We start from the raw sequence: 72,089 nt of genomic DNA, 5'->3' as shown, positions 1-72,089 counted from the left end.
CCAGAATTTCCCAGGATTGTACTTGGTTTTTTGCTGTATGATGTTACCTGAACACCAATGCCATGTTATTATGTGATTTTGGCTTGAAGCTTGTTTTACAATGATGAACACATGATGTTGCTGCTAAAACCCTGCTGCTGTTTCTAAAACCTTAAGCTGCCCAGAAATTTCTCATGATTGTTTTAGTTTTGTTTGTTTATGACATGTTTGCGTGAAGAACATTACTATTACCATGCTGCTTGCTTGATGTTGTTTTGATGATTACATGATGATGAAGTTGAATGATGAAATGCCCTGCTGCTGTTTTGAAAACCCAGAACTTTGAAGCTCATTGGCTGCGTTTACTGTTCCATTGGGTTTGGACCAATGAGAACATTTCGTTCTCCACTCCCAAAACGCACAGCTTTGGTAAGTGGCACGCTAATTACAGCTTTGCCACCGTTGACCCCATGTTTGACTCCATACCATGCTATGTGTTTCATATTTCATCCAAAATGTTCATCAACTTCAACAATTCATTTTTTATTCATTTCAACTCCAAAAATTGTGGGATTTTTTGCATTAAACTCATGAAAATGTCTAGTATTGTATTGTGATTTTTAATTAATTTTTCATTGGCTGGATTTTAATTGATAATTGGTCTCCTAACATGTATGTATAAATGATACATTGTGCTATTTCTTTTGTGAAATTGTCATGACATATCCATTGCCCCTGAAATTTTTTGTGGTAAAACTAGACATGCTCACCTTCATTTCCATATAAAGATTGTGCATTTATCATTTATGGTTTGCTAGTTATGATTTTGTGAACTAGGGTGTGACAATTTGTGTCACACCAATGATGTGCATCTTCTTGATTTTTGTTCATATACTTCCTGGCCTCCAAATCACTTGAAATTTTGCATGAATGATCTATCACATGTCTAGTTTGTGTATGAATTTTCTTGGAATTAATGATGCTGTTTTCCATTTATTTGAAAATTTCCTTCCATGCTTAGTCATTTGTTGACTTTATGTGGTACATGTTGCCAAATCTTTTGTGAAATTCTCAAATCTTATTGTATGACCATGAAATTTCATATGTGATAACTAGACATCTTGACCTTTGCATTGGTGTTAATCTCATTCATTTCTCATCTGTTTTCAATTTGATATGATTTTTTGAAGTTGACCCATGCTTGTTGACCTTCATTGTGCTTACTTGAAATTATGTTGACTTCATGATTTTAATTGACTGCCTTCCTCTCATCCAAATGCCATGAAATTTGACATGCTTGCCATGCTAGATGTTAGGATTGAATGTGATTTATTTGATAAATTTTGAGATTGTTTGGGTTGACTTTTGAATGAAGTCTTGCTGTTGACCTTTTTGTATGCTTCTCTTGCCATGCTTTGCATTCCTTGGTGTATGAAATGACAATGGTGCATGATTTGATTATGAATCCAATTGAGATTGCTTCTTAAATGTTTGAACATGAATTGGGTTGACTTTCCTTTGCTGTTTGACTTTTTTCTTTCATCTTTGACCCTAGGCTAGCCCTAGTGGTCTTTTGAGCTTACAATTGAGCTATTGTTTCAGGTTAAGCACCAATGCCTCAAAGATCATTCAAATTTGATTGAGTTGGATTGTATATATCATGTGCTAACCCTTGTTTTGTAGGTGTGACTCATATACTTGAGTCTTGTGCTATGCACATTGGTCCCTCTGTGGTTGACTGTTGTTTCATTTTCCTTTGATTTGAACTGTTAACTTGTCTACTAATAAGTTTGACTTTTTCAGGTACTTTAGTTGCTTAAGTTCCTTGAACTTGCTTTGCTTTGCTATTTAGCAATTGCTTTTGAGGTATAAACCTTTCTTCTTCATGTAGTCTGGAGACCCGGTCTGTTATTTGACCGGGCAAACTGTCTGAAGTCCTCCTTAAGAGGCAATGCCTGTGTGTGTTTAAAATTGTCCCAAGCAGGAAAAGTCCTTCAAGTAAGGCAATTGGTGGAAGGTAGGGATAAGCAATCTATTCCCCACTATTCAGTGTGTCCTCTCTTTGCTCCCATTATATGGTTGAAGCATTGAGATAAAAACCCAAGATCTAATCGAGTCAATAAAGGGGAAAGAGTTCCATCTTTCTGAACTCCCCCACTTTCTATTATTTGATGCTCTCTCTGATCTGAGATAGAAGCAATGAGGCACACCCCTCATCTCCTATTCATCTGCTTCACCTTAGCCTCTCAATGGCAAGGTTAAGAGCGACCTTCACCTATTACAGTGGACTTTCAAAGTCAAACCCTCTTGTGTGAGCCCCCCATTGTTTGGCTAGGAGTGTGCTGTTTGCTATTCATTGATTGATTGATTGCTTCATATGCACTTGTTTGCCTGTATGCTATGCATTTATCATCATCAATTGCCATTAATGCATGATCATCTCATTTGCTTTTGTGATGCTATCATTGTTGTTTGCCCATTGAGGACAATTGTAAGTCCATCTCTTTTGGCCATTTGCTCCTATGATATGGAAGGATAGAGTGTAAGACCTCGTTGGTCACTCATAGCTTCTGTTTTGTTTGATTGTATGTGAGGATACAACTGTAAGTCCCTGCAAGTTGGCATTTGTTTCCTAGGATCATACTGTGTATGTGAGAGTAAGCCCAGACAGATTGGCATCTAACATCCATGTTTGCTTTTGTTTGTTTATGTGAGGATGCAATTGTAAGTCCCTGCAAGTTGGCATTTGCTTTCCTATGATCATATGTTGGATATTGGTATAAGTCCAGACAGATTGGCATCCGGTATCCAAGTTTCATTTTGTTTTAGGAGATTAGTATAAGTCCATTGAGTGGCCTCTGATATCCAGTTTTGTTTTAGGAGATTGGTGTAAATCCATCTAGTGGTATCCGGTATCCGCTTTTTGTTTGTGAGATTGGAGTAAGACCATTGAGTGGCATCCGGTATCATTTGCTTGCTTACATTATTATTGCTCATTGCCTATTCCAAAGGACACACTTGAATCATCTTCTATATGATTTCAAGAAGTGAACCTCCTAGGAAGTTTTACAATCCATCCTCATCCATTCATCCCCATTATGTCCTAAACCTTTTCACATTACTTTCAAACTTGACATAGATATTGTGCAAACATCTTCATGTTTTCAAATTAAAAACCTGGACCCAAGTCCTTGACTTTTTTCAAACCCCATTTCATAACACTTCTTTTGAATCAATCTTAATCATACTTTGACTCCACTTTCATAATCACAATCAATTAACTTCACCCATTCACTTGTTTTGGCTTTGTCCATTGTTAATCTTTTCATGCATTAGCCATAGGTTTCAATTATCATTGTGGTTGATGTAAACCTCACCCTATCCTTAGTGAGTCGACAGTAAGACTTCCGTACTGAAAACAGGGCTAATCCCTCTAGTACGTCGAAGCTATCCTCGCATGGTGGATGTTGGTCTTGGTCGAGTTTTCTCCCATTGATAATGAAGAGCCTCAGTGCTATTGTTTAAAATTGAATCCACCAACTTTTGGAAATCTTTTAGCCGAACTACGGCGTTTTGATCCTTACCTTTGATGGAAGGTACGTAGGCAGCGGGTTCATCCGTTCAAACCCAATAATAAAATTGTATATTCTTTTCTCACCATCCCAATCATGTTTGCACAATGCTTATGTCATAACAAATAACAATTTAGTACAACAAGTGTGAAAAGGGCTCCCTAGGAGTACCTAGGACGTAGTGGGTGCCTAACACCTTCCCATTGCGTAATTTACCCCTTACCCAGACTCTCTGATCTTTTATTAGTTTTCTACGTGTAAAACTTCTTAGGCTTTTGTTCGCTTTTTAGCCAGTCCTTTGGATAAATAAAAGTGCGGTGGCGACTCGAAAATCATTGTATGCTTTGCTTATGGTTTAATCGATAAATCATATAGCGACGAATACACCGCTACAGAAAAGTGGCGACTCTGCTGGGGAACTATCGATCCTTGGTGGTATTGCCTACTTTTCACCCTTGTTGTGCTATATTGTTATCTGTTATTTGACATATTTTTGTACAATTTGGGATGACTGTATTGATTGTAATGTTTGAATTGCTTGATATACAATTGTTGTTTGCTTTGGTGATCTGTGAGATGAGTTCTATACCCGAACTCGAGTGCACTCTAGGATAGGAGAATGGCATAGTCCTGTTGACTGGTGTGGAGTATTCCTTAGCCAGTTGACTTGCGAGCCCATTCACTTGGTGGAGGTCATGTTGGATTAATAATGTCACACAAGTCATTTGTGGTTAGGCATTATTCTTTCAATCATGTGCCGCAGAAGCCAAGGACCGTAGTTTACCAAACCCATCTTGGCCTATTTTTTAGGACCGTAGTGCGGAGGTCGTTCAGATGTCAGTTCTGATACGATTGTCACGCGATACTACACTCATGAGAGTTTCTCTTGAGAATATTCTTGGAATACGAGTATTCGTTCCTCCGATAATATTCGAAAGATGGAACGATGATTATGGGAACCTCTGATAGAACATGTCTGGCAGGTTTAAACCCTAGTACACTCCCTTTGGGTGGTTCTTAACCGAGACTCCATGATCGTGACTCTCAACAAACCCGTGATTCGTGGTTGAGTCGTTCAAACATTGTTAATATCAATGGATCCCGGATCAGGTGTAAAACCTAAAATCCACCAAAGCGGCTGGTTGATATTAAGGATGTTCGAGCCGGTTCATGTACCGTTAATATCAATGGAACTTGGGTGTCGATAAGGTGAAAACCTAAATCCACCAAAATGGATGATTGATATTAGGGATACATAGAGCTTTCCCACGACCTTTGTTTGGTGTGCTTTGCTTGATCCTTGAGTGTGTTTGTTGCATTCATGCATTCACGCATTCATCCGCATTCATGTCATCACAAAAAAAAAGATTTTCGAGGAACTTAAAAAAGGGTTTATTTGCAAAATTTTCAGACATGGAAAGACCAAAGAGGCATACAAAGAAGTACAGCTTTAGACAGCCCGATGTAAAAGAGTTAAGGAATCTGACATCGTATGTACTAGATCCCTTGGGTTTCAAAGCTCGCTATGGGAAGCTTCTACCACTGCTCACCACTCAGGTTGACGAAGGGTTGATGAGTACTCTGGCTCAGTTCTACGATCCGTTGCATCACTGCTTCTTATTTCCGGATTTCCAGCTATTGCCAACCTTGGAGGAGTATTCTCATCTCATTGGGATTCCAATTCTGGATCAAGTGCCGTTCAGTGGCTTAGAGGATATTCCATCTGCTCGAGAGATTGCCAGCTTGTTGCATATAGATGAAGAATTGATTAGAGCTAACCTGACTACCAAAGGCGGAATTCAGGGTTTTCCTTCCGAGTTCCTCATTGCCCAAGCTACCTTTTATGGGAAGGCCATGAGTGAGGATGCCTTTGAGGCTCTCTTTGTTACTCTCATCTATGGATTGGTGCTATTTCCCAACTTCGACAAGTTCGTGGACATGAACGCCATTAGGATCTTCTCGGTTCTTAATCCAGTTCCGACTTTGTTGGGTGATACATATGTCTCCTTGCACCTGAGGAATATGAAGAATGGAGGAGTCATTGTCTGCTGTTTACCCCTGCTGTACAAGTGGTTTATTTCGCACTTGCCGCAGACAGTTGCTTTCAAGGAGAACAAGGGATGTCTACGGTGGTCTCAGAGACTCATGTCTCTCACCAATGATGATATCACTTGGTATGATCGCGTGTACGATACCGTCCAGATCATCGACTATTGTGGTGAATTCCCTAATGTGCCCCTTCTTGGTACATGTGGTGGGATCAGCTACAATCCTATACTTGCACGTCGCCAGCTTGGGTTCCCCCTAAAGGATAAACCTAATAGCATTCTGTTAGAAGGTGTGTTCTTTCAGGAGGGTAAAGATCCCCAAGGCCTGAAAGCCAGATTTGTCCGTGCATGGCGCAGTGTTCACAAGAAGAGTAGGAATGAGTTGGGCCCAAAGAACTGCATTGCTTTGGAGCCATACACCTCTTGGGTCAGACAGAGGGCTGCTACCTACTTGATGCCGTATGATTATCCAAGACCTACACCGTTGGATGTGGCTGGGCCTTCAACCCTCCCTACCCAACGTGTAGAGGAGTTGAGAGAAGAAGACCTTTCGCGTGCTTGGATCCGTGAGAGGGAGGAATTGCTGCAGCAGCTCAAGGAGAAGGACGCTATGATTGAATTCCTCGAGCACCGAGTGATCGATGATCCGAACGACGCTTGGACTTCTCTGCTTTCTCAGTCTTCCAAATTCTGGAAGAGGAGGTATGATCGACTTGCAAAGGAGAAAGCTGACATGGAAGCGGCCTATGAGAGAGAGATCAAGAAGTTGTGCACTTCTCGTCTTCCAGCATCCCGAGCTTTTAGGGATCCATAGGATGTCATTTACCTTTCCTCTTTGTAATTTAAAATGCTGTACTTTTTGTCTTGATGTATTGAATGAAATATTTTCCATGAGGAATCAAAAATGCTTAAATTAATCAAAATATTGCAAAAAATACCCTAAGGGTTCCTTGAAAACAAAGCATTTGCACAAGCATTTCATGCATCATTCTTGCATAAACAGGTACCCTTTGTTTCTGGTCTTCTTGTCCTAACCTCTGTTCTTCATTTATTTTGAAGACAAGCTGATTCACCGGTATTATACACGAGTCAACTCTGCAAGAATCATGGAGCAGTTGGAACAAGAGAACAGAGAATTGAAGGAAGAGGTCGCCAGACTTGGCGCTTTGATGGAGCAACTCCTTGCCGCTCAGAATCAACCTGCTCCGACGCCTGCAACTCCTGCTCAGAGGACAGTCATTTCAGAGGTAGTTACTTCTACAGTGCCAGTCAACACCCACGCGCCCAATGCCATGCCGCCCGGGTTTCCTTGGGGCATGCCCCCAGGTTTTATGCCAGATATTCCTGCGCCAACCTTCGCTCAAATGCCGGCGTCTAGCTCGGTCCCTATCGCCGCTCCTCCTGTCGTGCATACCATGCCAAGGGTAGACGACATCATCTATCACTCCGAGCCATCTGAGGGCGCAGACGTTCATGAAAAGATGGATGCCATGAACGATCAATTCCTTGAGCTGAGAAAGGAATTGAGGACTCTTCGAGGCAAAGACCTATTCGGCAAGTCTGCAGCCGAACTCTGCCTAGTTCCCGGTGTCAAGATACCGATCAAATTCAAGGTCCCGGACTTTGAAAAATACAAAGGGAACACCTGTCCGCTTGCTCACCTGGTCATGTACGCCAGGAAGATGTCAACACAGACTGATAATGATCAACTCCTGATTCATTATTTCCAAGACAGTCTATCTGGTGCCGCGCTCAGATGGTACATGAGCTTGGACAGCGCCAACATCAGATCTTTCAATGACCTTGGCGAAGCTTTCGTCAAGCAATATAAGTACAACGTCGATATGGCGCCTGACCGAGATCAACTCAGGTCCATGTCCCAGAAGGACAAGGAATCGTTCAAGGAGTACGCCCAGAGATGGCGAGAGCTGGCAGCTCAAATCACTCCACCGCTGGAAGAGAAGGAAATGACCAAGATCTTTCTGAAGACTCTTGGCTCATTTTATTATGAGCGGATGGTAGCAAGCGCTCCCTCTGATTTCACCGAGATGGTGAACATGGGGATGCGTCTCGAAGAAGGTGTCCGTGAAGGACGGTTGGCTAAGGATGATAGCTCTTCCTCTAAACGATATGGGGTGTTTAAGAGGAAAGAAGGTGAAGCACATGCCGTTCAATCTCAGCCCAAACACAGAAGACCCTCTGTTCAGAGGAATCCTGCACGACATTCTGGTCATCAGCACCAGGTGGCTCACATAGCACCTGTTTTCAAGGACAACACTCCTCAACGTCAGCAATATCAACCGCAACAGTATCAGCATCAGCAACAATATCAACAACCGCAGTACCAACAACAACAATCTCGTCCACAGCAACAGGCTTATCAGCCTCGTGGGAGTACGAGTAATCAGGCAAACATGGGTTACGAAAGGAAGAAGATCAGTTTTGATCCGATTCCTATGTCGTATGCGGAGTTATATCCCTCTCTAATAGAGCGGAAGTTGGTTTCTCCGAGAGATCCTCCGGCTATACCGGTCAACCCTCAGTGGTGGTATAAGCCTGACCTACACTGTGTCTATCATTCTGGTGCTCCGGGCCATGATATTGAGAATTGCTTCCAGCTGAAGACTAAGGTGCAAGACCTTATGAGAAGTGGAATCCTGAGTTTTGAGGACTCAAGCCCGAACGTCACCAAGAACCCATTGCCTGCGCATGGGAAATCTGTCAACATGATTCAAGAATGCCTTGGGAGGTACAAGGTCAAGTATGTCAGCCACATCAGGCAGTCGTTGGTTGATTTACATAAGATGCTGTGTCAGTACAGTTATTTGGAGCACAACCACGACAAGTGCCGCGTTTGTTCGGTTAATCGTCTGGGTTGCGATCAAGTACGCAGAGAACTTCAGAAGTTGTTGAATGAAGGTACCATTGAGATTCTGCAGAATCGCAATGTTGATGAAGTCGAACCTGAAGTGAACGTCATTTCACCAGTGTTCAAGCTGCCTGAATCAGTTGTTATTTGCTATAATAGCAACAAGCCAAAGGTTTCCCCTTCTTGGTCATTAAACCAGCTGGCCCTGTGCCCTATTCATCTGACAAAGCTGTACCCTTCAGATACAATCCTGTTGCTGTCCAGGATGGGGTCGAAGTGCCTTTACCTTCCACTTCCGTCACCAACATTGCTGACGTCAGTAGGTTGACCCGAAGTGGTCGTGTATTTTCTGCGCCTCCAAAGGCTACTGCTTCCGATACTGTTGAGCGTCCGGTTGGGACCGCTGTGAGCATTCAGAATCCGGCACCTGATGTTGCCAAACCCTCCTCATCCGTACGAAAGACTCCTGTTTCTTCAGTTGGCCCAAGTGGCATTGTTGATGAAGAATCTGATGAGATGCTGAGGCTCATCAGAAAAAGCGAGTACAACATTGTAGACCAGCTTCTACACACGCCCTCCAAGATTTCTATTCTTTCTCTACTGCTGAATTCAGAACCCCATAGGGAATCTCTGCAGAAGGTCTTGGACCTGGCATATGTTGATCACGACGTCACCCTGGAACAATTTGATAGCATTGTTGCAAACATTACCGCTTGCAACACTTTGAGCTTTTGTGACGCTGATCTCCCCGAGGAGGGAAGAGACCACAACATGGCTTTGCACATCTCTATGAATTGCAAATCTGATGCAATGTCCAATGTGTTGGTGGACATGGATCTTCTCTTAATGTGTTGCCAAAATCCACACTCTCTCGACTATCATATCAAGGTCCTCCTATGAGGCAGAGTGGGGTTGTTGTGAAGGCGTTTGATGGGTCGCGCAAGACCGTGATTGGGGAAGTTGATCTCCCTATCAAGATAGGACCAAGTGATTTCCAAGTCACTTTCCAAGTAATGGATATCCACCCATCTTACAGCTGTCTCTTAGGCAGACCATGGATTCACGAGGCTGGCGCCGTGACATCCACCCTACACCAGAAGCTGAAATTTGTGAAGAACAAGAAATTGGTTGTAGTAGGGGGAGAAAAGGCTCTCCTGGTTAGCCATCTGTCTTCTTTCTCGTACATTGACGCAGAGGATGAAGTTGGAACTCAGTTCCAAGCTTTATCTATTGATGAACCAATCGAGAAGAAGTCTCCTTCATTCACTTCCTACCGTGATGCTAAGCTGGCCATTGAATGTGGTGCAGTTGCTGGTTTGGGGAAGGTGATTGAACTTGAAGACAACAAATCCCGGGCTGGCATTGGCTATGGTTCTGGGGCATGCAATGAGCAAGGTCTGTTCAAGAGTGGAGGGTTCATTCACGCCAATCAACCTGAAGAAGAGGAAGCTGCTGCCATCATTGAAGAGGAAGCAGAGGACATGAACAATTTTGTTATTCCTGGTGGTGTCTGCCACAATTGGGTCGCTGTAGATGTTCCTACAGTCATCCATAGATCAGAGTAAATTGTTCATTTTGTTTAAAACCTTCTCCCATGCCAAAAGGAGAAGTGATGACATTGTTGGCAGCATTTAATACAATGATGTTTTCATTCAATTAATGCATTGTTTAACATTTGTTTTTCCTTTGTTTTTACTTTTTGCTTTTCTGCATGAAATCAGTGATCACAAAAAACCTGAAAAACAAAAACAACATTTTTCATCTGCATAATGGTTTGCTTGTTTAAATGCTGAAGTTTTTTCCTTAACCAAAATCATTATGCAGATTGATCCTAAAACCCATTGAACATAATGATCCAACGCCATCTCCCAATTTTGAATTCCCTGTATTTGAGGCAGAAGAAGATGACGTTGAGGGGATTCCTGATGAGATTACCCGTCTTCTTGAGCACGAAGAGAAGATCATTCAGCCACATCTCGAAGACTTGGAAACAGTCAACTTGGGGTCTGAGGATTGTGTTCGTCTGGTGAAGATCGGGGCACTTCTCGAAGGGTCTGTCAAGGAAGATTTGGTCAGTTTGCTACGAGAATATTCAGATATCTTTGCTTGGTCCTATGAAGACATGCCGGGTTTAGATACAGATATTGTGCAACATTTCCTGCCTTTGAAGCCTGAGTGCGTGCCTGTGAAGCAGAAGCTCAGAAGAACTCATCCAGATATGGCAGTAAAGATCAAAGAAGAAGTTCAGAAGCAAATTGATGCGGGGTTTCTGGTGACTTCTACATATCCTCAATGGGTGGCCAATATTGTGCCTGTTCCTAAGAAGGACGGAAAGGTCCGTATGTGCGTTGACTATAGAGATTTGAATAAAGCTAGCCCAAAAGATGATTTTCCTCTACCACACATTGACATGTTGATAGACAATACAGCTAAATTCAAAGTCTTTTCCTTTATGGACGGATTTTCTGGATATAATCAAATCAAGATGGCACCAGAGGATATGGAGAAGACAACATTCATCACACCTTGGGGAACATTCTGTTATCGAGTGATGCCCTTCGGTTTGAAGAACGCCGGAGCCACGTATCAACGAGCTATGACTACCTTGTTTCATGACATGATGCACAAGGAGATAGAAGTCTATGTTGATGATATGATCGCTAAGTCCCGAACGGAAGTTGAGCATGTTGAGCATTTGTTGAAGCTTTTTCAGCGTTTGAGAAAGTTCAAACTTCGCCTGAATCCGAACAAATGTACATTTGGAGTCCGTTCCGGCAAATTGTTGGGTTTTATGGTAAGCGAAAGAGGTATTGAGGTTGATCCTGCAAAGGTCAAAGCAATACAAGAGATGCCTGCACCCAAAACTGAGAAGCAAGTCCGAGGTTTTCTTGGCCGCTTGAACTACATTTCCAGATTTATATCCCACATGACTGCCACATGTGCGCCGATATTCAAGCTCCTCCGGAAAGATCAGTCGCATGATTGGACCGAGGATTGCCAGAAAGCTTTCGACAGTATCAAAGATTATCTGTCTGAACCTCCGATTTTGTCTCCGCCTGTAGAAGGAAGACCTCTGATCATGTACTTAACAGTTCTTGAAGACTCGATGGGTTGTGTACTCGGTCAACAAGACGAATCAGGGAAGAAGGAGTTTGCTATATACTACCTCAGTAAGAAGTTTACTGATTGTGAGTCTCGATACTCTACACTTGAGAAGACGTGCTGTGCTTTAGCTTGGGCTGCTAAGCATTTGCGCCAGTACATGATAAATCATACAACTTGGTTGATATCCAGAATGGACCCAATTAAGTATATCTTCGAGAAGCCTGCTTTAACTGGGAGGATTGCCCGTTGGCAGATGTTGTTGTCTGAGTATGATATTGAGTATCGAGCTCAAAAAGCTATCAAAGGTAGTATCTTGGCTGACCATCTAGCGCACCAGCCGATTGAAGATCATCAGTCTGTTCAGTATGACTTCCCTGACGAGGAAATTCTGTATTTGAAGATGAAAGATTGCGATGAGCCTACACTTGATGAAGGTCCAGAACCTGGTTCCAGATGGACGATGGTGTTTGATGGCGCTGTTAATCAATATGGAAATGGAATTGGGGCAGTGATTATCACTCCTCAAAGTTCACACATTCCGTTTACAGCAAGGCTAACTTTCAAATGCACGAACAACATGGCGGAGTATGAAGCCTGTATAATGGGACTTGAAGAATGCATTGATTTGAGAATCAAGTATCTTGATGTCTATGGTGATTCGGCCCTAGTTATCAATCAGATCAAGGGTGAATGGGAGACGAACCAGCCAAGTCTCATTCCGTACAGAGATTACGCAAGGAGAATTTCAACATTCTTTACAGAAGTTGAATTTTATCACATTCCTCGAGAGGACAATCGGATGGCGGATGCTCTTGCAACGCTTGCTTCCATGATAGTGGTCAGACGGTGGAATGATGTCCCCAATATTACTGTGATGCGCTTGGACAGACCAGCTCACATATTTGCAATCGAAGAAGTGAAAGATGACAAGCCTTGGTATTTTGATATCAAAAATTTCCTCCAGAACCAGGTCTACCCGCCTGGGGCATCTGTGAAGGATAGGAAAACTTTGAGAAGGTTGTCAGGCAGTTTCTACCTCAGTGGTGAAGTGCTGTATAAGAGGAATTTCGATATGGTTTTGCTCAGATGCGTGGATAGACACGAAGCAAACCTATTGATGACTGAGGTCCATGAGGGTTCATTTGGTACTCATTCCAATGGACATGCCATGGCTAAGAAAATGTTGAGAGCGGGCTATTATTGGCTGACAATGGAGTCTGACTGTTGCAAGTATGTGAAGAAATGTCACAAGTGTCAGATTTATGCGGATAAGATTCATATTCCTCCGACACTCCTGAATGTGATTTCATCACCATGGCCTTTCTCTATGTGGGGAATCGACATGATCAGCATGATTGAGCCGAAAGCATCCAACGGGCATCGGTTTATTCTCGTAGCGATTGATTACTTCACCAAATGGGTTGAAGCCGCTTCATACGCGAATGTAACCAGACAGGTGGTTGTGAAGTTTATCAAGAACCAGCTGATTTGCCGTTATGGTGTGCCAGAGAGGATCATTACTGATAATGGATCCAATCTGAACAATAAGATGATGGATGAGTTGTGCGCTGAATTCAAGATTGCACACCATAACTCCTCTCCTTACAGACCTAAGATGAATGGGGCTGTTGAAGCTGCTAACAAGAATATCAAGAGGATCATCCAGAAGATGACTGTCACGTACAAAGATTGGCATGAGATGCTGCCATTTGCTTTGCATGGATACCGTACGTCTGTACGCACTTCAACAGGGGCAACCCCTTTTTCTCTTGTTTATGGCATGGAAGCCGTTCTCCCAGTAGAGGTGGAGATCCCATCAATGCGAGTCTTGATGGAAGCCAAGTTGCCTGATGCTGAATGGATTCAGAGTCGTTATGACCAGTTGAATTTGATCGAAGAGAAGCGATTAACTGCCATGTGTCATGGTCAGTTATATCAGCAGAGAATGAAGAAAGCATTCGATAAGAAGGTCAAGCCTCGTGTGTTCCGAGAAGGTGACCTCGTGCTCAAGAAAGTTTTGTCTTTCGCGCCCGATTCCAGGGGCAAGTGGACTCCAAACTACGAGGGTCCATATGTTGTTAAGAGAGCCTTTTCAGGCGGTGCTTTGATGCTTACAACAATGGATGGGGAGGATTTCACTCGTCCTGTGAATTCGGATGCAGTCAAGAGATACTTTGCCTAAAAAAAAAAAAAAAAACAAAAAAAAAAAAAAAAAGTATATGCAAATGAAAAAAAAACAGAATAGCTCGCTAAGTTGAAAACCCGAAAGGGCGGCTTAGGCAAAAATGAGCGTCTCGGTGGAGAACCCGCAAGGGTAATCCAGGCAAAAATTAGAGACTTGAAAAAAGAGAATATTTGCATCCCGCTAGATTGAGTACCTCACCCTGGGGCAATCTGGGCAAAAATTAGGGATTTGGCAAATAACTGCATCCTGACAAGACTTTCTGGTTTATCGGTCGTCATTTCGTCAGAAGATTCTCGATTCGTCGTCAACCGAAGCTTCGGATACATCGAGATTCAAATTGGTAGAGAAAGGATCATTATGTTCAATGTAGCCCTCTTCCAATATATATCACTGATTTCAAATTTGTACAGATCTATGGAGTCTTGCCATTTGCAGGCTACCATTCCATCAAATCAATTTGAGCTTTTATCCAATTATTTGCACTCTTATTTGTTTCAATTCAACAAATGTTTTGCGTGTTTTAAATTGATAAAATATCATTGTTTTAAACAAATCAAAAATTTTCAAAAAAAAAAAATTGTTTTAAACAAAGTGAACATTCACAAGATTGAAAGGATACTCAAGAATATCTCAGTGCTCTCCCGAGGGTGGCATGATTTCCAACAGGTAGGACATTGGTTCATATTCCTGGTTTGGTGGTATCTTCTTTCTTCAGATCTTTGTTGGGGTTGTTCCTCAAACAGAGTTGTTGTTGGGGTTGTTCCCCCAGTATAGTCGCAAGCAGAGTGTTGTTGAAGACTTCGTTTTCTCCAGCAGCAGTTTTCCCAGCATGGGTGTTTCCTTGTGAGTTTCGGCGGTTGATGGTTTGTCATCTTGGTGCCCCGTCACTTTCACCAGTGGGTCGTATGCCCCAGACTTTATTTGTCTCCTCGGCAGTCATGAGTAGAGCTGTTATTGATATCCCCATCGGATTCGCGAGCAGAGTTGTTATCACTCTTCCCAGTGCAGTTGCCAGCGGAGTTGTCTGTTTCCTCAGCACGATCGTTTTCTTTTGAAGACTCGGTAAGTCAGCAGTTTGATACCCGGTACTTTACCTTTTCCCCGGCGAAGTCGTCTGCGGAATTGTTGCTATCTCTCCATCAGAGTTTGTTCTCTTCAGCAGAGCAGGATTTATTTTCCTATTCAGCGGTTGATTGGGTCGACATCCCAGTGTTTTCAACCATTTTTTCTCAGCATAGTCTGCAGAGTATTTGTTATGGCAATTTCGCCTGTTGAGTACTCCTTCAATCCCCGGTATGGTCGGATGATGGCCCTACCATCCAGAGAACGGATTGATTTCCTGACTGTTTGTGATCCCCAGTAGAGTGGCTTATATTGCAGAATCTACTTGTTGCGATCAGTTTGCTATGCATATTCTTTCCCAAGTAGAGTGGTTCGTTGCAGAATCTACTTGTTTGATCTGTCCTCCCTCAGTGGGTTGTTCCCCAAGAGAGTAGCCGACAGTTTTCCCCAGTAGAGTTGCTTATGCAGTTAGATTCTATTTGGATGATATCACTCTCCCTCAGTGGGTTGTTCCCCAGCGGAGTTATGTGGATTTGCTTCTACAACAGTTCGTGCTTGTGCAATGCATCCTTTTGTTTCTCAGTTGACACTGAGATCCCCTGCAGATACTTTGGGACTTCTCTTGTTCCCCTACAGATTCGTCTTGGTGGCTGCTTTGCCCATTGTGACTTTCTGTACCCTGATTGGTTTGTTTCCTGATATCTCTGATCCTCTGCTTCTTCAGCAGTACCCGCAGATCTTTGCTTTACAGCATGAAGATCTCCGCAGATTGGTTCTCCAGCTGGTTGTTCCCCTGGAAGTATAATACCGGACGTTTTGATTCCTGAACCTGTTTGTGTTAGAATTGTCTGTTTTGTCAGCATTCATCAAACATAAATCACGCATATTCATGCATACTCAAAAACATTCAGATATTCATGTTGCATTTCTTGCCATATATCTTTTGTTTGTCGTGTCTCCTGCAATGGGCAATACAGATCTCTTTATAGATCTCCCCAAGCAGATGTCAGGTGTCAAAATCTCTCCATATAGAGTCAACCCCATAAGCAAAAATGTTGCCTTTCCTTCTGCAGTTCCCCACTGAGATATATCCTCGTGGATGACGGTTTCTTCTGTTTCCTCCCAACACATATATTGGGATGGATGTTCCTATTTGAGTTACATCCTCATTAGGGCGTGTCTTGATTCAGCCTGTCTTTTCGGATTATTCCCGAATTGGCTATTTGTCAAATGTCTTGTGCTTCCCAGTGGGTTGTTCCCCAGCGGAGTAATTTTGGTTTTCTACCTAACAGTCGGTAGTTGTAAATCCTATTTTCCTGCTCTCCAGCAGTTTGTGGTTTGTTATAAACCCTATTTTGGTTTCCCGTGCGGATTTGTGATTCGTTCTATCCCCACGTGGAGTTGTTGGTCTTCTATCCCGTATTCGGTAGATGTAAACCCTAATTTTGTGGTCACCTCCACCCTTTTTGGCCCTCTGCCTACAAACCAGCAGTCGTAAGTCCTATCTTTGCGGTTTTTCTACTTACAAACCGGTAGTCATAAACCTGTTTTCTCCACTTGCAGAGTTAACTTTGTTGTTCATCTCAACCGATGACAATTTCCCTTGTGGTTATCTTCATCTAGTTCTTGATGTTGATTTTCCTTTGCTTGGATAAGTCGCTCAGATTAGTACTTATATCCCTCGCAAGTCTTTTGTGGATAATTGCCGTATGCTAGCAATTTTATCCCCAGTGGGTCCTTTCACCTTGTGTCAGTGATTGTGTTCCCTGGATCATTGGTTTTCACCAGTGAATCCTCAGCAGATCGCCTTTCATTTACCCTTTTGTCGGTAATGTCTGTTGCTCCTTTTGATTGGTCATCATTATATACCTATTATGGTATCCTGATGCCTTTCTTTTCGGATTTCTATCCTATAAACAACCTACAACCCGGTTAAGGATAATCTTCCATGCGAGGTTATTATTCACGTTTTGACGGCTATGAATAATATGTCTCATGCGCTCTTTGGTCGGAATCCTTTGTTGATCTTCCCCAGTCGAGTAAGATTCGTTTTCCCGTTGTGGAATCGAATGTCCATCCTATAAACAAGTCTGCTGTTCTAGCTTTCTTCAGGGTGATGAGTGTCTTGGAACACAAAACCAATTCACGATTTCGGATTTTATCCTATAAACAACCTACGACCCGGTTCAGGATAATCTCCCTTTGTGAGTATTCCATCCACGTTCTGACGGTAATGGATATTATATCTCGTTCACTCTCGAGTCAATCTTTTGATTGTTTTCTCCGCAGAGTCAGATTCGTATTCCTTGTGGAATCGAATGTCTATCCTATAAACAAGTCTGCTGTTCTAGCTTTCTTCAGGGTGATGAGTGTTTTGGAACACAAGCCAATTCACGTCTTCGGATCTTATCCTACAAACAACCTACAACCCGGTTCAGGATAATCTTCCTTTAGTCAGATTCGTATTCCTTGTGGAATCGAATGTCCATCCTATAAACAAGTCTGCTGTTCTAGCTCTCTTCAGGATGATGAGTGTTTTGGAACACACACCAATTCACGTCTTTGGTCGGTCACCTGTTACATACCTACAACCCGGTATCCTTGGTGTTCCTTCCTGATTTTTGTTACCCTCATACCGGTAACACCTCATTGTTCTTGTGCTTCCCTAGTGGAACTTCTTTTTGATTCTCCCCAAGAGTCAGCTTGTGTCTCTCCAATGGATTTATTTTCCTTTGGAATTCTTTTCCCCAGTGTGAGTCCTTCACTCCCCAGTGAGGCCTACAGTCTGTTTTCTGTTATCTTCTAATCAGAGTCGTGTCTTGTTCACGCTGTGTCAGTGTGTTTATCCCCAACTAAAGTCTTGTCAGAGTCTCTGTTCCTGGTGAGTGTATTACTCCGATAGGATCGTCTTTTCTTCTGTGTTAACCATATTCCCCACAGAATTTGTGTCTTTTGCATACATACATTTGCATCATGAGGTCTCTTAGGGACCAAAATTTGTCTCATTACTGTTATTTAAGCCCATTCTACCGCGTCGAGATGAAGATTTCTAAACTTCACTTCTCCGGCTAGCATGACCTTAAATAGGGGCATCTGTAAGACCCCAATTTTGGCCCTAAGATCCCTCATGGCCCATATCATCTCATATCATAGCCTCAAGGATCATTGCATGCCTTTGCTTCCCTCCTAGTGGGTAGGTTGCCTTGTGTGTGTGGTTCTTGATCACCAAGCATGTTTTGCATTTGTATATTATTGCTTTTCATATGTTTATCATCCAAAAAGTACAAAAATATTGTCAGTCTAACCTTGTTGCTTGCAGTTGAAGCAATTATCAGCAATTAGGTCAAAGACAGTCAACAGTCAGTCAAAGCAATGGATGATGGCCGTTCTTGCAGAATTTGGGCACCATGACCAATAATCAAGAGTTCACACAACTTGGGACATCATTGGAAATCAAGGTCTCAAGGAATTAGGGTTTGGAATTCATCAGAAGTGGTTCAATCATGCAAAACCCTAGAAAAGTCAACAGAAAGTCAAACTTGGTCAACTGGCCATTTAATCAGTGATTTGATGGATGGAATTGATTTGAAGGAGTTCATTCATGTCTATACAAGCCTCATATGTCATGTCCAACCTCATCATGGAAGAATTTGAATTCAAACAGAAAACTTCCAGAAATGGAAACTGGACCTGTAACTGAAACTTGCCATAAATGGAAAGTCTTGATCCTCAAACTTACATCATGATACAAGCTTCAAATGAATTTTTGCCCAACATGAAAGTTGAAGATCTTGTTCTCCCATTTCCAAAAAGTCCAAGAACTCTCAATTCCCATGTGTGGTTGGCTAGTTATGATCGAATCGATTTCAGAAAATCTTGAACTTCAAAAGGCCATATCTCTCAAACCGTTTGACCAATTTTGGTGGGGTTTTTTCCTACAAGTCACATTTGATCCCCTCTTTCCAAAAATATAAATTTCATGAGCCAAAACTTCACCAATCAAAATGGCATTTTTTGACTTTTCTCATTTAAATGCAAGTTTGACCAATGTTTGACTTTTTGATATAAACATTTTTCCAACATTTGGCCAATTGGAACAGCTCAGAAATATCATTTAAAACATGTTTGCCAAGTCAAATTATGCAGTACATGAGGCCATCATGTATCCATGCTTGGTTGCTTGAATTGGAAGAAAAGTACAAGTTTCACCCATGCTCTCCATGCTTGCATTTGAACCATGCCTTGGTACCTTCAAACAGAAAATTAGCAAGCCATTTCTCTGTCATTTGAAGCCTCACTTGCAGCCTAGAATTAACAGCAAAACAAGAAGCCATGTCTTAGTTGCTTAAGAATTGGAAAAGTACATGTTTGCACCATACTTCCACAACCATGCTTGTACTTACACATAACAGTTTGGTGCATCAGATTTTCTGTCATGGAAAAACACTACTGACTGCACACATGATTCATTTTCTCTAGGAACAGCAGCCATCACAGAAAACATATTCATTCTCTCATTTTTCCTTTTGGCTCGATTGACATTTTTCTGCTCAAAGCTCCAAAACCCTCAAACCTTTCTTCATTGCTCCATCATATGGCCATCATCTGAAGCCTTTTGCAAGAATCAATCATCATCTGCACGACCTTCCATGTTCTGTTTTCACTAAGCATACAACAATGGCAGATTTGGACATCTTCATGCATAGCTGAGCAACAGGACTTCAAGCATCCTTCACTACCAAGCATTGCCTGCATCTGTTTGCACTTGTAACCATCAAAGCAACCCTGTTTCACATTTTGCTTCAAAACCAAGTAAGTATTCGAACTCAATCCTTTGCCATGCCATGATATATTTATGAAAGATATTCTTGAGCTGATTCTAATAAACTATAGATTGCTTGAAATGGTTGTGTCATGGCCAAGAAATCTGGATTTCATTTTGTGTGTCCAAACCTATTTCTGCTCGATTTACCTTGCTAGCATTGATTTAATGAAATGTGATGCCACATTCTTGTTATTTGATGTATGATGATGCTTTTAGGATGCTTGATTTCACTTTCTGGACACTTTGATTTTTCATGTGTGAATGAAGTTATGCTGTTCATATTGAAACCCTAGGGCATTTTCCAGAATTTCCCAGGATTGTACTTGGTTTGTTGCTGTATGATGTTACCTGAACACCAATGCCATGTTATTATGTGATTTTGGCTTGAAGCTTGTTTTACAATGATGAACACATGATGTTGCTGCTAAAACCCTGCTGCTGTTTCTAAAACCTTAAGCTGCCCAGAAATTTCTCATGATTGTTTTAGTTTTGTTTGTTTATGACATGTTTGCGTGAAGAACATTACTATTACCATGCTGCTTGCTTGATGTTGTTTTGATGATTACATGATGATGAAGTTGAATGATGAAATGCCCTGCTGCTGTTTTGAAAACCCAGAACTTTGAAGCTCATTGGCTGCGTTTACTGTTCCATTGGGTTTGGACCAATGAGAACATTTCGTTCTCCACTCCCAAAACGCACAGCTTTGGTAAGTGGCACGCTAATTACAGCTTTGCCACCGTTGACCCCATGTTTGACTCCATACCATGCTATGTGTTTCATATTTCATCCAAAATGTTCATCAACTTCAACAATTCATTTTTTATTCATTTCAACTCCAAAAATTGTGGGATTTTTTGCATTAAACTCATGAAAATGTCTAGTATTGTATTGTGATTTTTAATTAATTTTTCATTGGCTGGATTTTAATTGATAATTGGTCTCCTAACATGTATGTATAAATGATACATTGTGCTATTTCTTTTGTGAAATTGTCATGACATATCCATTGCCCCTGAAATTTTTTGTGGTAAAACTAGACATGCTCACCTTCATTTCCATATAAAGATTGTGCATTTATCATTTATGGTTTGCTAGTTATGATTTTGTGAACTAGGGTGTGACAATTTGTGTCACACCAATGATGTGCATCTTCTTGATTTTTGTTCATATACTTCCTGGCCTCCAAATCACTTGAAATTTTGCATGAATGATCTATCACATGTCTAGTTTGTGTATGAATTTTCTTGGAATTAATGATGCTGTTTTCCATTTATTTGAAAATTTCCTTCCATGCTTAGTCATTTGTTGACTTTATGTGGTACATGTTGCCAAATCTTTTGTGAAATTCTCAAATCTTATTGTATGACCATGAAATTTCATATGTGATAACTAGACATCTTGACCTTTGCATTGGTGTTAATCTCATTCATTTCTCATCTGTTTTCAGTTTGATATGATTTTTTGAAGTTGACCCATGCTTGTTGACCTTCATTGTGCTTACTTGAAATTATGTTGACTTCATGATTTTAATTGACTGCCTTCCTCTCATCCAAATGCCATGAAATTTGACATGCTTGCCATGCTAGATGTTAGGATTGAATGTGATTTATTTGATAAATTTTGAGATTGTTTGGGTTGACTTTTGAATGAAGTCTTGCTGTTGACCTTTTTGTATGCTTCTCTTGCCATGCTTTGCATTCCTTGGTGTATGAAATGACAATGGTGCATGATTTGATTATGAATCCAATTGAGATTGCTTCTTAAATGTTTGAACATGAATTGGGTTGACTTTCCTTTGCTGTTTGACTTTTTTCTTTCATCTTTGACCCTAGGCTAGCCCTAGTGGTCTTTTGAGCTTACAATTGAGCTATTGTTTCAGGTTAAGCACCAATGCCTCAAAGATCATTCAAATTTGATTGAGTTGGATTGTATATATCATGTGCTAACCCTTGTTTTGTAGGTGTGACTCATATACTTGAGTCTTGTGCTATGCACATTGGTCCCTCTGTGGTTGACTGTTGTTTCATTTTCCTTTGATTTGAACTGTTAACTTGTCTACTAATAAGTTTGACTTTTTCAGGTACTTTAGTTGCTTAAGTTCCTTGAACTTGCTTTGCTTTGCTATTTAGCAATTGCTTTTGAGGTATAAACCTTTCTTCTTCATGTAGTCTGGAGACCCGGTCTGTTATTTGACCGGGCAAACTGTCTGAAGTCCTCCTTAAGAGGCAATGCCTGTGTGTGTTTAAAATTGTCCCAAGCAGGAAAAGTCCTTCAAGTAAGGCAATTGGTGGAAGGTAGGGATAAGCAATCTATTCCCCACTATTCAGTGTGTCCTCTCTTTGCTCCCATTATATGGTTGAAGCATTGAGATAAAAACCCAAGATCTAATCGAGTCAATAAAGGGGAAAGAGTTCCATCTTTCTGAACTCCCCCACTTTCTATTATTTGATGCTCTCTCTGATCTGAGATAGAAGCAATGAGGCACACCCCTCATCTCCTATTCATCTGCTTCACCTTAGCCTCTCAATGGCAAGGTTAAGAGCGACCTTCACCTATTACAGTGGACTTTCAAAGTCAAACCCTCTTGTGTGAGCCCCCCATTGTTTGGCTATGGAGTGTGCTGTTTGCTATTCATTGATTGATTGATTGCTTCATATGCACTTGTTTGCCTGTATGCTATGCATTTATCATCATCAATTGCCATTAATGCATGATCATCTCATTTGCTTTTGTGATGCTATCATTGTTGTTTGCCCATTGAGGACAATTGTAAGTCCATCTCTTTTGGCCATTTGCTCCTATGATATGGAAGGATAGAGTGTAAGACCTCGTTGGTCACTCATAGCTTCTGTTTTGTTTGATTGTATGTGAGGATACAACTGTAAGTCCCTGCAAGTTGGCATTTGTTTCCTAGGATCATACTGTGTATGTGAGAGTAAGCCCAGACAGATTGGCATCTAACATCCATGTTTTGCTTTTGTTTGTTTATGTGAGGATGCAATTGTAAGTCCCTGCAAGTTGGCATTTGCTTTCCTATGATCATATGTTGGATATTGGTATAAGTCCAGACAGATTGGCATCCGGTATCCAAGTTTCATTTTGTTTTAGGAGATTAGTATAAGTCCATTGAGTGGCCTCTGATATCCAGTTTTGTTTTAGGAGATTGGTGTAAATCCATCTAGTGGTATCCGGTATCCGCTTTTTGTTTGTGAGATTGGAGTAAGACCATTGAGTGGCATCCGGTATCATTTGCTTGCTTACATTATTATTGCTCATTGCCTATTCCAAAGGACACACTTGAATCATCTTCTATATGATTTCAAGAAGTGAACCTCCTAGGAAGTTTTACAATCCATCCTCATCCATTCATCCCCATTATGTCCTAAACCTTTTCACATTACTTTCAAACTTGACATAGATATTGTGCAAACATCTTCATGTTTTCAAATTAAAAACCTGGACCCAAGTCCTTGACTTTTTTCAAACCCCATTTCATAACACTTCTTTTGAATTAATCTTAATCATACTTTGACTCCACTTTCATAATCACAATCAATTAACTTCACCCATTCACTTGTTTTGGCTTTGTCCATTGTTAATCTTTTCATGCATTAGCCATAGGTTTCAATTATCATTGTGGTTGATGTAAACCTCACCCTATCCTTAGTGAGTCGACAGTAAGACTTCCGTACTGAAAACAGGGCTAATCCCTCTAGTACGTCGAAGCTATCCTCGCATGGTGGATGTTGGTCTTGGTCGAGTTTTCTCCCATTGATAATGAAGAGCCTCAGTGCTATTGTTTAAAATTGAATCCACCAACTTTTGGAAATCTTTTAGCCGAACTACGGCGTTTTGATCCTTACCTTTGATGGAAGGTACGTAGGCAGCGGGTTCATCCGTTCAAACCCAATAATAAAATTGTATATTCTTTTCTCACCATCCCAATCATGTTTGCACAATGCTTATGTCATAACAAATAACAATTTAGTACAACAAGTGTGAAAAGGGCTCCCTAGGAGTACCTAGGACGTAGTGGGTGCCTAACACCTTCCCATTGCGTAATTTACCCCTTACCCAGACTCTCTGATCTTTTATTAGTTTTCTACGTGTAAAACTTCTTAGGCTTTTGTTCGCTTTTTAGCCAGTCCTTTGGATAAATAAAAGTGCGGTGGCGACTCGAAAATCATTGTATGCTTTGCTTATGGTTTAATCGATAAATCATATAGCGACGAATACACCGCTACAGTCATTCAAAGTGTGGATGCTTGCACTATCTAACCCCATATACCAACGGAGTGCAGCACCTGTCAGACTATCCTGGAAGTAGTGAATCAGCAACTAGTCATTATCTGTTTGGGGGTCGTCATCTTGCGGGCATACATCACAAGATGACTAAGTGGACAAGAGTTCCCTTTGTACTTCTCAAAGTCAGGCACTTTGAATTTCACCGGGATTTTCACATTGGGTACCAAGCACAGTTCAGCAACACTCTTCCCAAACAGATCTTTGCCTCTTAGTGTTTTCAATTCCTTGCGCAACTCAAGAAATTGGTCTTTCATCTCGTCCATCTTCTCATAAACATCAGGGCCCTCAGATGGCTCGGAATGATAGATGGTGTCTTCTACACGTGGCAAAGTGTACACAACGGGAGGTGGCACAGACATGACCGCGCTAGATGCCGCCATGGAAGCAAAAGTAGGAGCGAAACCTTCTGGCACAAAATTAGGTGGCATTCCCCAAGAGAATCCAGCAGGCAGGTTCGGAGCGAAGTGGGCAGTGGCAGGAGGCACTGTAGAGGTAACCACTTCAGAAATAACTGTCCTCGCGGGAGGAGTTACGGGTGTCGGAGAAGCTTGGCTTTGGGCAGCAAGAACTGACTCCATCATGGCGGTCAGCCGGGCAATCTCCTCTTTCAAGTCTCGGTTCTCTTACTCAAGGTGCTCCATGATCTTTTGACGATGAGCTCTGGTGTTATACCGGTTAGTCAGCTTGGCTAAAGCACAGAAGAACACCAATCAGACACCTGGCAAAAACCTGCTTATGCAAATGATACATGAAATGCAATGCTTGATTATTTTTATTTTCTAAGGAACTTACTATATCATTTTCAAATATATAAAATTGAAATGGAAATTGCAATAATTTGATATGACCAAAAATCTCTTTTTATTTATATAAATCGGAAGGATTACACTGAGTATAATTTCAGAAACCAAATGAAAAATACAAGAGAAAAGGAGACTAATCATCCTAAGGATCCCTAACAACAGTGTCAGAAGATCTGACTGAAGGGGGTTGGTTACACAGAGGGAAGGTGTTAGCACCCAAAGTGTCCTAGGTACTCCTAGGGAGCTCTTTTTGTGTGCATATGTATTTTGTACAAAGTGATGTTTACAAACAAATAGAATGGGGGGATGAGAAAAGAATTCATTAATTATATTTTTATGTTTGACAATACCTTCAGTCTTGTGCCTACGTACCAACATAAAAATGAGGGATAAAAACCTTGTAGTTCGTGCTATAAATTCCAAAATGAGTGTGTTGGTTTTAACAAATTTTAAGTTTGAAAGGCACAAAGGCCTAAAATGGTTTGAACGAGTTAGTTCTTTTTTTTTTGAAAATCTAAGTCAAGTATAGTTAAGTTTATTCATAAGTTTGAATGAAGAAAATAAGTTTGAAAATGCAATGACATAAGGCCAAAGTTTCTATCCTTTTTTACAAAAGTGGTCAAAGTTTAGAACAAAAATAGTTCACACAAAGAATATTTTGAAAATGGAGGGAGAGATTTTGAAATTAAAGAAATGGGGAGAAGATGAAGAGACTACCCTATGCACAAAATTTAAAAGTTTAAAGTTGAAAAGATCTGACCAAATGGGAGCAATCCAATAGACAAGTATGTCAATAGAAACCCATAATTCCCTTGGACTTTTTTAGAATCAAGCAACATACAAATGCACAATTATATTGTCTTGAATAGCAAGGCATCAAATAAAGATGGCCTCATCCAAGCTTATCCACTTCAATGATCTTCTTCAAAATAGCTCATGCAACAGATGAATTCCACAAGTCACAGGTTCAACATAACAGCTTCATAATGATCAATGTTGTAGATGAACTGGAGAGATTTTGAATGATGTATCAGATGAACTTCAAATTACAAACATTTGGTTCTTCACAAATTGGCATTGGCCAAGTCAATTAGCAAAGGAGTGTTGTCTAATTTCTAAGTCCAATTGGGCAAGATCAAACCAACAGTCCACTCAAAAGTCTTTTAGGGTTTTTGTTATTATTATGTGCATTAATGATCAAAGATCAAACAAGCAAACAAAGTGGCACAAAACAAAATTTATCACACAATATGGTCCAAATGGACAAAGTAAAAATTACATAAACATAAACAATTAGAATGATATGTATAATGGCAAATGAAATAAAGTGCTAAAAGCAAATTGCATTAAAGTAAAAGCTTCAAGTTAAAAGTTAATAGTTAGTAAGTTAGTAGTTAGTTTTATTTTGTTTTTGATTTCAAGACATTCTTTGGAGAACACTCAACCCACTTGCCACAAGCATGGATCCTTGAACCAAAACATCTTCCAAAGGAAGGAAAGAAAGCCAAGTTTCCACACAATACCATGGAAGAGTGGAGACTTACAATCTCACTAACTAGAATGCTTATGCCTTTTATGTCACAAAGTTAGCGCTGTTAAGCAATCTTAATTTGACTTATGTAGAAGTCACAACTATTTGAGGTCGGGAAATAGACTTTTGGTGTTAATGCATGTTGGAGACATAGTATTGAGAATTATGCTCATTAAACATACCACACACAAAAATATGTAAAAGGTGTGGCCTAATCTCACCCATACTCATGTTAATCTTTCAATCAACTAACATTAGGACTTTGAGATGTCATTGGCCAAATGGAAATGAATGAATGAATAAGGGGAATTAGATGAAGAGGGAAAGGGATGAATGAGATCACAAATTGGTCAAAGGAGGACGTTTACCAAATTAATATTATTCATTCATTTTGGGAGATGGAATGTACATTCCATCAATCCCCTAAATCCAATAATATTAACTTGACAAAGTCAAATCAACCTTGACCAAGGTCCAACAACAAATGAGAAACTCAATTAAGTCAATACAAATGATCAACACAATTTAAATGACATTTATTCAATTAAAAATAGTAAAATAATGCATTAAATTTGAATATGTTTTGTCCAAATCCTAAAATCTCATCAAAACACCAAACAAATGGCCATGAGATTTATCATAGGTCAAACAAAGGTCAAAGGACCTTGGAGAAAAAATTTCATAATTTTTGGACACTTAAAAATATTTTTAAACAATTAAAAACAAATGAAAAATCAATTAATTCATGAAAAATATTAATAATGATCCAAAAAATAATTTTAATTCAGAATATGAAAGAGAAAAATATTTGAAATTTTTGTTGAAAGTCCCATATTTTTTGGATCAATATTAAATTTATTATGAATTATTGAAAGAAAAGGAATTAAATGGAAATTCAGAAAATGCTAAAATACGTGGACCACCAGATCTCCCTCATTAATTGAGGTGGCAAATCTGATGATCCAAAACACGCGTTCCACCAATCCCTAGTCAAACGCGCTACAAACGTGGTATTCACAAGGAACAGCTAAGATTAAAACGTGGAAGTTGGATCCCATGGCTCAGACTCAAGATACATCATCACCGGAGCCAGAGCTCCGGTTGTCTTCTCCGGTGAGCTTCACCGGATTGGTCAACATGAACCATCACCAAAATTCCAAACAGGGACATGATTTTAAAGAGAAAACATCACTGAGCATGAATATCACCTTCAATTCTTCCAATTCCAACTATATTGAGAGATATGTGAAATTGAAAAATGAGGTTCATGATCTTAGTTGCTTCGATTTGGCCTCAAAGCAACTCAATCTTCTTGCCTATATTGGTAGGATTTCAGACAACACAAGAATCAATAGAATTGAGCAAGAATCAAGGAGAATCGAAGAGTTCAAATTTTTTGCAAATTACTTTCAATGGAGGTCTGAGCTTGCTAGATCTTGATCTGAATCTTGCTTGGCTTCACTTCAATTACTTGTAGGAGAGGAATGTAAAGGCTTAGAATCAATGGACTCCTGGAGAATTGAATTCCAAAACAATGGAGATTCAAGCTCAAATTCAAATGAATTTATCAGGGTTATCCTCTTAGAATGAAGGGTTTTCAATGGGGATTCAAAGCTGGCACAATGTGTGTGTGAATTCTGAGCATAAGGGCCTCAATTTATAGAGAAATCAAATGATATTTGCACACTCTTTCCACTTTCCAAATTTGGTAAAATGATGATGCCATGCTGCATGGGCGCGCATAGGCCCATGGAATGATGGTTTGAAAGTCCAAATGAATGATCAGATGCTTTGGAGATGGATTGGATTGCAAGGTACATGTGCATTGTCACTTGAAGGTTGATTCATGCCAATGATATCAGCCTGTTTAAGCCATGCGCATCCTATGCATTTCTCATCCAAAATGCATGAATTTTAGCTCTTTGGAAAGGTGAGATCAAGAGGAACAAGTTTGATGTTGTACACTTTTTCATTTGGATCTTGTAACTTGGAGATATTTGAGGTGGAAGTTTGGAAAATTTTGACATATCAAAATTTTTCTAAGTGTCAAGCCATATGTCTCAATATTCCACCTTGCTTAACTTTTTATGGGAGCTTCAAATGAGAAAATTGTCTTCATCAAAGTTGTATACCTCTCAAAGACCTTCAAAATGGTCACCAGTTTCATGACATTTAGATTTGAAATAATAGAGTTATGAATTTTTGAAGTTTGGAAAAATCACTTGATCAATGGTATAGGTCAAAAGTGACCTATAATGTAGCCTCATATCACATGCTCAAAAAAGTTGAATTAGCTCCCACTCCAAACATCAAATTGAATTAGACACATTGAATTTGATTTTGAAACTTGGAAATATTTCATCTCATAAAAATTGAGAAAGTTATGGCATTGGGAAGTTGACTTTCAAATTAGGGTTTAGACAAAATGACCTATAATGTTTCAACATAGAAAATGATTTTACAAGAAAAACTAGCTCTAGGTCTCAACATGAAAGTTGTTTGGAATGTCATTTAGAGTAAGTTTTCTCTTGGAATTATTTTCATATGGTGAAAATTGTAGGAGATAGGGTCTAGGGAGACCTAGTTTTGATCAGATGAATTCATCTGGCCAACCACCATCAACCAACTTACTAATTTCCAATTCTATTGACTTTCTTGGCTCATGGTAAATCATATATGCATAAGATGATGATATGTGAAGTGTCCTTTGAGAAATTTGATCAATTGGTGAGATAGCTTGTTGGAGAAGTTACTCAAGATACCCAGTCAAACTAGGGTTTCCAAGGCAAATCACCCTCAAACTCTTGAAGCAAACTTGATCAATATAACATGTAGAGAACATTGGGACTCATATATGATTCTTATAACTATTCTTGAATCAATTCTTGATTGTGCGCTTTGTTCATGAGGGTCTCAAACCCTAGATGTGATCTTGATGAATCAATGAGATCATGCCCTTCCTACAAAAGAGTTAGACAAATACAAAGACATATGTTTTGGTATTTTGGTTAGTGAAATGATAAAATAAAAGTATGATATAATCACAAGGATGCTTGGTGATATCTCTCAAAACAAACCCAATGCAAGAGAGGGGTAAGGAGGATGCCAAGATGTGATCCCAATGCTAATGCTTATGATGAAAATGCATGAGGGATCTTAGGGTCAAAATTGGGGTCTTACAGATTCAACATCTTTGAAGGAAAACAAGATTGGAGTGAAGGGGCTTAGGAAGAAGAAAACAAATGAATATGAGCATTTTTTTTTGGAAACTAGGTATGTAAGAATATTGCACCAGGTTTTAATTCATATATTAAATACACATATTTAATTGTGTTTTCATTTTCTTACTTTACCTAAATGTATTTTTATTTCTGCTTTAGCTGTTTAGATGATAAGGGTCATCACAATGTGGATTACACGGTAGTTGAAAGTCCAAGCTGAAACAATCAGTACATGATTTGTTTAGTAATTACCATGGTTTCATATGTTGATTGTGTTCTCTTATAATAAGATCTTAATTTTTTTTGCTTCTCTTTGTAGGTTATAAATATCATACCACATCCTTCTTTGCTACAAAACACAAGAATCAAAATAGTCAGTGTGGGTCTAAGTGGCTTATCAGCCGCTTATTCATTAGCTAGGCTTGGTTATAAGAATATTACAGTTTTGGAGAAACGTGACACAGTTTGTGGCATGTGTGAATCAATATAAATTGAAGGTATGTCATAGTTTAGCTTCACACTGTACCTAGTTCTAAATGGTTTCGAATCACATAAAATGTGATCCATGTGATCACAGTTATGGTTGCAGTTTGTAATTTACAACTACACATTGAAGTGGGAGGATAAGTTCTTGCTACAAGCAGTGCTCTGGTCATCTTTCATTTGGAGAAAGAGACGGGTTCAGCATTAGAAGAAATGGATTCTCACAAGATTGTCGTTGTTGATCCTTCATTAGAAGAATATCTTGATATTAAAGTTACTGATGATTATGTATCTGTTATGTCACTTACATTGGAAATTCAAGTTAATACTCTCTCGATAATTTTATAATGCTTCTAATATCAATTAGACCATATAGATTGTTCCATTGTTCGCTGATTTGAAATTTGAATGATGTTGTTGTTAATTCTCATTGTGATGCTGAAAGGATCATCCAACATTGGTAGTACAGGTTTTCATATTTACGTACTCTCGAGATGAAGTGCATTTTTTGGTCACAAACATTTCTGATGACATTTACCAGAAAATCTGTTTGTATTGACCACTGTCTTCCGCTGTTGGGTGATATGTTTCAGGCCAATGTCCACCACACCATAAGATATGCCATCCATAAATCACCCTGGACCAATAAGATTACTTCATGCACTCCCACACACCCCTACGATTTTCAGACATTTTTCGACAAGTGAAAAGTATGTGCCACCTTGCTAGAGCAGTATTTTGGTGGCTTTGGTCTTATTGAACTTCCTTCTCCTTCTGGTTTGTTTAGAGCGACTTTTAGCTTGTGGGTCCACCTTTTAAGGAGGTGTTCAAAGACATTCTTTTAGCATTGTTTTGTAACTGTTAACACATGTTAATGCACATTGTTTATTGATAATGCGAAACATCCTATCTAAAATCTTTTTCATATGATACAAGTTATTGCATTAACTATGGACTACCAATGTTGTACTTTGTTTGCAAACTATAATGAAATTTGTGTAGGTTAGGGTATTGACGAGAGAAAAGTGAAAACAATATCTGTTTCAAATTATGTTTGGTCACAACTTTCAGAAATTATACGCCCGTAATGCTGATTTTCATCAAGGTTGCTAGACGATAACTGGGTGAGCTTGTCAGAAAGCTTGGTGAACTCGTGCTTCCCTTGATAATCCCAATTTTATCCCAGGGTTTGAGTGACCCTGACAGCAACAGAAGACAAGTTAGAATAATTTACGGTGTTCAAATTAATAAAAAAATATACAATGGACATGTGAGAAAACCAATAACTCATGTTATTTGATACAATTATAATTTGCATTGTTTGCAAGGGTGTTTGTGTTGGTATGAGTGAAGTGATGGCAAACACTGGTAAGAGTCAGTTGATGATCTTCATGACTGATCTCATATCCACTATTCAGACTGCTCTTTATGATATGTTTGTGTATTTTAATGAGCTCTCCTATTTTTAGAGTTTTTTAGTCTGCATTATGCTATATTTAGATAAATATTTTTAGAATGAGCTTGCAGTTTGTGAGTCAGTGGGCCTAGCCTTCAGCACTCCGTACAAGGTTGTCATCTTTTATCCTTTTTGCGTGATTTTAGGTGTTCAAGATTTTGCTTGTGGCGTCTGAGATTAAACCTAACTGTTTTACTATACCTTATCCCTGCAAAAATTGCAATTCAGAGTGCTGGTCTTCAAGCTATTAATGAGATCGTTCCAACTCTTTTACATGCATCGGAGAATTATAAAACGTCTGACACTGCACTTGACGATCTTAAACAAATTCCGAGGTAACATGTGCAATGCTGTTATTATCATAAGCCCATGAATAATGGATATATTGTTTCTACCAGCTTCTTGTAAATTGACTGATCTATTATATTTTCTTTTTATATTGTAAGAACAAGTGCAATCTTGCTTCACATTCTACCCAAAGTGGTTCATCCTCCATTGTTATATAAAATATATTTATATACGAAAAACATACATTGTTGATTAAAGTATACTTATATATGGAAAAAATATTTTTGTTATAAACGAAAATAAATTTAATAATGATCTAAATATTGAATAATAGAAATTTATCGATCTTTTTTTTAAATATATGAAAGATTAAGAGAACTTATTAAAAAAGATTTAATAGATATTTAAAAATTATATTCTCTCTTCTAAAATAATTCTCTTATTTATAAAAAAACAAAAATAAATAATTTATCTTATATAAATTTGAATAATTTTTATTTTAATCATATTATTTATAATATTATATTGTTATTTATCTTTAATCTTCTACATTTATTATTATTTTAATTTAAATTTATTATTATTCCTAATTTTTTTTTAAATTTTTTATGACAATTTTCAAACAAATACATGTTGAAAATCATATCCTATTAAAAAATTAAAACTTATGCCGTGAATTTGTTACTACTAGTTTTGTCTTAAAAACCAGAGATGGTCGAATTACTTGACACGTGTAGATTGTTGTTAACGGCAATACGGAACGGTAACTCTCTACACTCTAACCTGAACTTTATCAGCTTCGGTTCGTTGACGAGCCTGAGCTTCGGAGTCTCGTTCGTTCAACTTCTCCCATTGGTTCCCCTCACACTGCAAAAAAGCTCATTGAACCAGTTCGAAACTCCAGTCATCAAAGTCACTGTGTCACAAACCCTAATTCCCCCTCCTTTTTCATCACCTTCGATCTTCTCTTCATCGATCAAGTGTTAGCTGGTGCCAAATTTGTGTAATTCACAGGAAAGTCTCTAAAATGGATAACAATTCTTCTTCCGTTGTGATCGTGGGTGCATGCATCCCATGATTGGTAATGCGGGATCTTTGATCCATCTATTTGTCGCGATTCGACTGGCTGGTGGTCGCGCATTCTGTTAATCTGAGGCTTTTTTTGATTAGATTGATTTGATTTTCTCATTGATTATTGTTAGATTCAATTGATCTCAATTGTTCTATATCTGGTCCAATTTAGTGCTTTGCTGTAGTTAATTTTGCTTGTGAAAGGGAAACTATGGCGCAGAGTAATTGGGAAGCTGATAAGATGTAAGTGTGTTCATTTATGTTTGATACAAAATTAGTAGTTAATTGATCCGTATAGAGAATTTCATTTAATATTTATTGTTGTCTTTTTCTGTTAGGCTTGATGTTTACATATATGATTATTTGGTGAAGAAAAAGTTGCACAATACTGCCAAGTCTTTTATGACAGAAGGGAAGGTTTCTCCTGATCCAGTAGGTGAGAGTTCGTTAATGTAGTAGTTTAGTGCTATTTCGTTTACCTGATTATTTAATTATATAAAATGATTAGTTAGTGTCTATTGCTAATTAGGGAAAGGATTCTCCCATGTCACATGATAGTTTGATTCAATCTAAGCCCTTAATTTTGAGAGATTTTGAAATAAAATGGTCTGTTGTCGTGTCAGTGTGTGTCGCTTGGGTGGAATATTTATAGGTTAATTATAACACAATTGATTATAGTTAACACTGAAAATGCAGCAATTGATGCTCCTGGAGGTTTTCTTTTTGAGTGGTGGTCTGTTTTCTGGGATATTTTTATTGCAAGGACAAATGAGAAACATTCTGAGAATGCTGCAGCATATTTAGAGGTACCTCTCATCTCTTCATTTGGCTTTAATGGCACTAGATACAGAAATGATTCACAAGCCTTCACGTAATAGTTAGCCTTAACCTAAATGATATTGTTTTTATCTGATTAAAATAAATAGAGTAGTGATTATATACTCTTTCCTAAATTGCAGACTCAGCAGATTAAAGCGAAAGAGCAACAATTGCAAATGCAGCAGTTGCAATTAATGCGTCATGCTCAGCTGCAAAGAAGGGATCCTAATCAGCCTCCCATTGGAAGTCCTCTAAATGCTATTGCTACAGAAGGAGTGCTAGGGCAATCTACTGCCACTGCTTTGGCTGCAAAAATGTATGAGGATCGGATGAAGAACTCTAACCCTATGGATACGGAGACATCCCAACCACTTTTAGATGCTAGAATGGCCCTTTTGAAATCAACAAATCATCCTGGGTAATTCTATTTTAATATTTGCATTGAACTTGAAATATATGTAAGTAGTCTTGTACATGTTTATGACTTTTCTGCCTTTTGCCCAAACAGTCAGATGGTTCAAGGAAATTCAGTAAATGTGACAGCAGCTTTGCAGCAAATGCAGGTTCGAACTCAGCAAATCCCTGTATGTGTTTTCTTTGCTTGGTCTTGCATTCACTTCCTTCTTTTTTTTCCTCATTCCTTCCTTTATATGTACTCTATATTTTAAGGTGTTCATCTCTAATTTTTCCTCCTCAGCAGGATATCAAAAGCGAAGTCAACATGGGAAACATGCAGAGATCCTTACCTATGGACCCTTCTTCAATTTATGGGCAGGGTGGAATGCAGTCAAAGTCTGGAATCACAAATGCAGGTTTGAACTACTGGGGAAAAATGAATTTAAAGAATATCCGAAATTTTAATGTACTAAATTTTACAGCACTTTATATCATGTAAAACAGGCAACAAAACATGATACTTGTTTATTTTGCCTGTACAGTTTTGGGTGTCTGCATGATTCATTTGTCATAAAGTTCTTGAAGATTTTTATTTTTATTTCATCAATTATGATTATAACAAAATCTCCACACAATTTCATCAAATTATCATCTTTCTAGGTTTCAATAGTTCTCTTCTCCATTTTCAGGATTAAATCAGGGAGTTGGTGGTCTCACATTAAAAGGATGGCCCTTAACTGTGAGTTCTGTTATGAGCCTTTAGTTCACCTTTACATATTCATCAATATATCTGATCTGGTTTAATCAATAACCATATTAGGGCATAGAACAAATTCGACCGGGTTTTGGAGCTCAAGTTCAAAAGCCTCTCCTTCAGAGTGCAAATCAGTTTCAGCTTTTGCCACAACAACAACAACAGCAGCTCCTTGCACAGGTACATGCACAAGGAAATATCGGCAATTCACAAGTGTATGGAGATATGGATCCACAACGATTAAGGGGATTAGCTAGGGGAGGTTTGAATGTGAAAGAGAGTCAGCCAATTGCCAACGATGGGTCAATAGGTTCTCCAATGCAATCTACTTCATCTAAGGTATCATTTATTCTATGCAACTTGCCTGGCTTCATGCTACATGAACTTGATAATTACTCCGTGATAGACGAATAGTTTGCTTTATGCTTTTTGCTATCCTGAGCATTGAATGATTTGGATGTGTTTGTGGATGATCCATAGGTTATATTTTCACATGAACAATTGTTAGGATTAGAGAATCATAATTAGTTAATTCTTTTAGAGCCAACTTGATAGCATGTGGACCAAAGAAGGGATGACCGAAGAAGCCCACAATGATAAGCCCAAAAGAAAGATCATTAAACCAAGATATCTAGAAGATTATGTCACTCAAGATGCAACAAATTCAGCTATGAGAAAATGAGCTGGCAGCTTATCATTGGATTCACCAAATCTTGCAAAGATTATTCTCTAGATTCTTCCTTTTGAATGCATTCTGTCACTATCAGTTTGTTATGTATTGCTTATAAATAGAATGTTTAAGGAATGAATAAAATAAGCAAGTTTTCATACCAATCTCTCTCTTTCTCTTATTCTGTGGAGGTTCCTAGTCCTCGAAATCTAGGTTTACTATCCTTTTTCCTAACAATTTTGGTGCTTTCATTGTCCTCCTTCCATGGCTGACGGCACTCGTTCGAAAGTTATCGACGATGCCATCGCACGATTAACATCAAATCAAACCACTCTCACCAATTCCCAAACACTCATGGCCTCCAAAATTGATGACATCCTCGTCAAACTTTCTGCCCTCGAACCGCCGTCGCATTCAGCTACATCAGGCTCTTCATCCCACAACTCCAACAAACCTCACCGTATGAAACTCGATGTACCGCGCTTCAACGGCACCGATGCAGTGGGTTGGATGTTCAAAATCAACCAATTTTTTGAGTATCATGCTACCCCAGAATCCGAACGTTTGACGATTGCATCCTTCTACATGGAAGGCCCAGCCTTGGGATGGTTTCAGTGGATGTCAAAAAATGCTTTGATCCCATCGTGGACATCATTTCTACATGCACTGGAAGCTCGTTTTGCACCATCTGAGTATGATGATCCAAAGGGGGCGTTGTTCAAACTCACGCAGAAAGGGTCGGTGCATGATTACTTGACGGAATTCGAAACCCTAGCCAATCGTATTGTGGGGTTAGCTCCTTGTTTTCTCTTGAGTTGTTTCGTTTCCGGACTCGTACCGGAAGTTCGTCGGGAAGTTCAGGCATTGCAACCGATATCTCTGATTCAGGCGGCTGCTCTGGCTCGTTTGCAGGAAGAGAAAATCAACGAAAGCCGTCGATCCTCACGATCCAAAGGTATTCTTCCTACTCCGCCTACAACCCACCAATATTTCAAACCACCCCCCGCTAGCACCACCAAAACTTCTCAACCTCATTTCAAACGCCTCACTCCATCTGAGATGTCACTACGGCGTGAGAAGGGATTGTGTTTTAACTGCGATGAGAAGTTCAGCCCGGGCCATAAGTGTGCATCAAAGTTCTTTGTGTTAATAATGGAGGAAGATGAACACCTCGGGTCCGACAACAGCGCATCTGAAATTTCCCTTACCCACGATCCTGACCCGAATCCAGACCAAGCACAAATCAGCTTCCATGCCCTTTCGGGTAACCTTGCCCCGGAAACACTTCGCATGGTGGTCCGGGTCTCCACCCAGAATGTGGTGATACTGATCGATGGTGGTAGTACCCATAACTTTATCCAAGAGAGGTTAGTCAAGTCACTTGGGCTTAAGGCCCAACCCACTTCATCCCTTAGGGTTATGGTTGGTAATGGTAACGAGATAGAATGTCATCAGATTTGCCCCCAAGTCCGGATACATATCCAATCACACACTTTCATCATTGATTTACACGTGCTCCTTATTAGCGGTGCGGATATTGTGCTAGGAGTACAATGGATGAAATCATTGGGACCTATTTTGACGGATTACAATGACCTTACCATGAAGTTTCTGCAAAAGGGTAAGATGATTGAATTGAAAGGAGAAAGAGATGGTGGTCTTCATCACATATCTGCACAACAAATACGCCGTCTCCTTCACACTGATGGCGCTAGCGCATTTTTCCATATCCAGGTTGTGAATCCTGAGCCCCCTTCACTCCAAACTACCAACCCTCAAATCCAATTACTTCTTCGCAAGTATACTTCCCTGTTCCAGACACCCTCCACTCTTCCACCTACCCGTGACACAAATCACTCTATCCACCTTTTTCCACAAACCAAACCTGTAAATGTCCGTCCCTATAGATACCCTTATTTCCAGAAACAAGAGATCGAGAAACAAGTTGATGCAATGTTGCACAATGGTGTGATAAGGCCCAGCACTAGTCCCTTCTCCTCACCTGTTCTCCTTGTTAAGAAGAAAGACGGCTCTTGGAGGTTTTGCGTGGATTACCGCGCACTGAATGCCATTACTATCAAGGATCGATTTCCAATTCCAACAGTAGATGAGTTGTTGGATGAATTGGGGGGCGCTGCGTGGTTTACTAAGCTTGATTTGCTACAAGGATATCATCAGATTCGAATGCAAGAAGATGACATCAAAAAAACTGCATTTCGGACACACCAAGGACACTATGAGTTTAAAGTGATGCCATTTGGCCTCTGTAACGCTCCTTCCTCTTTTCAAGCTACTATGAACACCATTTTTAAACCGTTTCTGCGCCGGTTTATCATTGTGTTCTTTGACGACATATTAATCTACAGTACCAATTTTGAGGATCATTTGATGCATGTAGAGCAAACTTTTCAGGTCCTAGAAGCTGGACAATTTTTCTCAAGCAATCCAAGTGCTTATTTGCTCAACGTCAGATTGAATATTTGGGGCATATTGTGTCACAACAGGGGGTCGAACCAGTCCAGGAAAAGGTTGCAGCAATTCAACTATGGCCCAAACCTACTACTATCAAAGCTCTCCGCGGTTTTCTGGGATTAACAGGTTTTTATCGTCGTTTCATCAAAGGTTATGCAACCATTGCTGCTCCTTTGACTCAATTGCTCAAAAAGGATCAATTTGGATGGTCACCTGAAGCGCAATTGGCATTCGATGGTCTCAAACATGCTGTTAGTCATGCACCAGTATTGGTTCTTCCTAATTTTACGTTGCCATTTACTGTTGAAACGGATGCTTCTGGAATTGGTATGGGGGCTGTGTTGTCCCAACAGAACCACCCAATTGCCTTCTTTAGCAAACCTTTTTGTCCTAAAATGATGCGAGCTTCAACATATGTGCGTGAACTCTTTGCCATTACCTCCGCTGTTAAGAAATGGCGTCAATACCTATTGGGTCATTCATTTGTCATTCTCACTGATCATCGAAGTTTGAAAGAACTCATGTCTCAGATTATTCAAACCCCAGAGCAACAAATGTACCTGTCGCGTTTGATTGGGTATGATTACACGATTCAATACCGTTCTGGCAAAACTAACGTTGTGGCTGATGCTCTTTCTCGCATACCAGAGGTGACTTCTGCCGAATTCCTCTTCTTGTCTGTGCCCAGTTTCTCTTTTTTAAAATCCCTGAAGAAGGAACTTTTACAACAACCCGAGTTCAACACCAAACTGCAACAAATTCATGCCAACCCCACTAGCAGTCCAGATTTTAAGGTGGCTCATGATCTGATTTATTACAAGGAGCGAATATGGTTACCTCGAACCACTCCTTTCATCCAACTTTTACTTGAGGAGTTCCACAAAACCCCCACAGGCGGTCATATGGGCGTTACCAAAACATTGGCACGCATCAGCCCCAATTTTATTTGGACAGGAATCAGGGAGGATGTACAACGCTATGTTCTTACTTGTTTGGATTGTCAACATTCCAAATATGAAACAAAGTTTTTCCTAACACAACTCATAACTGAATTCATGACCGAATTCTGACAGAAGGGAAGAGGAGAGAATTGGGCCAATACAAGGGAAACCCAGCCTATATTCCTAAATACAATTATCGTCCCCTACATACTTGACTATTCTTTCACGCGACTACATTCTATTTACATATTCACATCTAATATTTAGTTCCTCTCAACATACAAATGGCCATTTTAGAATTATAATAAATACTTTATTTACGGTTGAAAACAAACACTTTATATCCATTTGTTGATAGTTTTTGTTTCTAATATTTTTTAAGCAGATCAACATGCCACAGATACAACAGTCCATCTCCCAGCAACAGCAGGATCCTTTACACCCGCAGCAACTGGGTCAGGTATTTTTTTTTGTTGTGTTTGCCTACAAATGAGCTGTGTTATTTTGACACAAAATTGACTAACAAACTTGACAACAGTTACGATGGTTAATGTAGTTCAAATACATTGTTAATTACGTTCAGTAGATGTTTAATGATACGATCCCACATGAGAAGGTGGGCTCATAGGGACACCTTTCACATCAGTTGTCCAAGCCTATATTGCGAAGAGTTTTTGTTAAGAGAACAAAATGGGAATATCCACATGGCTGAGAGTGAGAAGAGGAAATGAGAAGCGAATTGTATAAGGGAATGATGTGTTATAAGGATTCTGAGTGGAGAGAGAAGGGTATGAAGGAGCTTAGCTCTATGGACGATAGAATCTTGTGTTTTCCTTTAATTTTCAGAAATAATACATTCTTTATCTTTTTTTTTTAGTTTATTTCATCTATTCTGCATTTTATGATTCTGAGTTTGCATCAAATGGTCTGACCTGCTCGATATGTGATGGAATCAGCAGTTCACAAAAACGACAATCATGCCTGTACAATGGAGGCAAGATTAGAAGTACTATGAAAAGGGACGAGTAACATCAGAATGATGCTAATAGAAAAGCAAACGAAGCAAAAGGAAAACCAGGAGTTACTGATTGTGATGCTAGCGAAAAGTAATCTGATTGAGAGAAAAAATGAGGAGAGTTCCGTTGACAAGGGAGGGACGGCAGAGAATAGCATCTGCAAAGGTGAACAAAACATTGGAAGAGTTCAACCAAACTGTTCCAAAGGTGGAGAAGCTGAAGGAGAAGCAATCAAACACGAGAGAAGAGGAAAGGAGCGGTGGCCAAATTTCTGTGAAAAAGAAAACAAGGCTGACAACATTGGCTCCTCGTCACTGAGTACATCATTATGTCTCTTGTTGTCACCCAAACCAACAAATCTGAACATGGTGGTGACAATAAAGATGCTAAAGCCACCGAATCTGGATCTTCCGTGAACAATAAGAAATTGCGAGTTAGTCTGCCACTGTTAAAGCCATTGGAGAAAAAAGGAATCATGAGCTAGTATACATTGTCACTATCTCCGCTGAAGCCCGCCTACTTTGTGGCCAACTCCACCGGAGCCGTCTATTTCATCGCCATCAAGGAAGCCACCTTCCGGAGGTGCACTTGCGGTGGTCTATCCACAACCTCAAATGAAAAAGGCATGTATATGTGCAACGATGAAGAAGCCCATTTTAGGTGAGAAGGTACCTTTCGGGACTGTTTCAGCTCATAAAGTTCCAGATGAGGCAGGGGAAAAATGGGTAGTTTGTGAGCTGCGTATCATTTTAAATCTGATGGGCAGACCAAAATAGCTCTAGTTTATTGGAAAAAGAAATTACAACTTTTAAAATAGTTAGCCACTGAAGCCAACCCAAATTGGTGATAATGATAACATATGGATTCAAGAAAAAAGGGGGCCTGGTTAGCCCAAGTGTAATTTTAACTTTTGTGGGCTTGCCCCGGGACAACATTTATGTTGGTGGGTTGGAGTCACATTTATGTGATGAAGTCACATATTTATGTGAGTAATTCTTTCTTTTCGATTTACTCCAAATTTAGGGACATCAAAATTGCAAGGTTACTGTTTGCTAAAACATTTGTGATGGATTTTAGTTCTTGGAGCATTGCGATATCAAGGTATGTTAAGAATGGCAAGGTAGTGAATGCTTGGAGGTTTCTAATGACATAAGAGTTTGGGTCGATAGGGAACTATCACACCGACCCTCATCGGTGCTTGTGGTGATCTTATGGATTTGGAGGTGAGGGAAGCAGTTCATGGGTATGTTTTTAGGAATATTGGTAAACTGTGTAATAAGTTTATGATGCCTTCCGATCCCTTGATTGGCACGTACCGAAAGTGATGGATATTGCATCGTGGAACTCTTTGATTTTCAACTTTGTAGAACATGGGAATGCTTTTAAAGTTCAGGAACAAATCTCAACTCATATTTTTGGAGTTAAGCTCACATATTGGTTCAATATTGCCTTCCAATTGTTGTGGAGTCTTGGTGACAACTTGTGCTTCACTAACAGATCCGAGAATTGATTTGGAGATTTCCTCATATTCACTTTAGTTTATAATTGAAGTAATGATAAAATACTACAACAACAATCAAACTTTATTCATAAAGCGGGTTGGCTACATGGGTTAAATTATGTCATAATGTTCTATCAAGACCTATCTAAGACCATGTTTCTATCCAATTCGTTAATCTTGATATTTTTTTAATAGTTTTTCTTATAGTTTTTTTAGTTCTTCCTCTACCTCTAGTGTTTTGATTCCTCTCCATCTGACCTACTCTCCTTACAGCAAAATCTACAATCTACATGTCCAAACTATCTAAGTATATTTTTCACTATCTTTTCTACTATAGGTGTTACCCCAACACTTTCTCTATAATCATTTCTAATCTTATCCTATCTAGTCTTACCACACGTCCAACGCGACATACTCATCTCTACGCATTTATTTTATTCTCTTGTTGATTCTTAACCGCCCAACATTCTATCACGTACAACATCGCATGTCTTACCGTTTTCTGATAAAACTTTCCCTTTAATTTGAGTGATACTTTTGTGTTGCATAAAATCCCCGAGATTTTTCTCCATTTCAACCACCTAGCTTAAATTAAATGATTTACATCCTGTCTTATTTTTCCATTGTTTTGTATTACAGACCCAAAATATTTAAACCACATGACTTGTGGGATGCCATGGTCTCCAACTTTCACCTTTACATTAGAAACACTTCTCCTTTTACTAAACTTACATTCCATATACTCCGTCTTGCTTTATGCTTAGGCGAAAGCAATATGTTTCTAAAGCTCGTCTCCAAGTCTTCAACCTCTCATTTAAATCCTCCTTCAACTCTCTAAGTAGGAATACATCATCTGCAAAAAAACATACTTCTCGGTGCTAGCTCTTGGATGTGTTCGGTGAGTACATCCAAAATCAAAGTAAAAAGGTAAGGGTTTAGGTTTGAACCTTGCTGGAATCCTATTTTAATGAGGGGGATCGTCCGTCTCCCCATCATGTGTCCGTACACTAGTTGATACATCCTCATACATATTTTGGACAACTCAAATTTAGACAATTCTAACTTCTTTCTTCTCTAGGGCTTTTCATAAAATCTTTCTAGGCGCTCTATCATACGCCTTCTCCAAATAAGTGAAAATTAAATGCAAGTTTTGCTCGTCCATCTGATAATGCTCCATCACATGTCGTAGTAGATATATCGCTTTCATGGTCGACCTCCCAGGTGTAAAACCAAATTGATTATCATTAACTTGAGTCTCTTTTTTTAGTCTCCATTCAATCACTTTCCTATAACTTCGTGGTACAACTCATAAGTTTAATCTCACTATAATTTGCATAATTTTGTATATCCCTCTTGTTCTTATATATTGGAACTAAAGTGTTTGTTTTCCATTTATTTGACATTTGCTTTGACCTTATAATTTCATTAAATAGTTTGATGAGCCACTCAATGCCTCTATCTCCAAGAATTTCCACATTTCAATAAGTATGATGTATGACCCAACCACCTCACTTTTACTCATCCTTTTCAACGCTTTTTAATGATGAAGTACATTAAGAAAATTGTCAAACTGACGAGTGTGGAGTGAGAAAGGGAAGACACAACACTGTTGTCGGCTCTTTTCATAGAGATATTTGTAGCAGATGTTAAGGGGTTATTATGCTGTTGGAAATTGTAGAAATGAAGCATTAAATATATTGGGTGCTCGAAACGAGCTTGTTGTTCTTTGTGCTAAAGCAGTGACACTGAGGTGAGAAACCACAGGAGAAGCATCCAAAAAGAGGGACCAAACCAACAAAGAGGCAATGAAGGGTATATATGATCAATGATCTTTAAGCAGACAAAATGGTAGACGCAATGCTGAGAACAATTTATCATTCAACAAGAGGATTTTTTAATTGAACCTGTCATTAAAAAAAGCCAAAACAACACGCATTCCCAAACTTTTGGGAACTCGGTAGCGGAAGTGATCGGTAGTTCAAAGAGGATCAAAAGAAACTCTTGATACCATGTTAAGAGTTGTGGTTGAGCCTAATTTAACCTTATGAAATCGACTTGTAAGGTGAGGATTGACCCCACTTTTAAACACATGTTTAGGCATGTAGTACTCTTAACACCCCCTCACTCTCAGGACTGGACATTTGGAGTATGGATATAAATGGCAGGTGGCCCAATAGCGGACACTCGATAGGAGGTGGCCAAATGGATTTTTAAACCAGACTGAGAACAATTTGTCGATTCAACAATGAGGTTTTTTTTAATAGAACATATCAATATGAAAAGTCAAAACAACACACATTCCTAAACTTTTGGGACTCAATAGCGGAAGCGATCGGTAGTTCAAGGAGGATCGAATTCGAAACAATCTCTAGATACCATGTTAAGATTTGTGGTTGGGTCTAACTTGACCTTACAAAACTGACTTGTAAGGTGTTGATTGCCCCTCTTTTAAACACATCTTCAGACCGCATATTGTCCGATGTGAGAATCTTAACACCTCTTAACACTCCCCCCCTCACGCCTAGGACTGGACATCTGGAGTGTGAATATAAGTGGCGGATGACCCAATAGTGGACATCTGATAGCAGGTAGTCCAACAAATTTCTAATCCAGATTCTTATACCATGCTATGAAATGTGGTTGAGTCTAACTCAACCTTACAAAACCGGTTTGTAAGGTGAGAATTGTCCTCACTTATAAACACATGTTCAGACCATATATTGTCCGATGTGGGACTCTTGACAAAAACTAAGTGGAGTGTTTAGTTTGTCAAACTCACAACAATGGAATTGGGATCCTGGGATAAGAGACTTGGTCTTTCACTACTATTGCACAAGGAGAGTTACATGCTCTGTTAAGAGTCTAAGTCCCAATGACAAGTCTGTATTTCAAAAGGGGGGCAATGATAGGATCTCACATCAGAAGGTGGGCTCAGAGGGGCAGATCACACATCAGTTGTCCAAGCCCAGCCCATATTGTGGAGTTTATGTTAAGATAAATAGAGAGGGACAAAGTGAGAAAAGGAAACAAGAAGTAAATTAAGTAAGGGAATTATGTTATAAAGATTCTGAGTGGAGAGAGAAAGGTATGAAGTGGAATCATACAATTCGTTATAGTCATAGAACATTGGTTCTTTGAAGGCGCTTTGTTCTGTAGACAATAGAATCTCATTAGGCGCTTTGTTCTGTTGTATACATCTTTATCTTAAATTTTTTATGTTAATTTTATCTTTGTTGTATTTAATGATGCTAGGTTCGAATCAGTTAATGCATATAACAAGGTGTTGCAACTCATTAACCATCTACGAAACACAATTAACCACAACGTTCAGGCGTATACTTGAACAAAAGTTATTGTTAATACATTTCATGTATATTTGAAAACCTCAAAATCATGTATCGAATCAGTTATCATATGTATATTTGAACACCTGAAAATCATGGTTAAAGACATTCAAAGTTGTGGTTAATTATGTTCAACGGATGGTTATTGGGTTGCGACACCTTGCCATATTTATTAACCATCTAATGAACTTATTGGATGGTTATTATGACTATCACATATATTTGAACACCTTTATTTGAACACCTGAAATTTATGGTTAAAGACATTCAAAGTTGTGGTTAATTATGTTCAACGGATGGTTATTGGGTTGCGACACCTTGCTATATTTATTAACCATCTAATGAGCGTAATTAACCACATATTTGAACGGCGTTAACCATCCAAATTGTTCAGTTTTGTTGTCAAATTTGTGTGTCAAACTATCATTTCTCTTTACAATTATATATGACTATTTCCATGCTATATTATAGAATAACCGAAAAAGGAAAGGGCCTACATCATCGGGAGCTGCCAATAGTACTGGCACAGGAAATACACTTGGCCCTTCTAATTCTCAACCATCAACTCCATCTACTCATACTCCTGGTGACGGAGTTGCTATGGCAGGTAACTTGCAAAATGTTACTGGTGTATCCAAAGCTTTGATGATGTTTGGTACTGAAGGAGCAGGCGGTCTTGCATCTTCCACAAACCAGCTGGTAAATCAACTTGCATATTTTGTAATATTCAATTGCTTTTACTCTGCATGCTGAAGTTGCTACCGTTCCCTCTCAAGACACAGGTCATTAAATTAAATACTTATGATTCTCTCTTAATCAAGCTACACTTATCTCTACTTATAATAGCATATAAAATAAATACTAATTGATATTACTTTCTAATTCTAATCCAAATAACAAATATTTGAATTTGATTATTTAATTCTAACACTTCTCTTCAAGCTAAAGCTTGTTACAATGGGTGGTTGTAGCATAGACATTTATGCTTGTCGGAGGATTCCAAAGGTGGCTATGGTGGTTTCGAAAAAAAGGTCTCTCTTGAGAAGGCGCGGCTGATTGAATCACAGCTGGATGCGGAGATAAACAAGCTGACGAGAAGGAGTGAATGCACTGGATGATGAAGGAAGAGGAAATTTGGCAGAGAATTTGTAGACATGCTGAAAGCATGACACAACAGTGGAGAACATGCTTAAAAACAAATTTGCCGAAAAACGTTTCTGAGAAATGGAGGCAGATGGATGCTTCAACAACTTTCCAAACGTGCTGATCTGGCGGAAGCACGTGGGGAGGAATACAACATCGAGATAAAGACCGTCGTGCTCACCAGAGGATTGCGCGACAATATACTGTTGTGCACGGTTGTGGGTCACACTAAATAAGGGGCCCATAGATTATAGCACAGTTGGACAGAACATACTTCCAAAAAGAAAAATGCATAGCAGCCTTAAAAAACACCATTGAATAAGCACTAATCTAAAAAGTTGTATATTCTAAAAATACTAACAATCAATCTAGAATATCTAGAGGTTTATTTAGTTCTAACAATAAATAATAAACTGTTTAGGAGGTTTAGGAGGGTGTAGGAGGCTCAGGAATAGAGATGCATAAACATAGGAAATATGATAGGATTACATTCTTATTTAGTTTTATATATATATATATATATATATATATATATATTATATATAATATATATATATATATATATATAATATATATATATATATATATATATATATATAGTTGTTGAAACCTTTTCATTTCAATAAAAAAATATTCAGATTTAAGTTGTTATTAGAGTTCGGTTTAAGATCTGTTGGACCACCTGCTATCGGGTTTCTGCTATTGGGTTATCCACCATTTATATTACACTCCAGATGTCCAGTTCTGGACATGAGGGTGTGTGTTAACATCGGACAGTATATGATCTGAGCATGTGTTTGTAAATGAGAGCAATTTTCACTTTACAAGACGGTTTTGCAAGGATGAGTTATGCCCAACCCATAAATTCTAAGAGTAAGTATGTTTGACATAATTTTATGTTGCCGCGGCATTCGCACCGGCAGCAGTGATAAACCCCACTAGCTACATGATCATAACGTTGTGATTTTGTGTGTCTAAATCCGACTCTATTTTACTTATAATATTATATAGAATAAATACAATAAATACTAGTAATTGGTATCATCTACAAATTTTAATCATAATAAACTCAGATATTAATAATAAATATTTGGATTTGATTCTTTGATTCTAACAATTAGTATGTTTTTTTTTCCGGTGTACGCAACAATTACTATGTATCATAATGTGTAAATAATATTCTTGAATTGACAAAGGATTTGAGACTTGAAAAGTTGTGCACTATATTCTTAGAATTTATGTTTTGTTTCCCTATATTATTAGATGAATCTTATTGTTTTGAAGTTAGAGATGATAGTTAATACTTGATTGTTCACTTTGTTTTATTTGCAGGATGACCTGGAACCTTTTGGAGATGTTGGCTCCTTAGATGATAATGTGGAATCATTTCTCTCACAAGATGATGGTGATGGAAAGGACTTATTCGGGACCTTGAAACGGAATCCTTCCGAGCAGGCTACAGATGCTTCAAAAGGTAATTTTGATGTGCTTGTGTGTATGTCAAAGTATCGGTGTCTCATACGTATCCAACATTGATATGTGTTTGTTAAGTACTATTACGTATTACAAAAGTGTCCGTCAATTAAATTTAAAATCTTTTAAAATATTGTGGCCGAAACATTTGGGATACGTCATATATGTGCACGGGATACGGCAGGCTCATTTGGATATGATCGAGATGTTTTTTTTATTGTGGCCAATACGTTTGGGATACGTCATATATGTGCACGAGATGTATATTGTGTTTATAAATATCACGGTTGCCGAGTGTTTTATTCACTATAGCACATTTAGAAAATTTCTTATTTCTATTTTTCACATGGTATCGGAGCCCATGATCTTGGAGACTCAACTTCCACAAATAATTTATGAGAAAATCTGACTAGGCATTTTCTGTTGTCAATAACCTCAAATCTTGACTGAGCACTACATACTGTTAAGTTCGTCAAGTTAACCGCTATCTATACTTTTTCGGCAGCCGTCCGTACAGTCCTGTACACTTTCTGGAAGCCGTTCTTATAGTTTCTTGCAGTCGCCAATACAACTCTGGTCGTCTATACAGTACCAGACGCTGTCCCTATATTTTCTGGGTTGATTTCTTCATCGAATCTTATTTTCTTTGGTATCTTATATATAAATATTCGATGGTTGCTTTTGTTTCCTTCATACTCAATAGTATGAAAAGATCATCTGGTAATTGTAGTATGGTGAATTCCGGTAAGCTTCCACTCTCATTCCCCTTGTCCCAGAAATAAAAGAATTGCTGCCACAGATGATACTCTTGTAACTTAGCTAGAGAAAGAAATGACCTTTACTATTTTAAAAAATCAGGTTAGTGTACAAAAGTCCACTTGTCCCACTCATTTATGTCAGAGTCAGTACTCTCTAAAAAGGAAAAAGTCTTTCTTTTTTATTGTTGATTAGGTCATCCTTCTTTTGGAGTCATTAAAGTTTTATTTCTGTCTTTATTCAATAAGGTAGATTTTGAAAGTCTTCCTTATGTTGTGTTGTGATGTGTGCGAGTATGTAAACATAAGTGTCTACCTTTTCCATTAAACAACAAAAGAAGCGTTTCCCCCTTTAATTTTTTTCATTCATATGTTTAGGGTCCCTCTACCAATCCAAATGTAATTGGTGGTAAACATAAGCGCCTATCTTATAAACTGTATGCCCTTATCTGTCCTTAATAATAATGTCTCATTCAATGTTTTTTTCCCATTGCCCCCGTCACTCGATTCCTCCCCGTGTGTTCGGGTCTATAGGTTTTGTTCACAATCTCATGATCTCCTGAATTTAATAAACCATCAGCTCGATCACTAAGTGTGTCTTTCTTGATTATCATCAACCCCCAAAAAGATTATCATTGTTATTCTCCTACACTACTGCGATACCACATAAATCGGATGATGTTACCTTTTTTGAGCACATATTTTGGGCCCAACCACGTGACTTTGGAACCCTTCAAGAAATTACTCCTACACCTCTTCCGGAAGTTATTAATGTCTCGTCTACCATTGTTCTTTTTGAATCTAGGGAGTTTGATCCACTAGATACCCCTACGTTTGAACCCTCCACTTCACGACCACTACAAACATATCAGCGTTGTCACCTAACATTTGCCGTACCTGTCCCTGAGGTCGTTGCAGATTCTCCTCTAGCTCTGTCTCCATCACTGTTTTCGATCCTGTAGCTTGCGTCCGAACTTCCGATTTGCTCTTTGAAAAGATATACGTCAAACATGAAATCCCTCTCACATTATACTGATTTATATTATCATCGTCTTTCCCTTTTGCATTATACATGCTCGTCTTCTTTGTTTTCTATTTCTTTGTCTTCTTTGTCACCTCGAGTGGAGGCAAACAATGGTTCACGAGATGTGTGCTCTTCAAAGTAGTGGTGCTTAGGAACTGGTTCCTCTACCCCCTGAGAAATCTTTGGTAGGTTGTTGTTGGCTTTATATCGTGAAGCTTGATAGTCAAATGATACACTCATACTTTTGAGTTTGATTATAGCGATACTTTCTCACATGTAGCTAAGATGACATCAATTACACTTCTTCTCGCCATTGCAACCATTCAACATTGGCCTGCTCATCAACTTGACATCAAAAATGCATTTTTATATGGTGATCTTGAGAAGATGTATATATGGAACATTCACTTGGGTTTGTTGCTTAGCGGGAGTCATGGACCATGGTTTGTCGGCTACACAAATTTCTTTTGTTGTCTTAAGCAATCTCCGAGAACTTAGTTTGAGAGATTCAACACCGTAGTACAACAATTTTGTATGGTTCGTAGTGAAGTCATCCATTCTACTTTTCTATAGTCATTGTGTCCATGGATGCATTTGTCTTATTGTGTACGTAAATGTTATCATCATAAATGGTAGTGATCAGTAGAGAATACTCTGTTAGACTTTTCATATGACTTAGCAATTATGTTTTTAAATAGCAATTATTATACTTTTAAGAGTGGTTAGTGGAGAGTTATGATACTATTATGAGTGATTAGTGCAGAGTTATTTCTGGGTTTTCTGTTTAGAATACATAAGGGAAGATAAGGAAGAGTTTATTATCTGTGAATTAGTAAGTGGTTATTGGGAGAGGCCCAACTCTCGAACATTTGGGAAGGGAGAGATCCAAGACTCTCGAATTCTTGGAAGGAATCAAACTGGTCCCTGTTGTAACACCCTAAACCACACACATAATTTATCGCGTAAATTAAATATAAAATAAAACCATGTAGGGTGTCACACATTCATAACACACATGATCTGTTCCGTAACACGAGTTTCAACAGTAAATTTCAATACACACATTTGTAATAAGGATGTTTACACGACACCCACTTATCTGAATCATACCTGGGATGTTTACACGACATCCATCTCATCTGATCGATATTATATATTCACATAATAAGACGTTCATAGCTTGTCACTGCATGCTCACTTCCATTTTAGAGTATCATCGCAGCGGAATTATCATCACAATTATGGAAGATAAAGCAAGTAATAACATCTAGTCTCAACTTCAATTGTAATAACAAAATAAGAGAGTTGTAATCAATCAACTCAACATCTTAAGAATTCTTAACAACAAAATTGGTCTTATGACTTCAACATAATCAGACATAAGAAATAAAATAAGCGTTTAATCCAACCCGATGTTGCATGATCAGAGCATGGTACCACTAGTAAAAGCGACAAAATAAAGAAGTAATCCAACAACTACCTTCCACTTACTTCAGCAATACTACTCTTGAGTATCTGCACGATGCCCATGTAAAGGCAACATTCAAACAGAAGAGGTGAGAATTCATTTCAATAATAACGATATAGAATGAAGAATAAAGTACAAAATTTACACAATCATGCACAACAATATATCACATTCTTACATCTAAGTCATAATCAACATCATACACAACCACATCTCACTTATCATTAACATCATATGCAACAACATCTCATCCAACAACACATCAACAACAACCAATACAAATGCAACACTTATGCAATGTATTCAACGCCGACTCGACATGCATGTGGTACCAAATATGAACACTCAGGTTCATCTCACTCCATGATCCCCACCATAGGATCGATTCCCTCTTGGAACCGGAGAACACCAAAATCGCTACCATCACCATAGGTAACGCTTCACTAATCCCCCATAATAGGAATTAGCTACTCGCACCCGATCCATTACAATGGGATCGAGGCTCACCAAAACTCGTTACCATCAATATAGGTAACGCTTCACTAATTCACCATAATAATAATTAGCTACTCGCACCTGATCCCTCACCATAGAATCGAGGCTCACCAAAATTGGACCAAGGCCCGTACACCAAGATGCATGACTCTCAAATAACATGCATTAACACAACAAGGTTCACCTAAAGGATCCCCACATACATCTCATCATTTATGCATCACATCATTCATCAATCAACAACCAATTCATGTTGCCACGTGAATAATATCAACAAACATCAGCAACTCATCAACATCTTAACATCATCGACATAACAACATAATCATCACACCACGATATTACAACAATGCAACCATTCATTAACCAAATGTATAAACCAATACATTTATTAACATATCAGGCATATGAATATTATTAAAACATATCAACAATCACTACCATGTTATAGGTCTGAGTGTTAGCTTTCTAACGCTTCAAACGACATCAAAATCGGACTTACGGAATAAAAGTTATGACCAAAATTGTCGGGATATGTCAACAATTCATTAATCGAACGTATGAACAAAAACTTCACCAATACAGTAGGCATAGGAATAATACTTAAATAATTCACTTATCACCATCACGTTATATCTCTGAGAGTCATCTTTCTAATGCTTCAAACCCCAACCCAAAATGATTCACTCGTTGAAAGTTATGATTAAAACCGTGCACGAAGGTATTACTAAGAAGTTGTTCTCTAAAATTTTCATCTTCTTCAACCCCAAAAACGTCCATGAAATAATCACCAAAATTATTTTATCCCTGAAACAAAGTTATAGCCCTCTGTTTCATATATCCAACGCTTTAAACGACACTCGATTTGGACTTACGGATATGGCCATAACGATATCGACCGAAAAACACAAAAGGCTCTTGCGCTGAGCGCGGTCGTGAAGGATAGAACGCAGAATTTTCTACGTTTTTCATCGTTGGAGGTCTTTCGGACCTCCGATTTCGATTCCGTAAAAAGCCAAACACTCATAAAATTATAACCTATGCAATACTTTAATTATCTAAATTTAATCTACAGTTTTAACACAATTAAATCATTTAATCACAGTTTTAAGATTATGCCTAAAACCTTCGAAATTGTAACAATGGTGAATATATGCAATCATAAAAACAGAAAAATACACACACATAAGGGACACAAAATTCATCATATAACAACCATCATATCATTCAAAATTATGAATCAAAACACTCAACCCTAAGGAGGTTAAAGGTTCCTCCATTCTACCCTTCTACCATACCCATTACTATTGGAACAAGTTCCCACCCTTACCTGAATTCCTTATAAAAAATTTAAATTGAAACATTCACTCTCTTTTCTTGATCATCCTGCCTCTTGCCTCTTTGCTCTTTTTTCTCAAATATCACGTACTGTGGAAATCTCCTTAACCTAGGTTCATATTAACTTTTTACTTTTAGGGTAAATTTTTTCAAATCACCAATTTGACCCAAACTTAATTATCTCATATTCCTTCCTCCCACTAACTTTCTCAATTTCTCACATTTGGCCCAATTATTCTATCTTCACTAATTAAGATAATAAAAATAAATAAAATATTATTTTTAATTATCAAAACAATTCTAAATTATTCTACTTACTTCTATCATCTCTTTATACCCCTAACTCAAGGATACAACCCCACCAACACCCAACCATAAAATAAATCATCAAAATCCATAATTCAAACAATTAAAATATAATAAAATATCTAATAAAAAAACGGGGTGTTACACCTGTCATTCTGTTTTTGTTATTTCTGTTTTGTACCAATAAATATCAGAAATTGTCCCAATTTTATTTTGTAAGAGAGTCAGTTTCTATCAACTAGTATTAGAGCAGTTTTGATCCAAGACGATTCTACTGCTGTCCTGGAAATTTTGGCATGAACATGGCTGCAAATTTGATTTCAAGATTTGATGGAAGGGCCTATTGGTCGCTGATCTAGGCTGAGCAACATTTTGGATTAAGAAGAATGAGTGAAGAGATGAAGCTTGTGTGGGCTAGTGCATTTAATTTGAGAAGAGATGCTCTTGATTGGTGGATTTCTTGGATGGAGAGTCATCCAAATACTTGTTGGTGGAATTTTGTAAAGGCCATTCTCAAGAAATTTCACCAGAAGTTTGGAATTGTCTGCTGGATTCAGAAAATGATGAACAGGAAAACAGAGTCAGAGATGAAAATCATGATAAGAATCCAGAACCAATAGCATCTCAAATAGCATCTCAATCTGAAGAAACAATTTGTGATGAAGTTGAAGATACAAATATAAAAAAATACAAGGAAAAAGAAGAATGTGCAGTAGTACCAGATTAGATTGTGAAAGCGACATAGTGAAGAATACAATTCATCTACATGTGCCATTGAAGTAAATGTTCAAAGAAGTGATGAAGATTGGACAAGGAAAGAGGAGTACAAGGTACCGATGTTACTGTCCTGTCCAAGTTCAACTATCCCCCGACGTCATCTTTACCGTCACACTTAAGAAATTCTGAAGCAATGAAAATGAGAGAAATAAGATTCAGTGATGAACTAAATAGACAACCACCACCGCCACAATGGTTGGGCCAACAACTGCTGCTGCCGAAACCTCCAAACGTCAGGTATGACATAGTGATTGCTGCTGTTCTTAAAATAAAGTCTAGGAAAGAGAAAGTTACACTACCGGCATTGCCGTCATCCCAACAATCGATCATGAGAAAAAGTTACACTACCGGCATTGGCGTCATCCCAACAATCGATCATGAGAAAACTGACAGCATTGAGCAAATTTGATCCCGGAGGAAATTATCCGATTTCTTGTATAACTCAATCTTTTTACTTCAAGTTATGGGATCCGGGAGGATATATTTTTCTACTCAGTATTTTTTTCACCTTGAGGACAAGGTGAATCTTTAGGGACAGAATATTGTTAGACTTAACATATGACTTGCAATTATGTTTTTAAATAGTAATTATTATATTTTTAAGAGTGGATAGTGGAAAGTTATTATACTATTAAGAGTGGTTAGTGCAGAGTTATTTCTTGGTTTTATGTTTAGAATATATAAGGGAAGATAGGGAGGAGTTTATCATCTGGGAATTAGTAAGTGGTTATTGGAAGAGACCCAACTCTCAAATATTTGGGAAGGGAGAGATCCAAGACTCTCGAATTCTTGGAAGGAACCAAACTGGTCCCTGTCATTCTGTTTGTGTGAACCAATTTCTATCAAACTCTAGTTAAAACAACATCTTTTGAATCAATTTTAGACATAAGACCTAGATAAACAACGTTTTTTTTTTGGTATTGAGGTAGTCCAGTCTAAAGATGGTTTGGTAATTTCTCAGTGGAAATATGCTATGGACCTTTTGGAAGAAACATGTTTGTTGAACACTAAACCAACTGATATTCCCTTGGACCCAAGTGTCAAATTTCTACCCAATAAAGGGGAGCCTCTATCTAACTCAGGAAGGTATAGGAGTCTGGTTGGAAAGTTGAATTATCTTACCGTCACTCGTTCGGACATTTCTTTTGTGGTAAGCCAATTCTTAAATTCCCTTGCCAAGAATGCATGGATACTGTTATCCGGATTCTGAGATACATCAAAGGTGCTCCAAAAAAAGGTCGCATACATGAAGATATATGACATACTCAGATAGTTGGATACTTTGATGTTGACTGGGTAGACTCGATCATTGGTAGAGGATCCACTTCTCGGTATTGTGTATTTGTTGGAGGAAACCTGATATCTCGAAAAAGTAAGAAACACAATGTAGTTGCAAGATCAAGTGCCGAGGCATAATATAGGGCTATGTCATTGGTAACATGTGAACTCATTTGGTTGAAGTAGTTTCTCATGGAACTTCAATTTTAAGAAGAATGACCAATAAAACTTATTTGTGATAATCAAGCTGTATTGTATATTACTTCGAGTCCAATCTATGAGAGGACTAAACATATCAAAATAAACTGTCACTTTGTTAGAGAGAAGATCGAACCAGGGCTATTGTCACAAGTTTTGTCAACTTTAGTGATCAATTGACAAACATGCTCACAAAGTTCCTACAAGGTCCCATAGCATATGCTGTAAATATACGGTAGTATATTTCTTATGTAGTTAATACAGTTAATTGTGAAGTTCTCTAAATAATATAACTTCCATAGTGCTATTTAGACATACGGTTTTATCTAAATATCTCTTTCTCTTATATTTCTTACTATCCTTTTTATCATGCGTGATGCTCCTTCGTTTGTTTTGACAATCATTTTTAAATAATGTGAATGTTTATTTATGTTATAAACCGCACACTTATATGTTTAATATTAAATTAAAATTTTTATTGAAGTATCTTGGCCTTATCAAATCTTGAATTTTAAAATTGTCCCGTATTTCCGTATGGTATTGTATTTCCATATCATATTGAGTATCCAGGTTTCATGTGTATAAGTTTTTGTTATTTATATTGACTGTATAGGTTCCTTTCAGGCTTTTCCTTCAATGAAGTTGGTTCTGTACGCAAAAGCAATGGAAAAGTTGTTTGTTGTCATTTCTCCTCAGATGGGAAATTATTAGCCAGTGCTGGACATGACAAGAAGGTAAAATGAATTTAATTCTTCAATTTACTGCTTTAAAGGAGATATCAGAATTACCGTTATAACACAATTTTAGAACAAAAAAGAAATATTTGCCAATGAATTCTAATTTAAAGATCTAAAATTGGTTTCCTTTATTGTTTTTTATATATTAAAATCTTGACAAGATTAATTCTTTTTACATGTTTGTAATAATGCACTTGAATCAGCTGCTATCACTGATACCCTATCGAAGTGATACCTTATCGATCTGATTATTGTCTGCTCCTATTAAAGGATGCATCCTTTTATTGTTGTTTGCTTACCATTATGTTTTGCCTTAATACAAGGCATTTGTGTTTAATGTGATTTGGTTGTACTGCTGGGTATATGATTCCACCTTAACAAGCATGGGTAGAATTCAACTTGAGTTTTTAATGTATGGAAAAATAACCAGCATTAATCAGTTAAGACAGTAGAACATGCTTAAGTTGTGAACTAATGATCTGGTCCCATATGCTAAGTTTCTAGAGGTAATTCCCGCAAAAGCTTAAGCTAATACGTGATGGTTTATGGATAATTTATGTATAATTCCCCCTCACACTCTCACACAATGCATTTTACCTCATGCCTCAGTTGTGATATTAAGAATCAACTTTCTAGAATGCATATGTTGGTGTGTCAAGGTTGATGGATAGTTGTTTTGTACTATAACACTGAGCATTAGTTAGAGGACTATTATTGTTGAGTTTCAGAAATTTATCTTCTCGTCAAAAAAATCATGTCAAGTGTTTTTTTTTTTTTTAAATTTCTGCTCAAGTCTCTGTCTAATGAGAATTTTATGCCATAAATAAGATGCTATATTGTCAATAAAAATAGAAAATATATTTTTTCGAAAACATTTTGTGGTCTTATGCTGCTATTGATTCTTTTGTTCTCCTAGTTTAAATCCATAATGATAAGTACTTTGAAGGGAAAAAAAGAGAAATAATGTATTCATTTGATTATATGAAGTTGTTATACTATGGGCTTGAGTAATAATTTATGCAGATAAAGAACCTTTCCTTTTTATTAGTGTTGAAATACGAGAGAATGAGCGACATTTGAATAACTGGACATTACAAAATCGGTTTGTAAGGTGAAGATTGTACCACTTATAAATATATTTTCAGGCTATATATTGTATGAAGTGAGATTTTTAACATATGCCCTCATGCCCAACACTAATGGACTTGATGCGTGGATATAAATGACGGGTGACCCAGAAACCTGATTACAAGTGGCCTAACAGACCTTGAACCATGTTTTAATACCATCTTAGAATTTGGGTTGCTCCTAACTCAACCTTACCCCTTCATGCCCACTATTGTGTTTGGTACGTGAATATTAATTGTAGGTGATCCAATAATGGAAACTTGATAAAAGGTTGTCCACCGGATCTTGAATGAGACTTTGATGTCGTCTTAGAATTTTGATTGGGCATAATTCAACCTTATAAAATGGACTTGTTAGAGGATTTAAATGAGAGGTTGGAGATGAGGCTTAGTAACGACTTTTGCCTAAGTAAAAGTAAGACGGAGTATATGGAATATAAGTTTAGTAAAAGAGAAGCGTTTCTAACTAACCTAGAGGTGAAAGTTGGAGACCATATCATACCACAAGTCATACGCTTTAAATATCTTGGTCCATAATAAAAAACTATGGAGAAATAGAAGGAGATCTAAACTATCTAATCCAAGTTGGGTGATTGAAATTGAGGAGGGTCTTAGGGGTTTTATGTGACACAAAAGTACTGCTCAACTGAAGAAATTTTTTAATCGGAGAACGGTAAGATCTGCTATCTTGTACGAGACAAAATATTGGGCAGTTAAGCATCAACACGTAAATATAATAAGTGTAGCAAAGATGCAAATGTTGAGTTGAATGTGTGGTAAGACTATACCAGATAAAATTAGTAATGACAATATTAGAGAGATTGTTGGAGTTGCACCTATAGTGGCAAAAATGGTGGAAAATAGGCTTAGGTTATTTGGGGATGTAGAGAAAAGATCTATAGATTCTGTTGTAAAGAGAGTAGATCCGTTGAGGAGGAGTCAAATAACTAGATGGAGAGGAGTCAAATAACTACACGGAGAGGAAAACATAAAAAACTATAAGAGAAACTACTAAGATCTCAAAATTAAATTCAATAGAAACATAGTCTTTGATAGAACATTATGGCTTGATTTGATTTATGTAGCCGACCCCATTTAGTGAGATAAAACTTGGTTGTTGTTGTTGTGTAGGTATGGAAAGAAAGACCATCCATTTTGTCATCTCTCTGTCTTTCTGTAGGAATATGAACTTGTTATTGTTATTTAATACTAGAAGAGTATTATTCTTTTATATTTTATTCTTCAGCAATAGATGGTATAAATAAGGAGATTATAATTTCATATAGAAAGTGAATATTTAGAAGAGTATTATTATAATAAAAAAGACTAAATATAAAAAATAAATAAATAGAGAAATTATACGGTTACTTCAACACCCCCATCAAGTTAGTGCATAGAACTACATGTATATTTTATTCTACAGCAATAGCGGGAATAAATAGGGAGGTTACATCTTCATATAGAAAAGGAATATTCTAAAAGAAGAAAATTCTAGGAGTATTATTATAATCAAAAGGACTAAATATAGAAAATGAGTAAATAAGGAAATTATACGGTTGCTCCAAGAAATTATATAGTAGGCATGCTTTAATTCAGTATTCATTGTGTGTTAGCATGTTTTTCTTGTTTATCTAAAGATAAGAATAGCATCAAATGTTTACTTCTGGTATCAGTATGGTATGGGGATAAAAATTGGAGTGAAGGATTTATGGGTCAGTTTTCAATACTATTTTAAACTTGTAAACATATACACAAATTTCACTTTCATTTTTGCCCTTCATAAGGAACTGACCCTTATTGTGTTAAAGAAACAGTTGCTTATCTTTTCCCTTGTCATTAGGTTGTTTTATGGAACATGGAGACACTGCAAACACAGAGCACACCAGAGGAACACACTGTTATTATTACTGATGTTCGCTTCAGACCAAATTCAACTCAGCTGGCAACATCTTCGTTTGATACAACTGTGCGACTTTGGGATGCTGCAGATGTAATTTTTTATTTTAAATGATTCTCTTTTGTGTTATATTTGATCATTCCTTGTCTTTCCTGAGTATTTGGGATTATGATATGCTTTCTTTCTAATTGAATGCAACTTTCTCTTCCCCATGGGGATTATTATTTTATTTACTGATAGATTTTTTTTCGAATGACGTGTCAGTATGTTTGGGTTATTTTGTGGGTGGGGAAAAATCTTCAACCTCCTTGTCACTCCACTTCGCTCCTTAACTCTTCGTCCCCAACCACCAAACCAACCTTATATTTCTTTTACTGTTGGGAATGAAAGTCATTATATCTAGGTGCTGTCTAGGTTTAGTGTAAAGTGTGAAAACTGAATGTTATGTATTTCGGTATAAATAATGTACCAGCACTAATCTTTTTATATAGACTATTCTAACTTAACGGGCTTGACTAATGTTAAAAACTTAGAATGATATAATATTTTATAATTGATCGATTTATTTTTACTAGAAATGCGGGTAACAAGTACAAACGTTTGTGCCTGCATGGGTATGGGCTCGGATACGAGGATATTTTCAAACCGTGGGTATGGGGACGGGTACTATAGTAGATTGCCTTATCCATTTCCATTGCCATCCCTACGTGTTCACCATTGTGACATCCTTATATCACTATTTAGAAATTTTGCATATTTCTAGCATGTCTAAACACATAGTTAATTGTAATATGTCAGCTTCTGTAATAGAAACTGTTGTTCTTGGAAGCTGATGTCTTAGAATTTGGAACCCTTCTTTAGCCATTCATTACGTTTATAGTCAGTTGTGTATCATTCCGTTTCACAGATTTAAAATTTCAGACACTTGGCAGTGTATGGTTTGTCTGTTGTTGTACTTTTGACAGTCCATGTTTTAAATTACATTTTATACCTCAGTGGATAAAACTACTATCAAAGGGCTATGCATTTATCTATAAGAAATATCCCGTGTTTTCTTTTTTAATATTTATCATTTGGTGTTTGTTTAGTATAATCATGAAACCTGGTGTTCAAAGCTTATACCTCCTATGCCATAGACACTGGTATTTATTTAAAATGTTGGTTTGCTTAAAGCTGGGACTAACCATTGGCTATTACTTTGGCAGCCAAGCTTTTCCTTGCAGGCATATAGTGGTCATTCTTCTCATGTTGCATCCCTTGATTTCCACCCTAAGAAAAATGACCTTTTCTGTTCCTGTGATGATAACAGTGAGATTCGCTTCTGGAATATTAATCAATATTCTTGTACTCGTGTTTTTAAGGTCATGTGCGAAATTTATTTGATTTTACTCATAAATGTGATGGATTTGGCATATTCTCTCTTCTGAAACTGGTTAAATTTATCAAGCAGGGAGGATCTACACAGGTGAGGTTTCAGCCAAGGAGTGGACACCTTCTGGCTGCAGCATCCGGCAATGTTGTTTCTCTCTTTGATGTTGAGACCGACAGGAAAATGCACTCATTACAGGTGTAAACAAGGACACCGAATTTCAATAAATCTAAGCATAAAATACAATTCCATTCTTGCTTTTTATTATATTATCCTTTAATATTTATTCATATTTTGAATTTACGTATTTTTAGGGACACTCTGCGGATGTACATTGTATATGCTGGGATACAAATGGAGATTATTTGGCATCTGTGAGTCAAGAATCTGTTAAAGTCTGGTCACTTGCCTCTGGGGATTGCATTCATGAACTTAATTCCAGTGGAAACATGTTTCATTCTTGTGTTTTTCACCCAAGCTACTCCAACCTCTTGGTTATTGGAGGATACCAGGTATGTTTGTACATATCAAGTTATGTATTTACTACTATATTTTTCAGGTTTATTCCTGAACTAGTCTTTACTTAACTGTTTATACACGACACTTTTCTGTAGATGACAGTTATTCATGATGTCTGTGAGTGCATGTCTCTGTTACATGAGTTAGTTTAATTCAGTTACATATGTATACACGCAGCAATTGTTCATGTGTAGTTAATGCAGAATATTTATATTCTAGAGCAAGCTAGGGCTCTCTATCTCTCTCTTGCTTCTAAATTATTCACACTTGTATTCTCTGTGATATCCAATAGGATATTAAGAGATTAATTTTACCCCCTTCCGATTAATAGGTCGCTTAAACACCCGTCCCCCACCGATGACTATTTAGTTCTCGTCATCAATATCAAATACAGTAAAGCCGTAAATAAATAGATAGCTTGCATTTGGATGTTTTTGTTTTAATTTTTTTTAAAAAAATATATATATTTAATTTTTCACCTGAAACATAGTTTTTGTTAAATATATTGGCTAACAGGGTGGTAACATGTTTTTGCAGCATATTACACAATTTCTGAAAAACTTGTTTTCATTTGTTTCTTTAATGGTTTGCAGTCATTGGAGCTCTGGTTAATGGCCGAAAATAAATGCATGACCATACCAGCTCACGAGGGTGTAATATCAGCTCTAGCACAATCACCGGTCACAGGGATGGTTGCTTCTGCCAGTCATGACAAGTCTGTAAAGTTATGGAAATAAAAAGGATTATTCTGTGGTTCCAAAAGTGCCGTATAATGTGTTATACCAGTTACATTCTGATGGGCAGTACCCGTCCGATTAAAGAACAGCTTTGAAGAAGTAACATAGATATGCATTGGGGATAAGAATCCTCCATGTATCCCTGCCCCAACCTCCCTTCTTTCTGCTCCTCCATTATCTACTGTGATGAGGTGCTTTGTGTATTTTCTCTGTTCACAGTTAAATTAACTCATTTATATCTCTGTTTGTTTTTTTCAAAAGCAAATTAAATTAAAATTCTTTTGCAAGTTCTTCGTTTTTTCTGATTAGAAGATAGTGTCAATCAATTTGTAATCAATATATAAATTATTTGAACAAGTCCTTTGTGTAATCTTAAATGCTTATATGTTAGGGTTAGAAACCTTTGTTTGGTGAGTAATTTACGCTCATTTTATATTCCTTATTGAATTTTTTTCTTAATAGAAATTGTTCTCAATCTTCTATGACTGCTCTTTCTTGTAGTTGGCGAAGTTGTCTCTGATATTTGTATTCGAATTTAGAGTTTTGATTATTCATTGTTATACATTATGTAAATGGTAAGTATATCCACTTCAAGATTTAGGGAATTTTTCTCATCTCTATACCTTCTCACAAACTCAATGTGAAAACCCAAAAATGTCCATAGAGTCTTAGAGATTTGTCTCTGATCGCATTCATTTTCTATAAAATTGAACACAAACAAGTGGGCAAACCTTATTATACTTAATTTTAGTCCTTAATTTTAATTTGGAGTTGTATTTCCGAAAATGTATTTGGTATAATTCGGAGATACATATCTGAAAATGGCTATGATACTTCAAACTAGAAGTAGAGACTATGAGTCCGATCTATAAATAAAAACAACTTTGACATTAAATCAAAATACTTAACATTACATAGATAGTTAATATAAATTTAACATAACATATGTTAACATAAATTTAACTAACATATCGTTATAAACGGGTAGTTCAGAATGTTGCAATCTTCCTATCCACTTCAATCAGACTATTTGATGCGTAAGAGTAAGATCTACTCCACATGACCTTTAAATCTTCATACGTCTTCAGTTTAAAGTTGGTGAACCGTATCTTCTCTTCGATGTCAAATGAGAGTGAATGATACCCGAGCTTGACAACTCTTCGATTTTTTGGATATCGCAAGAGAGTATTCAGTTTGGATATCAGATTAGTGATAGGTGTGTCAACGGAGACCCTAAACTGAAATGATGGTTTCGCGGAATTGAAATACACAAACGTAAGGTGTGGATATGCATTCATTCTCTGATTGTGGTGTGTTTTGTAGAAAATATGGGATGAAGTTTTGGGTCACTTTGGACCTTAGAAATCCTATCTTGTCAATCATAGAGCTTTTTGGAGATACATATTTAGATAAATTCTATTTTTTATGAAAAAAAGTGTTTACGGATATGCACATCCGTAAATTGTCATGTTGTATATTTTTAAAAAAAATAGTATGGAATGTATTAGAATATGCATATCCGGAATCACCCTAAACAAAAATCACACCAGAAATCGTGTAAACAAAAACATGAAATGTAATATATAAAATTTGTAAACTAAACAGTTGACATTAACACAATCACTGTCGAATATATATTACTTATGTATTAAATCGTATCAAGATTACATCGTTGGCGATAATACATTCAAAAAATATATTGATTACAATATAAAATGTATCAAAAGATGCATCATCGCATAAGTCTACTACTAGTTCCTCCTTCGATTTTTTCTTATTTGATTCTCTTTCAAACTTGTTTAATTTGGTGAATTTTTCCATCCTTTTGAGAAATTCATCCGATCAATTCCGCCTCTTTTGTGAAATGTGTCGTCCACTCCAATGATTTACTTAGTATATGACACCCCTGTTTCAAATAAACCTCAACAAAATATAGAGATTTTGAAAGCCATCCAATACACATGATACATCTGGATGGATCTTGAGGCGGACCACTCTAAAGTGGAAAAATGTCTCAGAAAAACCATATCTTGTCAGATCAATGCACTATATTATATGCACTTTTTTAAAAATGACGCATTTCAGAGAAACATATCCATTTTGACTCCGGTACGGGATCATTAACACAAGGAATAAGAGCTGAAGGTGCAACAAACACAAGAAATGAGGGTTTGCATTGAGTTTCTAGATTTAATTTTTTTTACAACCCAAGAACACAAACAACAACGATAAGATAAAGAAAAAGAACACAAGTATTTTTATCCTAGTTCGCTGTTAATGAAGCTACATCCAGTCCACCCACCTGAATGATTTCGCCTTCTCAATAAGGACTTAATTCAATAATAAAACTGATTATACAACTCAAAGACCAAAGAATTTTTGCAAATTCTGACTATAGCCTAGTCTCTCAAGGGAAAACAACTCAAAGACTAACCGTCAATTACTTCTTGAGAATTCTGACTAAACTTAGTTTCTCAAGGAAGTACAACACAAAGACTAACCGTCAATGGCTTCTTGAGAATTATGACTAAACTTAGTCTATCAAGGAAATTAGCAAATGTTAATCAACTTGGTTGTGTTTATAAGGATGCTTCTAAGCAAGCAGAATACACACAATAAAATTCAGGTTTTACACTTTGAGAATATTTGATATGAAGCTTAAAGTGTTTCTTCGATTTTCCATATTTTCTCTTGATTTTGCTTTTTTTCATTGAGATTCTTTAAGCGTAGAGTTTCTTTTTCTCTTCACAACATCAAAAATTTCACAATTCTTCTGTCTTCTTTATATAGATGAAGAATATATCTGTTGGAGCGTAGAATTGGAAACTTATTCAAATCCACCACATTTGGGAGAAATTTTTACTCAACTAATCCACTTTTTAAAAAAAAAATCCTAAAATAACCTACTTTTCAGATTAATTTCCAAACAACCCAACTTTGAAGAGGTGATGCCAGATGAATTGGCGTTTGCTCTCTAAGTTAAAGAGGTGGCGCCAATTGGATTGGCTTATGCATATCGTGTTGCCAATCCAATTGGCGCCCATGTGTAAAAAAGGATGTTGGTTATGTGATAAACACTAATCCTAGAAGCATCTCTTCATTTCGTTTGAATGATGATCTGGTTCTGATAGGCCTTAACAGGTTTTATCTTTTCACCCGAAATCAGATCTTCAGAATGAAACTATCTTTGCTTTTAACTTCCTCAAAGGTACTGATATGTCAGCGAATTCTGGTTATGACTATTTGCTTTCTTTTTTAGTACTTCTAAAAGCTATATCCTTAGGGTCATAATAGCTAATCTTCAGATCAAAAGTCCTTATACTAATTATTTTACCCACTCTAATCTCACTCAGAGCCTACAGAGCCATCAGGCTTAGGTTTCAAATCTTTGAACATATGCCTTCTTCCCTCTAAGTGTTGAGAGCATCTACATTCCATGCACCATGGTTGGTGTTTCAGCTTTGCAACTAAGGATGTCTACAACATAAATAATTTTATCTTTTGATACCCATATCTTTTTGGGTCTTTTGTGGTTAGTTTTCCCAGAGGTTTTATGAACCCAGGGTTTATGAGCATAATATATATTAGGTGTGTGACCATAGGTTGAATATGAACACACAACGTTTGGCTTTTTCACATTATCTTAGGGTTTAGGCTTGAACCTGGAGTTCTTTGGTTTATCATAACCAATACCTCTTTTACCATTTCTACTAACCCCATAGATCATTGAATCCATGTTGCTTCTCTTTATGTTCTTTCTAGGAAATTTTGAAAAGATGCTTCATATCTCTTGGAAGCACATTTAGATTTCATAGGAGCTTCTGAAAGAATATTCTTTTCAATATTTTCACTCTTTCTTTTTAGGAAGGAGTTTTCATTTTCAAAACTACCGACTCTTTCTTTTAAAATAGAATTTTCTTTCAGCAGTTCACTATGGGCTTCAGAATTGATTACATGAATCTTTTTCAGATTCTTGCATCGCTGCCGAAGCTTTTGACTCTCTTTAAGAATATCATCTAAGGATAATTCTAATTTAGAACGAGTAAGATGAGAATATACCTCGTCATAATTTGAATCTGATTCATAATATGCTTCTGATTCTGATCCAAAGTTGATGGCCTTGAGTGCCATATAAGTTGGTCTTCTTCAGAGTCATCTTCAGACTCATCTTTAGAGTCACCTTCAGAGTCATCTTTAGAGGACTCAGAGTCATCCCATGTTGCCTTCAAAAATTTCTTTTGTCTTTGCTTCCAGAGTTGGTTGACTCTTTTATAGAGTAAAGACAACTTGTTCTCTTCTTCAGACTTTTCTTCTTCAGTTTGAGGAAATTTAGACTTCAGAGGCACAAACTTGACTTTCCTATGAGGCTCATCCTCTTCTAGCTCTATCTCGTGACTTCTTAAGGAGCTTACAAGATCTTGTAGAGTTGCACTGTTCAGATTTTTTGACACCATGAATGATGTAACCGTTGACCTTCATTTCTTAGGCAGACTTATGATTAGTTTCTTTACATGATCTAGAGTAGTATAACCATTGTTTAAAAATTTCAAACCAACAATGAGAGTTTGGAATCTTGAGAACATCTCCTCAATCATTTCATCCCCTTCCATCTTGAAGATTTCATACTTCTAGATTAAAGTCAGAGCCTTAGTTTCCTTTACTTGCTCATTTCCTTCACGAGTCATTCTTAATGAATCAAATATAGACTCAACAAGTCTTTATTTGTAATCTTCCCAGACTCTGACTAGGAAATATCATACAACAATATAGTTCTTTATTTATGATGATTCTCGTGATCCTTTTTGTTGTTGTTCATTCATATGGTTTCTTTCAAGCCTTATACCATTTGTGTCCACAGGATATGTGTAGCCATCAATAACCATATCCCATAAATCTGCATCATGGCAAAGAAAGAAAGTTTCTATTATGTATTTCTAGTAATCAAATTTATCTCCATCAAAGATTGAAGGTTTGGCAAAATAATAATCTTTATCATTGTTTATATGTGCCATTTTGGATTTCAAGAAAATGGATCATTTTCTGACATGGTTAAGTGTTTGACACAATGAGTAAATAATAGAACTAGAGCTCTAATGATAATTGAAGCTGCAATAAACACAAGAAAAAGCGGGGGGGGGGGGGGGGATTGAATTGGGTTTCTAGATTTAAAACTTTTTGCAACCCAAGAACACAAACAACAAGGATAAGATAAAGAAAAAAAACATAAGTATTTTTATCCTAGTTCACTGTTAACGAAGCTACGTCCAGTCCACCCGCCTGAGTAATTTCTTCTTCTTAATAAGGACTTAATACAATTATCAGACTGATTATACAACTCAAAAACCAACTGTCTAAGACTTCTTTAGAATTCTAACTATACCCTAGTCTCAAGGAAAAACAAATCAAAGACTAACCATCAATGACTTCTTGAGAATTTTGTCTAAACTTAGTCTCTCAAGTAAATACAACTCAAAGATTATCTGTCAGTGACTTTGTTGTACCCCAAAATTTACCCTCTTCTTTTTAAACCTTATTGGCTTAAGTTTCATCGTCATATTCATTCATGCATATCATTGGTTCTATGGTTATGGGATCGAGGCATCTCTCTTGTGACTTTCTTCAAGCTTTAGAAGGAATAAAGGTGATAATCAATGAAAAAGAGGTTGAGTTATCCTCAACTTCATGATCATTCAAGCTACAAGGGTGATCTTATGACTCATGGCATCTCAAATGGTCCATTACTTCATCAGCTGAATGAGAATTGCAAGAAAATGGAAATGTACCACACTCTCCTATCTCTTGATCCATGAGCTAGCAGTGTTAATTATCTCAGTATGTGGCATACTCATGGACCAATTTTGGATCATATTCATCATATCTTTATACAAGACATCTTTGCTCAAAAGTTTATCCACTTTCTCTAGAGGAATCAAGGCTTTGAACATGTGCACTCCTATCTTATCCTTTTGGACTAAAATTAGGGTTGGTGATCAAATTAATTTCTTTCTGATCTTTTGAGAAAGACTTGATTACATGGTATTCTATGTGTCCCTAAGCGTCTATATGTATAAGATTGGCCATCAATTCCATTCATAAGAGGTTCAATTGCTCAGATGATTACTGGTTTGATTCAATTGGGGAAAAGTCAACTAAGCAGGTAAAAAGTCAACTTGTGATTCCTTGGGTGAATATTGTGTTCCTCAAGTCAAATATGGTATATGGTTGAAATTTGACCAAGAAAAGTCAAGAGATTCATAAAAAATCAAGAATTATAGAAAGTTGCTTAAATTGGAAATTAGGGTTTTGGAAACTCTCTATGATCAAGACTCCTAACCAATTTGACCTTAACATGAATTTTGTTCTCTTTTCTCCAAAGCTTTAAGGAGGTACCAAGATTGAAGCATTTAGATCATCATAGCTCTAGTTATGGTCGTTGAAAGTAAGGTATTTCAAACTCCCTCAATTGGCCTAACACTTAGAAAATTTCTAAGTGTCCCAAGTCAGGATTCCCAAGCATGTTCATGGCAGTTTTTAAGGAGCTTAAGGGCTCCATCTCAATTTGTTTCCAACATGAACGTTATAGTATTGAGTCTCCCCTTTCCATTGATTCCAAGATCAATTCATTTGGATAGTTACAACTCAAGATATCACTCTCACAAGTCATGACCTTGGATTGGTTGATTGGCCTCTATACTTAGTGAAAATTTTCTAAGTATTTGGCAATTCCAAACCACCTACTTCATGTCCAAATTTCACAAGGTTACAAGTTTTATTTGGATTCGACCTCAACCTGGAAGTTGTAGGGCATTATCTCCTCTCCACTTTTGCTTCAACCATTTTCCTATTTTGTAGCTTTAGGAGCAAGTTATAGACATGGAAAGTTAGGTCCTCAGGATGATCTTTACGTGACACTTTGGCATGCTGTCATAAGCAATCATCTTTGTGCCTACTTTTGAAGGATCTCTAGCTTTTGCTTCAATTTACCTCCAACGTCAATTATGCTCCCCATCTTTCCCCTATTTCGAAAATGTCATATCTCACTTCATTTGGCCAAGAGGCCATGGAGTTATTTTGGTTCAAAGACACCATGTGAAATTCTGGTATCAGATATGAGATGTCGAAGGTAATGTCACGACACTAATATCTGAGTAAAACAAACAGGATAAAGATAAAGAACAGTAATGCAAGAGACACAAGCAATTGTTAACCCAGTTCGGTCCAACTCACCTACATCTGGGGGCTACCAAGCCAGGAAGGAAATCCACTAAATAGAATCAGTTCAAAGACTCTCAGTACACTTCAACAAGTTACAGTCTTTCTCACCTAATCTCTACTCGTGCGACTTCTACCTAAGCACTCTTAGATATGAGAACCCACTCACTCCCCCTCAATCACACCTGTGATTTTAAACAACAATTACTCTGAAAAGAAGACACTCTTCCAAGACACACACTTGATCTTCAATCAAGTAGACACACACTTGATCTTCAACCAAGTAGACACTCACTTGATCTTCAACCAAGTAGACACACACTTGATCTTACTTAACAACTTCAATCAAGTAGACACACACTCATGCTTAAAAGATTAGAGTGACAAATTACAACTCACAAATCAGACCAATTCAATCATCTATGGATGAATTGAATGGCTTACAAGTCTCACGACTAAACAAGACACAAACTCTTGCTCTCTCTCAGTATTGCACTCTGTATTGGTAGTGTACCAAATCAGGTTTTCCATGTCCTATTTATAGAAGCATTCAGCTGGGCTTGGACATCTTGAAAACCCAGAACTATTTTCCAATTAAATCTTCTCATGACAGCTGGTTAGATCTCCTTGGAAAATAAGTAAATCAGGTTGTAATTAATGATTGAATGTGCCTACAAATCAGATCTTCAATCATACATAGATTGCCATTAAATGCGCAATCACAAAACACATAACATTCTCCCTAAATGTCCTGTGTACAGGATGTCATGACATCGGGTCTGACATCCTGGAACAATCCTGCATAATTTCATTTATAATTTCCAGTAGGTACATAATATCAGATGCCATGACATTGTGTATGACATCCTGAAACAATCCTGCATAATTATATTTTTTAAACTCCAGCAAGTACATAGATATCTTAAGTTAAGACATCACATGCAACATCTTGTGAACACTCTTTGTTTTACCAAAATTGCTGCCAACACTTAGAACCAACAAACTCCCCCTTTGGAATTTTTTGGCTAAAACATATATCTGTCCTTTTTGTTCACAAGAAAAACTATCAGCAGTTAAACAGCATAACAACAGTTTAAGCAGTAGCAGAAGCAAACAAACAGAATTACTAGCTATAATAGCAACTAGTAAAACACACAAATGCACAAGGGTACTACTTCTCCCCCTAAGTCTGTTCAATACAGACATCTCCTTTAATAATAACAGCACCTGTAACCACATCGCCTATAACAGTCAGAATATCCTTCTGACATCTCCTTCCACATCTGTAACATTCAGAATCACATTCTGACATCTCCTTTAACATCACAGAACAAAACATCATTCTGTCCCACATCAGACATCTCCTTCGACATCTGTAAACAGAACAACATTCTGTCTTACATCAAACACATTTCCTTCAACAATAGTTGTTCATCTATTCAGCTACACCAGCACATACATCTCCACACAACTCCACATATTTAACTGCTCCACATAAACACTTCTCCCCCTTTTTAGTCAACATTGACCAAAGGTGACCAATTAGACAAAATAAATGTCAATTAGCCTAGTAGAGAATGTCACAACAGATGTTATAACATATAAAATGTTAAAACATAAATGTTAGGAGATACAAACCATAATTATACACAACTGTAATAGTTGAGATAATTAGAAATTCATGGAACTCATTAAGAGCCCAAATATTACATAAAGGCACTAGTAAGGACTGCCACAAACTACACACATTTCAACAAAAAAAACAAATTCTTCAGCATCATCAACCAGAACAACATACAGAACAGCCAAACCAACCCAGTCTTCATCCCAACACAAAGCACATACAGTCTTCATATCAGGGGGAACCCATTACAACTTAATCTGAGGAAGTAGCATCATCTTCACCCTCAGAATCAGAACTGCCACTAGATTGAGCATTGGACCTCTCACTTGAGGTATTGGCATCTGAATCCTTGGTCTCACCAGCCTTCTCCATCTCTTCCTTCTCTAAACTACTAATAAGAACGTCCAAAGCCTCTTTTCTTGCCTTGGCAACCCTAATACCAGTATCCAGCTCCTTACAAGTTTCCTTCAATTGATCAATCAAGCTACCTTGAGAGGCAGGCTCCTTCCTTGCAGATGTCACGACAACATCATTGACATGGCTTCCTTCAAACAACTTGTAGTGAATGGATAATGGAGGCTTTCTTCTGCTAGGAATATCACTTGTATTGAGAATGCCTGGTTGCTGGCTTAAGATAATTCCACAGATGATAGATGAAAAGGCAATGGGCAACTTTACTGCATTAGTGGAGGCATGTCTGACAATTTGATCAAACATAAACCTTCCAAAGTCAAAGTTTATCCTGGTTCCAATAGCATAAATGATTCTTCCAAGACCAATAGAGATGGTTGAGATATGATTAGTAGGCACCCAGTTGGCTGAACCAATCTTGTGTAAGATGACATATTTGACAATTATCTTGCCAGCTGACAGATGCTTCTTACTAGGCCACTCGTTAACTTGGCCAGCAGTAATAGTCCTACAGACTTCATTGTCTGTAGCCTCTAAATCCACACCTCCTTCAGTTCCTCTTCCTAGGAATTTGTTGATAATGGTTGGGGAGAACCTCACCCATCTACCTCTCACAAAGACCTTGCAGAATTCCTTGCTACTCTTTTCAAAAATATCCTCTGGGATATTCACAACAAACTCTTTCACTAACCCTTCAAAACATTGGGGCAAAGCAACAACAGTTCTCATCAGACCAGCATTCTTGATCAAATCCATCACTTGTACAGCCTCCTTTCCCAGCTCCCTCTCAACAGCTACCCTCCTTTGAATGACAAACTTCCATTTGGCAGCACCATCTTCTAGATGAAAAGAGATGTTGTCTAAGTGCACAGCTGCAACTTTGCCTGGAGATTTTTTCACAGTCTGCCTTTTAGCAGGAGAGATGTCTGAGACATCCTCTTTGACATCATCATCAGAGTCAGAACTCTCTCTGACCTTCCTCTTCCTAACCTCAACTTTGCTCCATGATTTGGAGGGTCCTACAACATCAACCTTTTTCCTTCTTGCTGTCATCATTTCAGCCACAGTCTTCCCTTTTCTGGTCCTCAGTTTATTTGCTACACTTGGTTTCACATGATGGACCAAGGTGTCATCTTCTTCCTCAGAACTTTCTTCCTCCAGGTCAATAACATTCTCAGCAGTTTCATGAGACACATCTGTTGGTTTCTTACTTGTTAATACCTTAGGATTGGCATTAATTTTGTAAAACAAATAATGTAATCATCTCTGTTGTTTTAATATGTTGGGTTGAAGAAGTTCAACATCTGGACCAACATGTCATGTACGATGTCACGACATCATGCCTGTGACATCGTACATGTGTAGAAAACGAAATTAATTAATTCAGTATATATTCTGGGATTAGTGAGGATATTTGGTGAATATCCTAACTCCCATGTGGAGGTCTTAAAGACTCAATCAGAATATATAGGCTCTAAATAT

At 37.8% G+C, this 72,089-nt stretch overlaps 1 protein-coding gene across 6 annotated transcripts; it reads left to right on the top strand.

The window, feature by feature from the left end:
* The first annotated feature begins 32,464 nt into the window (after positions 1 to 32,464).
* LOC127098600 (transcriptional corepressor LEUNIG_HOMOLOG) lies at positions 32,465 to 61,778 on the top strand. 6 transcript variants are annotated; one of them, XM_051037230.1, is made up of 17 exons: positions 32,465 to 33,049; positions 33,145 to 33,242; positions 33,503 to 33,612; positions 33,766 to 34,043; positions 34,134 to 34,188; positions 34,323 to 34,437; positions 34,711 to 34,760; positions 34,842 to 35,114; positions 39,241 to 39,318; positions 45,191 to 45,418; positions 47,195 to 47,336; positions 55,599 to 55,708; positions 58,679 to 58,828; positions 59,941 to 60,096; positions 60,186 to 60,302; positions 60,419 to 60,616; positions 61,217 to 61,778. In XM_051037230.1, exons 1-17 carry the CDS (start codon positions 33,018 to 33,020, stop codon positions 61,358 to 61,360), a joined length of 2,334 nt encoding a protein of 777 aa, XP_050893187.1. In that variant the 5' UTR covers positions 32,465 to 33,017; the 3' UTR covers positions 61,361 to 61,778. The 6 variants fall into 6 exon arrangements, with proteins under 6 accessions (XP_050893187.1, XP_050893183.1, XP_050893188.1 ...); XM_051037226.1 differs by having other exon boundaries at positions 34,134 to 34,209; XM_051037231.1 differs by having other exon boundaries at positions 32,466 to 33,049; positions 34,326 to 34,437.
* Positions 61,779 to 72,089: the final 10,311 nt, after the last annotated feature.

Source organism: Lathyrus oleraceus, chromosome 6 (genome assembly GCF_024323335.1).
Source record: "Lathyrus oleraceus cultivar Zhongwan6 chromosome 6, CAAS_Psat_ZW6_1.0, whole genome shotgun sequence".
Lineage (NCBI taxonomy): Eukaryota > Viridiplantae > Streptophyta > Magnoliopsida > Fabales > Fabaceae > Lathyrus > Lathyrus oleraceus.
Note: the sequence above shows the minus strand (reverse complement) of the source record. Positions and strands in the feature narration are given on the sequence as shown.

Excerpts from the sequence above, each read along its gene's own strand:
- LOC127098600 (XM_051037226.1), top strand. The coding sequence starts at position 33,018 with ATGGCGCAGAGTAATTGGGAAGCTGATAAGAT. Across the intron at positions 35,115-39,240 it reads TGCAATCTACTTCATCTAAG|CAGATCAACATGCCACAGAT; the intron begins GTATCATTTATT and ends ATATTTTTTAAG. Across the intron at positions 47,337-55,598 it reads GGCTACAGATGCTTCAAAAG|GCTTTTCCTTCAATGAAGTT; the intron begins GTAATTTTGATG and ends GGTTCCTTTCAG.